Here is a 72,089-nt window from a genome sequence, read left to right as displayed (position 1 = left end):
CCCCTCCAGCCTCTCAAACCTTTAAAGGTCAGCTAACCTCTGCTTCCTTTTGAGGTGGTGGTTTGGGGACCACAGGTATGGACAGCAAAGGAAGAGAGGTTTCCACCTCCTTTTAGGGGCAATTGTCGCAGGGAACAGTGTCCAAAGAAGAGGTCACAGGTCCCGAAGGGCCCTGTAGTTACCAGCAGCATCGAGGACCCAGAGCTGGTGGGAGGGGCTAGTGTTGGTGGGAGGGGCCAGGTCTGCTGGGAGGTGCCTGTGCTGCCAGGCAGGGCCAGGGATGACTGGAGGGCCTGGGGCAGGTGGGAAGAGCAGCTGCTAGGGGACTGGCCATAAGCAGTTTTAAGACCAATCTTATTTGTCTTGGCACAGGAGGAAGTGGGTGAGGCAGGGGAGACTTACACAAGTATCCTTTCATTAGTGTCATTAAAGCAGTGAAGATAGAGAATTCATCTAAAGTAAGAGCAGAAAGCTGGGAAAATTGATGCTAGTTTTGTGACTGAGAGGCTGCAAGTAGTGTTGGACATTGCTTGGACTTCACAGGCAGCCCAAATAGAATGTGAACCCTGTTCTTGTCCCACATGAGTTAGAGAATCTTGAGCATAACAGAACCTCCCTGGGCCCCAATCTCTTTACCTGAGAAAGGAGGTAAGAATAATGATCTTGTTGGCCATCATGCCCCCTCTTCCACTCCCTAGGCTGAGCAGCCAACTCCCCTTCACCATGGCCACCCAAGGCATTAAGAGATCCAGGGGATCTGAATTAAGGAGGCCCTGTCTGAGGGAGCACTTGGTCCCTCTGTGGTCTTTTGTTCCTAAACCAATGCTCTCCCCTGTGGGTCCCCAGCTCTTCCTCTGCTCATGGCTGCCGTGTGGACCAAGTCCCCTCTCACTCTGCAGGACCGTGCAGGACAATACCTCTAATGCAGCAGCTCAGAAGTGGGTTTGTGGTGGATTCCCACGCAAACAGGGGCAGCCCCTCATTGTTCTTAGCAACATGTTTGGAAACAAAGGAAGCAGACAGGTGGGGGGCATATAAGGGAACCATCCCTATAAGAATAAGACACAACGGGGAACAATGATTATGTCCTGGAATGGGTGAAGGAGGTTCTTGAATATAGCTGGAACTCACCATTCCCTGCCAGGATAGGATGAACTCATTCCCAGGTTAGAAGAGCGTCACTAAATCAGTGCAAAAGGACTCCAAGTCTGGCCTGGGCAAGCCCTCAGGGCAAAAATGAGTTTTCCCTGACCAATACACTTTGTAAAACCCAAAGGTTCCCTTGTCAATCTTCCATTTAAAGCATTCTTTGGTGCTCATTTCACAGCTCGATGATGACCATCTTCCTTAGCTGATGTTCTAGATCTTCTCAATCTGACTTCTACTCTCGCCTCCAGCCTCTTTCTTCTCCAGGCATCCTAAAGATCTCTCACGCTTCCTAAAGGGGTCATGGGCTATAATGCAGCTGCCTGGGGTGTCCTTCCTGCCTGGAAAACTCAGGCTCATCCTTCTATACGCCTGGGCCGGGTCGCTTCCTCCGGGTATCTTCCCTGACTCCTCCCAGCCGTTAGGAACTTCCTCTTCTGGCTCCCACAGGCCTCTGTTCATACCCATGATGTTCACCGGCTTGTGCTTTGCTTTTTCTGTCCTGCCTCCAGATTATGAGCTCCTAAGGACAGTAACTTGCTGGAGGCCCTTGGGCATGGAAATATTTTGTTGAATGAGTAACTCTTGTACACACACACACACACACACACACACACTCATGCATGCACACATGTACACATGCATGTACATATGCCCACACTTGTGCAGACACACACTTACATGCATCCACATACACTCATGCATGCATATCCATGCACACACACACACGCATTAGTCAGTGTTTACTGTTTTTGCCATGTGCCACACACTTTGCAGAGCATTTTATGTGTATTTTCTCATTTCTTCCTAAAAACAAATCTATATATGTCCTATCATTGCCCCCAATTTAAAACCAAGAAACTAAGTAATTGGCCTAAAGTCAAACAGCTGTTAAGTGGCATAGCCAGGACTTTGACCAGATTCATCCACCTGGTACTGTTATGAGCATCAAGTCACAAATCTCGGAGACAATGGCTCAGTACTGTGAGTTATCATCTATGTACACTGTGGAAGAGCTGAGAGGAATGTTTGAGATCATCCAGTCCCAGCCATTCATTACACGAACAAGAAAACTGAGGCCCAGAGAGACACAGTGATTCCCCAGTGTCACACAGCAGGATAGAATGGGCTCCCGATATCCAGCCACGTGTCCCCACATGCACCACTGCATCCCCAAGCACACATCCTAGGTAGGCCTCAGCCATCACTTCAATATATTTTAAAGTGAGATAAAAATTCTGACTTTTGTACATATATATTATAGTATATACTATATAATATAGTATATTATAATGTAAGTATAGTTAATATTATATTATAATATAGTATATAATATGTATTATAAAATATATACAAAACAGTAACTATCTTGCATAAGATCCTTGTCATACTTATCATACACAGAACCCACATGTTCGGGCACACTCTGAAGAGATGGGTATTAAATTGTATTAAAAACAAAAGGTATAAGAAGGAATAATAGTGTGAAATCAGTGCAGGACAATTTATGACTAATATAAGGAAGTCTTTGCTAAGAATGCCATATATTATTAGACTAAAATAGCTTCCCCAGGGACACAGGGGAGGCCCCCTGACTTGAGACATTTTGGCCGGGACAAGGCACTGCTAAGCATAGAAAATAAACGAAGCCTCCCCCTCCCAGGGGACACTCCCTGGGTCAAAGCTGGAGTCCCAGCCCCCTTTCTGAGTCAAGGGCGTGGAGCAGAAGTTTGAGCCAGTACTAAGTGCGCCTCTGTGTGCAGCAGAGGGACCTCAGTGTCCAGCCTGGTCACCTGAACAACAGGCTTAGAAACTGCTAGGGGCAACTTAAAAGATGTTATGTCAAAACCCCACAGCAGGACTGGGGAACACTAATGCAATTACGAGGCTGCACAGACGGATATGTGGTGGGCTCAGTCTCTGGATTTCTGTGAGGCATGTGACAAGGTGACATGTGGAAGCTTTTCGATCAATCTAAAGAGGACAAGGAAAGATCCTCATGGGCTGCTTGTAAAAGCCTTGGCAGTGAGTTGAACACTCTCACAAAGAGGAGTGATGAATGTGGACCCAGCGAGCTCTAGAGGAGCTGAGCAGCCTCTTTAAATAAATATTGAGATGGATTGTGCTATTCAGAAGTACTGGGACATAGAAAGGCTGCCTGTCAAACTCACTAAATTGATCTGGAAGGCATTACAGATATATGGGATGTATATATATAAAAAAACCCATCTCAAATGATCTTTATAAATGAGAGTTACGGACATAATGAACCAGGATGAAATTTAACACGGAAATTGTGAAGCTGTACCAAGATTGAACGACAATAAGAACAACTGCCTGGCACATAGGAGGAATTAAATGTCTGCTGTCTGGATTACTGGATATATAAAAACGAATTCAAATTGAACACAAACTGAAAGTGTATCAGAAGTGCAAAGGGTGCAGCACGTCAACTGCTGTGACCCCCACCCGTGTGTCCAAGTCCAGCCGGTCAGACCCTGGGAGGTGACATCTCATCCTGTGCACTGCTCTGACTCCACTTGCAGGGTCAGGTGTGCTTCCAGGACCACAGTGCGAGAGGGGGCTTGAGAAATGGATTGTATCTGGAAGCGAGTGATCCCAATGGTGAAATTATGTCACGCTGCAATGGCTGAATCTAGGAAGGCTTAGGAAGTGGAGGAAGAACTGGGGCTAGGTGATGGTTGTGTTCAAGTACTGACGGGCTGTCATGAGAAGCAGAACTATCTTTTTTAAGGGTGATTTGAGAGGACAGAGGTAGGGCAAGTGGAACAAGTGACAAAAGGCAGATATTGCTTCAACATGAGGAAGATATTTCTAATGGTCCGGGTTGACAGCAATGAAATGAACTGCTAATGAGCTCCACATCACTGTAAGTGTTCAAGCAGAGGCTGAACAGCTACTTTCCATGTTTAGCATAAGGTGATTCATGCACAGGGTAGACAACCAGACTGGTTTGTATCCTCCACAGCCTTGAAGCTAGATAAAGGCAGCCACCTTGCCAGCCCCGACAGAAGATGCTAGTGCCAGCAGAGGGCGCTCTTACTGATGACTGGCGAGCTGGCTGCCTGGGTGACTGGCTGGAGTTATAACAGGAAGTGATGGGATATGGAGCGAAAGCAGCTGGCAGGGGCACCAGGTCTCGAGAGAAGTTGATAAAGCAAGAGGGGCTCAGAGAAAATAAATGTGTTCACCTGAGCTAGGTGACCACAGTGTTCTACCACTGGCAGGAAGGCAAAGGCCTGCAGAGGGCAGGCAGCTGTGGTTAATGGGTAGAGTAGGCTGCGAGTGAGCGTGGGAGAGCTTGGGGCCCTTCTGGAGGGGACAGCGGTCACTCAACTCCAGTCCAACTCAACTCCATGTCAGGAATGCTGGCTAAACCACAGTCCTTGCATTTCTCATGTTTCCACTTTGTTTTTTGGGTTTTCCCTTACACCTTCCTGACGGTTGCCCCTCTGCAAGCCTTCATTTCCCCCCTGCATGGGCCATGCACGCTCCACATGCTCCTGGTCTCCTCAGGAGCACCTACAGGCAGTAGGGGTGCCCTCTGGGCATCAGCTGCTCAGAAATGAACACTTCAGGAGCTCTGTGCACATCTGGTGCTAAGTGGTGAAGAGAAACCAAGTGGCCCTGGAGGCAAAAACATCTTTTTGACGCCAGCCTCTCTGGTTTCCTCAGTGGCGTTTCACCTTTACACACCATAAGGTGAAAATCCCTCGGCAGGTTTGCACGGGGTAAGCTCCGTTGAGTTACACCTGGACCCCACGATTAGACTCAAGCGTCTTACTTCCCAGGGTTTAGCGAATTCAACCATCTCAAGTGTCTTCTCCACAGGAAAAAAGGAATGAAATGACCTGAGCGTCAGACTCAACCTTCCAGGGCCAAGTCTCCAGTCTCTCTCAGTCACACCAAGCAGCCAAATTTTTACAGAGATGTCTGGAATTTGCTTGGGCACGTTTCAGCTCTATGAAATATGGACGTTTCCCTCCATCCCCAGCCTTACCCCCGCTCCCACTCAGCCACGTTTCCACTGGGCAACAGTGACAGTTCTTCTGCTGATACTCCAACTTGTGGGAGAGTTTAGCTTAGGAAAGTGTGCAGCCCAAGTCCAGGCTTTCATCTGTGGACTGAGCATCCCCCATCACATCTCCACGTCACCCAGAATCATCAGTGAATAGTCCACACCAAGCAGAGCGAGTCCAGGGTGCTTTATCCGGGACCCGGAGGCCGAACGGGAGGTGGAGAACTGAAATCCCCCCATGCACACCAGTTCACTTGGTCAGGGGAGCGGGAAGCCGACTGGCATCCTCTCTCTCCCTCTCCTTCTAATATAAAACCACAAGGATTACTCCTCTAAAAGTTCTCTGATTCTTTGGGCCATGTGATGTTTTCAGTGGATAAACTGTCTGTTTATGATTAAGCGAGGCCACGGTTCCCTAGACTTTGCTTGTTATGAACTCACTTTATTTCAATTTTTCTAGGCAGCCAGCAGCCCCTGCCGTGTGCAGCACCACAATGCCCATTTGTACCTGACCAAGCTGCACGAGTGTTTACGTCCTGCCCTTACACCTCCCGATGGCAGAGCCGCGGAAACTGGACGGTGGCCCAGAAGAGGCAAGACGACAGCCTGTAAAAGGGGAGCCGGGCAGGCCTGCAAAGCGAGTCCCCTGCAGACTGCAGACTGCGGGGGACATTCAACAAAATCCGAGTTGTCCACACGGCTTCCATCACGGCCGTCAATCCCCGACTGTAACACTTGGTTCTCGGAGAGAAAAAAAGTAAACAAATCACCCAGCTGCAAAACTACACTTTTTAACAAATTATTAAGTAAACAATTTAGAAGATTTCTGCCAACCATTCACTGGGAAAAATGAAGAGAGCTAGTAGGTTCCAGATTTTTTTTTCTTAACAGCAGAGGAGTCTTCTATTTGCTTGTGTTAGGAAGCTTTCACTGAGCAAAGGCTGTCACTCTGTTTCCCTTTTCCAGGTTGAGGTCTGCACTCTATTTCACTCTCTATTTCCTATTTCTAGGCTTTACATAATTACCTTATTGCCAAATGATTGATTGAGACAATTATTAACATGTGCGTGCACAGATAAACCATCAGACAGGACACTGAAGCTTAATGGGACAAGTGCTTAGAGGTCGGAAAATATGTCCCCGTTTGTAAGGGCTTGGGGAGGGTTTGGGAGGGGTACTTAGCTCGTGCTAATCAAAAGCACAAAGGGTTGGTAGATAACCAAAGTATCAGTTGTTAATACGATATGAGATGTCTCCTGCTCCCCTGGACAGCATTGGCATATTCTCTTTTTCTGAGCCGACCAAATGCAAACTAGAAGGTCGCTTGCTGTGCAAAGACTCGGGCCAGCAGAGTTATTCATCTTGAGGATGTACTGCCCGCTGGATGTGCCCTATGTGTTGTTCTGGCTCAGAGATGGGAAATGCTGGGCAAATAGCAGAAGTATAAACAGAAGATTCTATCACCACCCATCAAAGTTAATAGTGTACTGGCGTCGGTGAGCACTACCTAGTGTGGCAATATCTAGCAATCGGTACCTTCTTTGTAATATTATTTTACTGGCTCAGGCAATGGACGCTGGGAGTTTTTTGACAGAAGAAACTATTTCAAAAGATGTATTAACCATGTCTTTTATTTTCTTTCCTCTGATGCTTTGACAGTTTAGGGCCTTGCTGACCCTGGAGGGACTGCCCCTCCCAGGGTTAGCCAATTCCTAGAGATAGTAAAGGACTTAGCTTTGAGCATGGCTGTCAAATGCAAACCAATGCCATGCAGTGCAAATGCAAAATCCAGAGCCCACAGCCCCAGCCACCTTCTCCATCTGGCTTTACCCTCTGGGTCACTCTCCGCCGGCCCTCATCACCCCAGGGCCAGGCACCAGACAACTAGAGACAGCTTCTATATCCCAAAGCTTGCAGAAATTATTTAACCTAGCCAATCCTAAGCCTATTGACCCTGCCTTGCAATTTCCTTCCCATGGAAAGCACAAGAAAGGCTCTTACTCATGTTTCCCCCTCCGCCTCTGCCTCCTCACCAACCCTGGTGCTTCCCTGTGAGGCCATGCCTGGCAAGCCCCCTCCTCTGGGAACTGTGAGGAACAAACTGTCTTTTCAATGCTTGTCATCTCCTGATCTGTTGGCCTTACTCTACCTAAATAATAAATAATAATAAAACCTTTATTTTAAAACAGAAAGGTGTGAGCAATGGTGTTCCTGACTGTCAGGAATGACAAGCATATTATTTATAATTTCTGTAGGAATTTCTCCTTAAAATGTTCTTTATGAGAAGATAATCTCTGTACCAGAAAACAGTAAATTGGTACTATGTCATTTTTTAAATGAAAGTAATATACATTCATAGTAACAAATCAAATATCAAGATGAGCTTATAATACAAAGTGGCGTTTTCTTACCAGATGCCTCCATGGCCCCGAACCACACCACAGGAGATTTTTCACTCTTTCTGTTGGTAATTGTTCTGAGGGATACCTCCATAACCCCAAATAACATGCTTTATCTCTATTGATCTCTATTGAGATGATTTATCCATCTATTGAGCCACATTCTCCTGGAGATATAAAGGATTTGGTCCCCTTACAACCAACCCCTTCCCTCCTCTGATCTTTGAAATGTTTGAGCATTATATTATTATTTCTAGCACTTCTATTGGCAATATTGTAACTTTAAATAACACACTCACCCTTTTATTTCTAGTTCCATTTACTTTCGATAGACTCTCCTGACATACATCTTGTAAAATGAGGGTCTTCGTTTCTCAGCACTTTCTTCCGCTTTTCTTCTCCCTTTCCCCTCTCTTTAAGGCATGTCGGCCATCCCCACTTCTGTCAGCTGTTCTTTTACTAGTGTCAATGAATGTGACGTGGCTCAGACCCTCCTGCTCAAATTCCAAGTCTAAGATCAGTGTGCTGCAATGGCCAGACCAGGAGGTCTTGAGAAGGGAACTGGAGCAGATTTCCACTAGTGATTTTCTCTGCTCTCCTGAGCAAGTCACTCAATTCCTTGAAGCTGCCAATGCCTCATTCAATTTCTTCCATAGGTTTAGAATGAGATTAAGTGGGATCAAATGAGACCACATAGATGAAACAATGTAGAAGCCCCACACTGCTTTCCACATGGAGTTGGGTGATCTGATCAGTCCTCCAGGAAGGTGAGTGTGACCTTCTTGTCACTGACATCTCATTGCACTGTCACCACTAGGGATGGAATGATGTCCTCTGGGCCCCATGGTTGGGGAAGAAACATTTCATATGGATCTCTTCCATGTCAGATCCCATCTCACAACTCTCATAAACGTTCTTACTCTCATGGTTTTTGATGTGTATATTTGAACTCAAGGTATGTTTTGTGATTTTTAAAGGGGCAAAGGGAGTGATTTCATCATTATTCACCTCTCTGGAGTAAAATGTTCTAATTTGCTGATAATAAAATTCAATCTACTCTTTTCTTTAATATCCTTAGTAGTGTTATTTGAAGTCCTTTACTGGTCTGGCGGTAAAACCTTGACTACCCCACAAATGTTATTCATACATGGCCTTGAGTCACGCAGACAAACCCTAGAAAAGATTGCTCTACATATCCTTCTGGTCATACATAGCACCCTTTTTCTTTCTTTTTTTTCTCTCTCTGATAATTGCTCTCTATTTTTGGACTCTAATCCTCCTAACTAGAGAAATCTTATAGTTATTATTTTATTTTCTTCCAAATATTCATCGTCAATAACAAAGTTAAGTTAGGTACATGGTGCTTTATATTACTGCCCTATTCAAAGAGTGGCAGTCTAAGAAGAGTAATAATAGTGATGGCAACAGCAGCCGGCCTGATGAGGGCCCGCTATACATGACAACATGCTATGCTAAGGGATTTGCACCCATTAGCTCCTTGAACTCTGACAACTACTGTGTTATTCTCATTTTACAGATGAGGAACTGAGACCCAAGAGATTCAACCTCTTGGGGTTAAAACTGTGCCCAAGGCCACATCGTAACTCTGGTGGGATGCATGTTCATGTCCTCTCTGCTGAACACCCAAGTGAGGTGGTTTCTCTAAATCCACATGGGCAGTGCTCCTGGACAGGCACAACTTATTTAATAATCCTTGTTTTCATATACCTTATTAAAACCGTGTCACCACGTAGAGCAAATTATTGTGCTAGATGGTCATTGCAGTGGAAGCACTACAAATAGCAATTAACTGCTCTTTGCAAATTATCGCTCTGGTGGATAACCCGATTAGTTCTCTCCTACCACCTCCTCAGAAATCCTCTAAGCCTCACAGCATGAGAAGCACCTGGGTTATGGCTTTTACAGGAGTGGGGAGAATGGCGGGCAGGGAAAGGAATACCTGGTTATTTAAAATATCTCTATTTCTTAATTTTTCAATTTATTTAGTGACAGTAGTAAATACAGAGGGCTGGAATAAGGCCAAGCAGTCATGTGTCACACAATATAGATATTTTTGTCCTGGTGCACTTTCTGATGCCATGTTCCTCTTAATATGCTATATGAAAGGAATTTTTAAAACACTATATTGTAGACATATTGAGTGCTTTCATCCAGAAGGATCCACAGCGTCCTCAGATAGAAGCTTGGAGCACCTCTATAGCAATGGGTACCCCCTCCCTCTGTCACCCCCCTCACCCCTCCACTAAGATTTCCCTGATATCCTACCTTAAACATTGACATTGTCTTGGCCTCCTTTGACATAGGCCTTATTATTTCCCTATTGAGGTTGTTAAAAATCTTGGGGTTGGTTCTCCTCTCAAGGATCAACACCCATTTGACACTTGATACTCTGCCCAAGAGTCTAGGAACATTCCAGAGTCTCTACCTTTTCTCCCTCTTTTCTTTATCCAAGCCTTGACTCCCCGTGCTGGCTCCTGGCTCCCCTCTCTGCTCTTCCTGGTTCACTGAGCTGGCCCCAGCCTCCCCAGCAGAAGGCTAAGGTCCAACAGATTTCTGACACCAGGAGATTAATTAGATCCAGGGATGCTGGAAGCAGGTGGCTGCGAGTGACTTGGCCATTCTTTGGCTGCTCTTTCTCTATGATAGAATGTAAACACACACACACACACACATTCCTACTGTCACCACGACCCACAGGGACATTAACTCCAAAAATGATGAGCAGTTAGTTTAGCTACAACTTAAGTCAAGGACACGTCAGTAAACCAACTCTCAAGTCAACTCTGCAGAATCAGAATCATTGACCACATGTAATTCCTGGGAGCAGAGCTCAGGCTCCAGCCAGAGGGCATATCTGTCATTAAGGCTGGCCAGATGCTGAGTCATTTAGTTTCTAGGAATAATTAGGCATTTTCTGTTCACACAAAAAGGAGCCAGATAAATATCTAGTGAGATAAGTCAGTAATAACAACACAAACAGTAATAATTGATTTGCATTGTGATCTCTAGATCTAGAAACACTTCTATTTATTTGTTTATGTATTTAGGTATTCATTCATTCGTTCATTCAGTGGACATTTTTGGAGCTCAGAAGATGAGGGAAGCTCTGTACTACAGACATGGCCTTTGCCATCAAGAAGGGGCATGCTAGAAACACAATGATTCAAAGCTTGCAGCTAATGTGCCATGATAGGAGTTACACCAGGTGCCATGGGAACAGGGTAGGGGGCTCAAGAACTCTGCTTCTGGATGAGTCCCTTCATGTCCATCCTTATCTCGACATCACTTACTCTCTTTACCTCTGGCAAGATTAAACAACCTTATTTAACCCAACACCAGGAATCTTCAAGGACTCCAGAGAGATGCAAGACCCCAGCCTCCTTTGTCACAGGCAGGGGAAGAAGTGGGCGTGCAGCTGAGGGGCAGACAGGCCTGTAAATAGCCTCTCACTAAGGCAAGACTCTGCCCACAGCCCCCCAGAGCTGGGGGATGGATGTCCAGGGGTGGACAACGGAGATAAATTAATTTAGCAAAACCCCACAAGATTAGAAGAACCTGTGTCCAGAACATTTCAGTAAGTAATTTTAATGCACAGGTGTGTAATGTGGCACAGAAAATAATCTTTTAGGGATGGATTCAAAACCTCCTGGTTGCCGTCAGCTGAAAGATTACTCGAAGGCTCACCTCTCTAAGGAGATGGCCTGTCAAAATTGGATTGTTAGGAAGAAGGGTTCAGGAATTCTCTCTGAGGGGCCAGAGCTTCTCTGGGGATAGGCTGAGTGTGCACAGTCCCCTGGGCACATGAATTCCTGACACAGGCCACCAAATGTGTGCCAGCCTGGTGCAGCCCAGGCAGTGCTCCCACGGTCTCCACTCGGGGACCCTTGCTCGTGACTGGGGCCCGCGATTCTACAATGGAGAATGGGTGCATATGCTGGTGCCAGGACAGACCCACCCTGACCCTCCGCTCAGTCTCTTCTCCCTCTGTTTTAACATTCTCCTCAGATTGTAGAATTGGCACACGCCTACCTCGGAAAATTGGGGAAATAGAGACAAATTTAAAGAGGAAATAATAACACAATCACTCGGAGAAAATTTTGGTTAATATTTTAGTGATTTTTCTTGCAATTTAAAAATCCATATTGTGTATACAGATAGATATTTTTTGGAGAGGAGTGGCTAGAAGCTAGAAAAATAAAATCCATATTTTATATCCATTTTGTCTTCTTTTTATATTATAAGAATGTGTATTTCCTTATATCATTAGAAGTGTACCATAATTTAAACACTGGTAATATTTTGGATCACACTATTCTAGACAGTCAGACCCACACATACTTTACTTTTTCGTTATATTATACATACTATTCTTTAATCAGATTTCTTTACTTAATAGTCATTTTGGATAGATTTTCATGTTAGTGAATATAGAGCTGTATCATATGTAAATTTTTGTATAATATTTTATAGAACAGAGATTACAAGATTTCCTTAATCTTATGCCAATAGGCATTTAAAATTTTTCCTTTCCTTTTTTAGTGAAAAAAAAAAAGCCCCGTGGTGGTTACCTGAGTTATTTCTTTAGAACAGGTTCCTGGAGCTAGAGTTCTCAGAGTCAGGGTGTGCTCTGAATTCCTGCCCACTGCCCTGCAGTTAGGTTGTAACACTGTTCCCAGCAGCACTTTATGAGCAAGGACGGCCACAGTCCTTGTTAACGTTTAAGATTCTTTTTAATCTATGCTGGTGTGGGGCTATAAATTATACCTTACTAAGGCATTTTCATATTTATTGGTCATTTGTATTTCATTTCTTTCTATTCAAATTACCTATTTGTATTCTCTCCCTGCCTTTAAAAATTGCTGTTTACCTTTTTCTTAATGTTTTACAAGACCTTTTTATATAATAGCTATATTAATCCTTAAAAGGATATAAATATGTATTTGGCAATTCCCTTCCTGCCCACCCCTTCCCCTCAGTTTTCCTTATCTCTTAACTTTGGTAGATTTTTGTTGTATTTCAAAGTATATTTTAATTTTTTATGTAGTAACATCTATTAATCTTTTCCTTGTATTATTTCAGATTTTGGTTACATGGTTAGAAAGAACGTTCATGCCCAGATTTTTATACAACTTTTCACTCTATATTTTCTTCTATCACTTTTATGAATTTTTCTTTTCTTTTTTTTTTTTTTTACATTAAAATATTTAGCCCATCTGGAATTCATTTTGGTATGAGGTATGACTTGAACATTATTTTCCTCTGAAATGGTTAGTAGGTGGTCACAACACATTCCCTGGCTAATCCTTCCCTTTCCCATCGAGTTAGAGACATCTTTACGCACATAGACCCCCGTGTGTGCTTCTGCGGCGTTTCTCGGGGGCGCCTCCGCACAGCGGAAGGCGTTATGGGTGATGAGAGATGGTGAAATTGGTTCCGGCAACCTCTCTGTGCCTTGACTCTGCTCAGCATTAGCATTGCTAGTTCAGAGAATTATTCTCCCAGATGAAAACTCTGGAATACATACTGATGAGATATTAATTGGCATTTTGTTATATTTGTGGATTACTGTGCAGAGAATTATTTTAGTCTTATCTAAATATAATAAACATTTTGTTTCTGCCTTGCCAATAATTATATGATTTATTTATTAATCCTTCCTCCTGAAAGTAGCTGAAATGTGGCTCTGTAGCAGTGCTGAGACATGATACCACGCGTGGACATCTTTATTTAATTCCCGACTTTACCGTGGATGGCTCTGTGTTTCACGACTAAGTGTGATGTGCGCAGGGTATTTCTGAGAAATACTCTCCATAATGTGGGGAAAACACAGTCAGGAGCAGTTGTTGCATTTTTTCTTCTGCCACTTAAGCAATAAATGAGATAATTTTTGGATTTTTTCCTCCTTTAACAAATTGTTGTTATAAATTATATTAACATTTCACGGTAATAAATTATTTCCACATTCTTGGAATAAACCTGGCTAGTTCATGGTATTTTGTTCTTCGAATGTAATCCTGGGTTTAATGTGAAAATATTTTGTTAATAAACATTACATCTGTATTCATAAGTGCAATTGTTCTACAGATGCTTTTTATTGTTATCTTTGTTAAGTTCAGGCTTCAGTGTGACACTAGCCTTATATAAGACAGTTTCTATAAACTTTCTATGCTTTGAAAGCTTTGAAATAGCATGACATGTAACTATTCCATCAAGGTCCTATAAAATCATCTATGACCTGTATCATTTAAAAGGGATCTGGAGGACAGTGGGCCGTAATTGCATTTTAAGAAAGCTCTCCCTCCCTGGGCTTGGGGTCTTTTGATAGAAAGTGTAGTTTTACAATTTCCATGTGATTAAATATCATTGATATCCTTTTGTCATTTCTTTCTAATTTTATTACAGTGTTCGCAGAGAGTAAGTCTTGTAGAATTTCTGCTTTATTTAAAATACAGCTTATGAAGGCTTTTGGGCCTAGGTCATGATCAATATTTATAAATATTGCATTAATATATTAATATTTTAAAAGAATGCACTTTATCTCTTTGTGGCTTACAGAATTTTCTTTGTAGCTAGTATGTCGTTTGTGAATTATATTATCAGGCCTTCGATGTCTTTATTTTTTAAGTCTTTGATCTGTAAAATTCTATGCAGTATGTTAAAACTTTTTGATATCAAGTGATTTTGTTTCCTTAAGTGTTTTATATTTTTGCATAATTTCTTCTGAAACCAGTATTTGAAAAGCAAATGTTCATGACGCTAATGACCAAAATGTCTTAAATTTGGATTGTATATTTTATTAATGAACTATTTTTATACTTCACTATTTTTAGACATTTTTCTATATTTAATATAAAATTTATCTGCTAGATCCTTGCCCATCTCCTAAGTCTCAAAGTATCAACCTTTCTGTTTTATTTTCCTTTAGGTACATCTAGGTTTTGAAGTGCTCTGAGATACGTGGTCTTTGAGTATGGAAGTTTACTTGTTTTTTTTTTAATGTATTCTGATAATTGCTAAGTTCAGTCATATTCTTATTTCATCTTTTATATTTATATGTTCCTAGTATTCCTGTTTTATCTTTTTTTCTTTCAGTGGTATGATCCAGTATTATTTTTCCCTTTTGCTTATTCAGAATTTGGCAAGGTATATATCCAATTTACATTTTCCAGCGATTACCTTTCAGTTTGTAAAAACAAAACACAACACGAAAACAACCTTCATCTTCTATTTCACTATAATCGTAAAAAATGAAATGGTTTCCATGAAACAAGCATTGGAAGAGACAGACAGATCTTGTATTTCCCTCTCTCCTCCTGCCTTCCCATATCAGATCTGGATGTCCCATAGCTGGAAAGACAGCCGAGGAGAAGTTTGAATTTGCCCTTGTGTGTGGGAAAATTAGTTCAGTGTGGTTTTGTCTCTGCCGCAGAGATCCTATTCAGGAAAGAAAAATGATGAGCTGAACACGTAATAACATAGAGGGCTATGATTGAGGGAGGGAGGGGGTGAACTTGTTGAGATACTATGTTTCTTTTAGAAGTATTGTGTTCTTCCTTTAACCGATGTAGGTATAGACAGAGCTGTTTGTGAAAGCCACTTGTTTTTAGAAGTGTGTGTGGTGTGCGCATGTGGATGTGTTGTGGTGTCCATGGTACATGTTGGGTGCTCGGTGTGTGTACTTTGTGGTGTGTATGTGGTTTGTATATGTGTGTGGTATGTGTATGCAGTGTGTGTGTGTAGATGTGTGGTATGTTTGTGGTGTTTGTGTGCATGGTATGTTCGTGTGTTGTGTGTACATCTGTGATGGGTGTGGTGTGTGTATGTCTCTGTGTGGTATGGTGTATGTATTTATTTGAATTGTGTGTAGTTATATGTGGTGTGTGATTTGCATCAGTAGTGCAAGTTGTGTGTGTGTGCCTGTGATATGTGTTCAGTATGTCTAGTGTGGTGTGTTTGATGTGTGTGAATGTGGGGGGGGTATGTGTGTGTATGGTGTGATATGTGTGTGATGTGGTATGTGTGTGTTGTGTTTGTGAGTAAAGTACTTTGTGTGTGGTGTGTTTGGCGTGTGTGTGCAGGTGTATGCATAGTGTGGGGGAGTGTATGTATGTGCAGTGTGTCTGGGGTGATATGTGTGGTATGGTATGTGTATATTAGTGTGTAATGTATGTGTCTGGTTTACTGTAAGCATGTAGCACGCATGGTGTGTTATGGTGTGTGGTGTGTGTAGGTGCGTCTGTGTATGAAGTGGTATGTGTGTTCATGTGTGTGTGGTATATGGGTCATGTGTATTCTATTCTTGCACTGGAAGACATATTTTCACTCCACGCTGGGCAGGTCGTGGTGGGGACCGGGCGGCAAGGACTAAAACCCACCAGCCCCATCTGTCTCCAGGTCAACAGGAGGCATTCTTTCAGACGTGGCGGACGGAAGCCCAGAGTTTGGGGGAAATGTATTGAAGTGAATTGCGGTCTTCTGGCCAATTGTGCCAGGGACCCTGAGGCCCTACCCCATGGTCCTGTGGGTTAGGGGTGAAAACTCATTTATTTCCTGATGATCGTGGGACTTCCTCGTGTCAATTATTGCAAAGATGGCAGATGCAAGGACACAAAGAGTGGCTTTGCAGGACAGGCTAAGGGAAGGATTTAGGTGGGCCTGGAGTTGCAATGCAGGAGGGAGGTGTGGAAGGACTCACTTCCTCCCTGAGTGATAGGTCCAGTTGTGCCCGTGACGGGGCTCAGGAAAATGATTTCCCTTCAGACCCTTAGCCTTCAGTGTTACTTTTGGTTGGTTTGCTTTTCTGCGCTGTGATTGTGGCTCATAAACCTCAAGCCTTCAGGAATCTGGCCTTTGCTGAGCCGAAGGGCACTTGAGACAGGTTAGCATGCCCGTCTTGGAGGCAGAGTAAAAGGGACAGAAGCCTGTGGGTGTCACCGCACCGTCACCAGGGCTGGCTCCAAGGGGGCAGCACTCTTTCAAGGGAGCACAGACACCGGTAGATGCGGGTAACCTGCATCCTTGCACCTGGGGCACACTTGAGATGGGGCCAGGTGCCCATGAGTGCTTCCCACCTCTCTGAGGACCCTCGAGGGCCTTGGCTCAGCCATGCTCCTGGAAGCAAATAGATCAGCTCTCTTGGACATACCCTGTTGTCTCTACTTTTTCTCTCATAATTTCCATCTTTTTTTAAATTAATTATATGAATACATGAATACATATTTTTAATACACTATTTTGAAATATTCTAAATTACATGTAATGTAAAAATCCCCTTTGTTACCACAGTCTCAGATCCTACTTCTAATCCTGGCCCTCATCCTCAAGAATTATCAATTTGATGTTTATTCTTTTATATAAATTTTCACACACAAAAATATGTAGTTTTCTTTGTTAACATATGTGGTATTATATCACACATTTTCTTCAAATTTCTTTTTTCACTTATGCCATAGAGGTATTTCCAGATCAGAACATATAGAAGTACAGTCATGTGTCATTTAACGAGGGGGATACATTCTGAGAAATGTGTTGTTATGTGATTTCATCTCTGTGTGAACATCATAGAGTGTACTTAACACAAAACTAGGTGGTATAGCCTCCTACACATCTAATCTATAAGGTACTAATCTTATGAGACCGTCGTCATATATGTAGGCTGTTGTTGACTGAAACATCGTTATGTGTCGTGTGACTGTAACTTAATTTTCTTAAATTGCTGCATTGCAGTGTATGCTGCAAATACACCTAATTCCATGTGACACGTTCTCTGATGGTGGACATTTGGAGTGCTCCTTTTTTATTCTATCTTAAACAATACTGCAACGAACTTTTTTATGCCTATCTCTCTGTGTGGATGTGCAGTGTTTCTCTAAAATGACTATCTGGATTTAGAAATGTCATGATAAGAAACGTACATGTAAAATTCGACAGATAATGTCCAATTGCTCTTTAAAAGACCTTGCCAATTAATCCTCCCACCAATGGTACCCACTGTCAGTTTCTTTTCCATTTTTATAAATTCGATGAGCAGAACTGTGGTCTGCCCTTGTTGTTTTAATTTGCATTTTCTTGGTCAGGGAGGAGGCTGTGTGTCTTTTCATTTTATTGTCGATCTGGATCCGCTTTTCTATGAATTCTCTGCTTTCATCTTTTGTCTAGTTTTTGATTATTTGCTTTCTTATTGATTATAGAAAAGTACTTTATATGTTTTGGAAGTTGATACTATTATATAAATTACAAACATTTTCTTCTACTCTGTGCTTTGTGTTTTAACCGTGATTATGGTGTCTTAACATATAAGAGCTTACAATTTTGATGTCATCAAATTTATCACGTTTTGTTTATAGTTTGGCATTCAATGGACTCTTTTAATCTAAGTGCTCATCTTTTTACCTTAAGTTTTGGAAACTGTTCTATTTATTTTAATATTCTCTCCCCTACACTTCCCGTGTTCTCACCTTCTAGAACTTTCTTAATAAATATTAGAAGTTGGACATCTGTTCACATTTTTTCACTTTTAAATTGTGATACCCAACTTTTCCTTTATGTTCTGTTCAGGAAGAGTTCTCAGCTTGATTTTTGTTTAGTTATATCCATTTTACCATAAAGTATATTGAATATATATAAGTTTGGGTTTTTTTACAATAATACATCTCTGTGTATACATATATATATGTATACGTAAATACATACATTCACACAGATTTCCAACAACTGCGATTGTCTCTTTATAATAACAGCCTATGCTTGCTTCATGGGGATCAATATCATCTTGGCTCCCTCTGAGAATGTGAATTGTCCCACTACAAAGTCGCCTTGCCCTGCTTGTTGACATTGGCTCCTCTCTTACTGTTACTGGCCTTCCTCAGGTTCCTGGTGATTCTTGGTATCTATTCATCTTTGAATTTGGCATTCCTGTATGCTAAGACCTATTTGCTGTGACCTAACAGCAGAGGTTTGAGATGAGCCAACAGGCCAAGTGTCCACTCATTATTCCTCATTATTCTGGGCGAGGAGCTTCCCAGGTCCTCCTGGGTGTTTCCAGACACTCAGGTAACTTCCCTGACTCTTCTGCTCAAGTACACAACTCGCCATCCTCACCTGATTGACAGATGCAGAGGGTGGGGGGAGAGGGAAGAGTCTGCACAGCTGGTTGCTCCTATTGTACCCAACCAATCACCCTATCTGTTCCCCAGACTCCCTTTCTGCTTCCAGATTCACACCTTTGGGCTTCAAACACCTGGGAAGCTGCACCCACCTTTTGCAAAATTCTTGTCCTGTATGAATTTGGCTTACAGTTTCCTTCTTCAAACTGATCCCATTTACTTTGTGTCTTTTAAGAATTCCTTATAGTTTCTGGTCCACTATAGAGACATATTTTTGTTTTGTAGCTCTATTATTGATTTTATAAAATACTTTTTCTGCAACCTTTGAGGATTTGGAGTGGGAGGTGGAAATGAGAGTATATGTAGTTCATCATCTTTATCTAATTTCCCTTGTATTTGTCTCTTGAAACTGGGTTCCAATTAATTTCTGAGTTGATCTACTGAATTTATTTTTGCAGTATCCATTCTGCTATTGGTTACTTTATTAATTCGTCAAGTCGCCTTCACTGAACATTTTCAGTTTAACAATGGAAATTTATCTCTAATCACTCCTTCTTTTTTTCCCTCAGATTGCTCACTCTGTGTGACAACCCATCAGGTTATAGACTTGTTCTTAAGCATTTATAAATTAAAGTAGACTGAAGGGATGTGGATCTTATCTACCCTGGCAAAAGCAAGTAGAATTCAAATACCGATCCATGGAATCTGGCCAAATGTAAACAGTAGCACCAGGAAAGTCAGTGTGTGGTGGGCAGGGCACAGAGGAAAGAACGTTTCATTGACCTCTTTGGGTGGATACAGTAAGCCCATATCAGGATGATGGGCTCGGTGTTTAATTTCAATCTGCTCATGGATACAGAAGTCTAGTGGCTCATTAAGCACCATGGCTAAGCATTATTTTATTTCCCACAGAATATGTGTTTGGGAGAGTGGGTTGTAGAGTAGTTAAAAGCTTGATCCCTAGAGCTTTTTTTTCACAAACTTTAGCATGCACCAAAATCACCTGGAGGAATTGTGGTTAAAACAAACTGCTGCCCACCCCACTCCAGAGTTTCTAATACCAGAAGTCTGGGGTGAGGCTTAAATATTTGCATTTCTGACAAATTCCCGGGTAATTGATGCTGCTGGTCAGAGGCACGCTTTGAGAACCGTTAGTCCAGAGTCTGCCAGCTTCAGGTTGACGTCTGTCTCCATCACTTTTCAACTGCGTGAGCTGGAGCAAGTGCTTGAAGATCTGGGGCCTCAGGCTCTCTTCACCGAGGATCTTAACAGACCAGAATAATAAAATTTCCCTCAAGGTTGGCATAAAGATCAAATTAGATTAAGTGTACACTAAACACTGAATATGTACCCGGGTTACAACAAACACTCAAAGTCTATATTCGTGAATTGCTTTGATAAAGTTAAGGATAACGAGTTAGAATTTCAAAAATGCAATTTCTTCTTATATCCATTTTTAAATTGTATTGGACAAACTTGTCAAGGCGTTTAAGATGGGATAACACTGCTGATCTTCCTGTTGTTAGCGCATAGCTCCAAGCCAATTAATGGAAAAGCCCATTAATCACACATTTACTTGATATGATATTCAATTTATAGCTACTTATGAAGGTGAAGCAAAGACATGTATTATCAGAACATACTGTGCCACTCTCTTTATATTTTACGTTATAATATGTAAAATCTGCAGGAAACTGGCAAAAATTAAACAAGAATATTGTGCCTGAACTTAGAATCCATATGAAAAAACTCTGGTTTTCCCTAAGTGTGTAATATTGCCCTGGAGCTGGTTCTCAAAGTATGTCCCTGATACACACCATCAGCATCACATGGGAATTTGTTAAAAATGCAAGTCCTCAAGCCCTAACCCAGATTACTGAGTCAGAAGCTCTGGGGGTGGGCCCAGGTATCTACACAAGCCCGACTTCGAGAACCACTGCTCTGAAATGCCAACGTTTAGAGCCCAGCTCCCTGTTTGATTTTACAGATGAGGAAATTAACATCTGGACAAAAAATGGTTTGCATCAAGTCACAGTGCAGATTGGTGACAGAGCTGGATTAGGAGGCAGGTGTCTCCCTCCTGGGCCTGCCAGCTCTCCAGGCTGGGAGCCATTGCTGACCTGGGTCACTCAAGCCCACTGGCGAAACGAAGCCTCCCCCAGAAGATGGGAGCTTCCCTTTGGAATGTGACTGCCTAGAGAGATGACACACTTCCTTTGTTTTTAGTGACGCTATGTTATCATCACTGTCAGAGCAGCTGAGCGGAGAGCTCTACCAGAATCAAAGGCGCCAGGATGACAGACCTCTGGAGGTGTGAGGGCCGGCAGCCTGGAGAGGAGGCCTCAGCTAACAGCAGAAGGCCCAGCGGTGCTGCACACAGGGCCTGGCTCCCAGGAGCACGGCGGGAGATGTGGCTCTGAGAACGGAAGCCAGCCATGGAATGGCCCTCTGGGCTTCCTGGCTGCCTGTGGTTCTGAGCAGAGAAATGGCTGACTTAGGGGGTTTATTTTAGTTTGCCTGAAGGGTCATTTTGTGCCCTCCAAGACACAAAATGAAAGGAAGCGCGGTTTGCTTGAGAAATGACTTGATTGTGTCAACACGTCTCAATGTCTCTCCTTCTACTCCTCCTTTGTCTGAGAGATGGGGGAAAGCCGGGGGCCAAAGCCCAAGTCTATGTCACCTGCGTTCTCTCCTAAGGGTTGTCTTTGGGTGGAAGATCCGCTCCCAACATCATAGGAACAGGACAACGTTGAATGGGGAAGCAGGCTTGGTGTTTTCTCTTCCGTCCCCCACCCCTCATCCTCAACACATACACTCACACACTCACACCTGCAAGGACTCACTGGAAGTATAGTGAAAAGGAGATGGGGGAAAGATAAAAACTGTGTGATTACATATGGAAATGTATATACATTTTGGAACATTTATGTCTTTACACTGTACATTATAACATATATGTTATTATACATATCCTATACATGTGTGTATACATATACATATGTATATATGTTATAGTACATATAGCATGTTGTGGAGTCCAGGTGGAGATTGTGTGACTCCAAAGACTGTTCCATCCCCACGTTCTCTAATAGAGTGAAGTCCTTAAGAATACAGACCCAGCCACTTATCGTCTGGGAGATCTCAGGCAAGTCACCTTCATTCTTGTGTCTGTTTCCTCATCTGTAAAGTAGAGATACGAGATGGTCATCTCTCTATTGTGAGGTTTAACTTTGTCTGTATACAAAGAGCTTAGAACCATGTGGGCATCAAGCATTGTATCAATTTAGTTATTATTAGTGTTTTCCTCTCTGAGATCCTCAGATGATGAACTCAAACGTCCTCAGTTTCCCACTTGCCTCAGATCCTCAGAGCATGGTCTGTGTGCTGACAGGCAGGCCTTAGCTCACGTCCCAGCAGCTGGGCTGCATCCTCAGAGTGGCCCCCTGTGTTTTGGCAGCCTGCTGCCCTCTAACTAGGCCTCTCACTGGAGTTTAAAAATTGATAGAGGAGGGGAGGCTCTTCGAATGCTCTTCTATGGCAGGAAGACCAGAAGGTGGTGGAGGAAAGAAGTGAGAGAGAAGGGAATAGAGCATCGGTGGTCTCCGCACCCCAGGGAGGAAGGAGCTGAACTGTGCATCATGGCTGGACAGCCTACAGCTTGTCCCTGCCTGAAATTCCAACCTCACCTCTTAACAGAGACACATCTCAACAGAGTCCTATTAGGGGCAGAGGGCCCAGAGGCAAGGCACCAGAGGACCCCTTTGTTGCTCCCAACCACCCAGTCGCCTGTGAAGAGTAGGCATGTGATCCTAGCACCTTTGTCCTCGGTAGATCATCATGGCACAGGCCAATGAACCAGGATTTTCTAGAGCTAAGTGCTGTTTCCAGGAGGCATCTGTGGGGGAGAGGAGGTAGAAGGGCCATGCAAACCATGGAGGAGCTTGCTGCAGCAGAGAGATGTCTGGCTCTTGCTTCAACCCTTCACTGAGGCCACTCTTGGCAAAATCTGAGTGACCTCCTAATTACTACAGCCAGTAAAATGTTTCCCTGTCTTCCCATTTCTCCAGTTGGCAGCACGGGGCCATGTTAAGCACTTCCTTCCTTCACCTCACTGCCCATTCTCCTCCTACCCTTCCCACCATTCCATCCTGCTTTGCCTCGAGAAGAGGTGCCATGTTTTAGATTACTTGAAGTAAGGCCCAGAGAACTTTCTAAGGGACCTGAGAGCCAGGCAGGGGCCTGGGCTACGTGTCTGGGCCTCTGTGGAGGCTCTGCACATGTGGAGGAGAGTCCTGAGCTTTCATGGCTCACCTCGCCCGGGCTCCTCAGTTGCATTGAGCAGTTTCTATTGATCACTGACAGATGTTCCTGGAAGAAAATAGGGAAACGAACATGCAACTAGTCCAAGTAGTGTGTACAAAGTATAAACTGCTAGGCTTTGTAATTTCTGTCACTGTTCTTGATGGGGTGGCAGATACATAAAAGAGAACTTTCAAAGAGTCAGGTCTCAGTGGGTTTGAGAAAATACATGTTTTGCTGTTGCTTCACCAATGCTACATTGCCCAATAAAAGCCATCCCAGCCCTGCTCAAAAGAACCTTCTCCAAGGACGCACTTTGCCAGCCCTTGGAAGTCCTGCCATTGGCTCATCAAAAGGCTCTTGGTTATGGTTTTACAAGGCAGGCCATGTTCCATTCATGTTGTTTCCAAGAGCCACAGCTCAGCATGTTTTCCATAAATCACTTTAATAAAAGACACATGAAAATTCAAAAACCTCTTTAGTATGTGTGAAACGAAATTAAAAAACAATTACAAAAATACCAGAGAATCTGGTGGGTGAATCCACCATCAAAAGGAAAAAGAAGAATCTATGCCAGATTCCTAGGTGAGATATCAGTTTCCTAGCAGGGACAGAGCGAAAGCTGCCTTCCAGAAAGATTAGCTGTAAAGGGGAAGCAAAGAATGCCAAGAAAAATAATACAGCTTGGTTTAATTAACTTAGTTGAATGCATGTTTTCCTTCTGTCGTGGAAGCTAACTAAAGGTTTCTGGCCCGAGTCACTCAATCCTTTCACCTATTACTCCTCTGTCTCCATTCAATCATGAACCCCTACAGTCCCCTTAGGAAAATCTCCCCTTAAATGAGTTGTCCTAGTATTTTGATGGCCTCCTTTGCTCTGGGCAACTTCCTGAGTCTTGGTGCTGGGTTTCTGAATTTCTGAAAAGGCCACTGTGAGACTCTCTTACATACTATCAGTCGGGCTGTAAACAGGTGCAAACTTTATGGAGGGAAATGCCATCAAATCTGTTAAAATAAAATATACTCACACTATTTGACCAAGAACTTCTACTTTTATGAATTTATAATACAGAAACATGTACACAGGTACGTAAAGATGTATGGACATGGGATACATTGCAGACTTGTTTGCAAAAACCCAACTTTCCATTGAGAGGGAACTCATTCAACAACTTATGCTACAACAGAGAACTAGATTAATATGCTGCCATTGGAAAGACGGGGAACGTTCTATGTAGATTGACATGGAAATATCCAATAGGATCTTAAGTGAAAAACTAAATTGCAATACAGTATGTACAGTAAACATTATCTACATAAAACGTGGAAGATACAGAGTGGTGCAATCTGGAAGAGTATACCCCAAATGCTGATGGTGGTTCTGGGAGTGAGGGCAGGGCATGGGAGGAGCACGGCTTCCACCCTCCCCATGAATGATAATGGGGTATGTTTAACTCTTGCTGTACTTGATGATTCATCAAGGTACGTCCATTCAGGTCCACTCAGCTGCTACTACTGGATCTTGTAACCGAGTCCAGAAAAACTCTGCTGTCTTTTTTACCTGTCTTATCACATCCCTTTCCTGATGAAATACATATGCTTCATATATATACAAACACATATACAAATGGGGAGAGAGTAAAACTGAGGGGGAAAGTAAACAGTTTCGGTGAATAATTCACATTTTTATCTACAATGTTCTGATTAGTTTTGAAAGACTTATTACCATAAAGATTAAACAATACAAAAAAAAATGGAAAAAAGACAAGAATCGGCTCTCTGCTGTATTAATCACATGAGCAGGTTCTCAGGGCACAGCCTTCTAGAGTCTTGGTTCCTGGAGGCCTTTTGAGGAGGAAGAGCAGCCGAAGATTCCACAAAACTGCTGTGTTGTCATTTGGACCCAGATGCATTGAGAAGGAGCTTTCAAGACGCCACAGACGTTGAGCGAGTCATGTCTAGCCTCATGGGGCAGTGATGCAAGGGCAGGAGCCCTGAACACTGACTTTTACACAGGAAGGGCCAGGAGGGGCCCACAGCGGCTGGGGCTCTCAGAAGCCAAGTCAGAGCAGCAAACCTGAGCTCCTCACAGGCCCCCTCTCTGTTACTGCAGAATCCATTGGTGGCAGGTGACAGTGCAGGGCCATTACCAGGGGAGGCTCTCAGTGGGCGGAGTGCTGGGAGAGCATGGCCAGGGCAGAAAATGCACTACAGGGCCTCCTCCAGGCAGCCTTCCCTGTCCAAGACCTTCATGCATTCACGTGCCATCTTCCCACAGTGACAGGAAGCCTCCAGCTCGCAGCCCTGCCTCTGCCATTGCAGTGTTCTGTATGGACAGCACCCCATCAGTTCTTGGCAACACTTGAAATCGTGGGCAATCCTGGCACCAAGATCTCAGGGCTCCTGAACTCACGTGCAATCCTGGCACCAAGACCTCAGGGCTCGCATTCCCCTTCTAGGCTCTGTGTGGGGTGCAGACACACCTGAGGGGGTGAGGATTAATTCAAACTCACTCCTTAATCACTTCTTTTCCCTGTGAATTTCTGACAACTCCTTTCCTGACAGTCTTATGTGGGCCTATCATCTGATATCCTCCTGGGTAACAGCTCTTCATGTGTGGTCTGTGGTTTTGGTTAAGTGCCTTCATTTTCAGTTAAATGCCATATTGATTACATCAGTGTTTCTCTGGGCAAAATGGATTCTCTCCAGTTTTCCAATTTCTCTCCAGTTTTCTTGGACAGAAGGCCGTCATTCTGATATTTTAGACCAATTTTTGTATTTCAACACTGGCTTTGAATTCTAATTCTAACCTTACCACTAACTTTAACCCAAACTTCACCCCTCCTTCTTTCTTAGGGCATCCTGCAATGGGATAACATGTAGCTGTGCAAAGATGAGTTTTCCAGAGCTGGAATGGAAACAAGTCCCAGATACAGCATTAATGTAAAAACAAAGTTGGAGAACAGTATGCTTAGAAGGAGCCCATTTTCTTGGTCTCATCACAGGCCCTGCACCTGGGTGTCTTGGCATCTAGGCCCTGGGTGCAGGGTTCTCCAGGAAGCCTTTGTGCCACCTGCCTGGCTAGGCGGCACCTGGCTGGGTGGCTCACTGTAACACCAGGCCGGGGTGGCCTTTGGAGCTGGCCTGGGTGACCACTTCTTGATTTTGCCACTCACTTCTTTGTGCGGGTATAACCAAGCAGTGGCCTGCCGCAACACTCCCCATCTGGGTTGGGTTAAGTGCAGGTGCGATGGGCCTTGGGGAAAGGGCCTTTACCCACTGTATTAGTTTCCTGTGGCCGCTGTAACAAATCACCACAAACTCAATAGCTTTAAACAGCCAAAATGTATTCTCTCACAGTTGTGGAGGCCAGGAGTCTGAAATCAAGGCGTCAGTGGGGCCATACTCCCTCCAAAACATCCCTAAGAGGATCCTTCCTTGCCTCTTCCAGCTTCTAGTGGCTGCCCTAGTGTTCTTGGGCTTGTGGCCACACCATCCATTGTCTGCTTCCGTCTCCACAGGACCTCTTCCTCTGTGTAGGTCTGTGTCAAACTCCCTCTGCTTCTCTCCTATGAGGATACATGTGATTGCATTTAGGGCCCAGAGAACTCAGGATAAACTCCTCCTCTCAAGATCATTCATTTAATCACATTTTTTGCCATGTAAGGTAATATTCACAGGTTCTGGGGATTAGGACACAGCATATCTTTTGGGAGCCACCATTCATCCCACTACACCCACCCATGGTATTCGTGGAGCTGGGACAGATGTCAGACGCCAGGTATTGAAGGAGTGTCAGAAGCATAACCCACACAAATAGTTCCCAGTAAACACGTCTGGCAGTGTCACACCAGGCAAGGTGTGTTTCTCTTTGCCAAGTACTGGGTTGTGTGGACTCAACTCTCCCACACCACTCTGACATTGCAAGTGCCTGCTGGGCCAATGCAAGATCTGCATGCTGGGTTTGGCCCCTGGGATTCCTTGGGCCAAAGTCTGAAGACCTGTTTGAGGAGTGTGTGGGTGTGAGGGCACTACGGTGTGATAGGCAAGCACGGGGTTCAAGTCCTGGTTCCACAATTTACTAGCCCTCTGTCCCTGAACAAGACATCTAGGGTCTTGGTTTTCCAATCCATAAAGAAGGACGAGAATAATCTCTACATTTTAGGATTTTGCAAGGATTAAATGATAAAATATACATATATTAAAACCAAACTCTTAGCACAACACATGTGGGGAGATTGAGCAGCCCACCTCTAGGAGCGGAAGGCCGTGGGCAGGCTGCCGGGCGTCCTGACATCTACTATCAACGGAACAATCTGAGTCAAGTGCTAGCTCTCTACAGTTTCCCAGGAGGTTCGGAAAGTTCCAGAGACTCAGAGGGTGCCTCCTACCTTCCTCCATCCAACCTGAGACAGTGGCAATGATTGGAGGTCTCTGTGGGAGAAACTCACTTCTGACAGAAGAGAGTCACCCCATGACACAAGATGATTTCTGCCTCCTGTTTCCTGTGTGTCTAATACATAAATATGTGAAGACCTGCAAAAGAATAGACAAAACAGGGCATTGTCAGGGGCACTAGCACTCCATATCTGCATCGAGATCTGAAGGGTGGGTGCACCCAGCAGGAATGGCTCCCTCTAGGCTGGGGGTGAGATTAAAGGTGTTCAAGGCCCCCAGTGCCTGCCCTGTGCCCAAATCCTCTTCTCTTGGGAGGCCTGACGATTATATTTGCTACCATCACCATCATCATCTGATGATAACAGCCACACTAACAGACTCTATAGAGATGTAGGGCGAGGGTCCTGCCTTCCCCTGACTCACACTGCAGACTCTGAGGCCCTCTAGGCCCTCCACTCTGACCCCCTCCCCACCCCATGGCGGTCTGTACATGCTCACACTCTCATCCACCCAGGCCCAAGCAGGCCGCCTGCCACAGCTAAAATGAAGTAAAACCAAAAGAGCTGCTGTGAATAGGCAAAGCCTTCAGGGATTTTTGCTAAATCCAGCCAGGATCTGTGGCTTATTTATGAACTCATATGGCTTTTTGACTTCTCTGACTTTTGCCAAATTGCTGACATGTTTTTAAATTGTCCAGTTTTTGTTTTTCCTTCTTCTCTGCCTCTTGGGGAGATAAAGCCTCAAGCATGTGGCCCTTGTCTGTTTATAATAGTGATGGTTTTCTGGGCCACTGTCCCCCACCCAGACCGCCATTCACTGAGTTATCATTTCAACCCAGACCTCAGAAGCATTGAGCCCTTAAGAACACAGAAAACTGAGTAGTTAAGAGGGGAGACATACCATGCAAAGATATTTTTTCCTTTCATCTATGTAACCATATAATAAGAAAGTTTGTGAAAATTAAAGAAATTCCCAGGCAGCATATATGCTTCTACTGAGTGATTGCTAATGGGCCAAGCAAATCCAGAAAACTCCTGCTTGCTTCAAGGACTGACACAATGGCAGGCATCGAAGACTGGTTCATCCAATAGCCACGAGTTGGTTATCGCTTTGAGTACAGTTGGCTTTGTCCTACTGAAAGAGTCCAAAAAGATTTTGCCTGTGGGCTGTCATCTGAGCTCCACCCCAGCCCCCCTCACCCTGCCTCATCTGGGAAAGCTGCGGCGCTAATGCCCCCCAAATTCAGCACTCCCGCAAGGTTCAGACTGGGGCTGATTAACACGTTGTAACTTTTGAATTAAAGACAGGAATTCTCCGTCCTTGTCCTGGTTCTACACAATTACTCTATACATTGCTCGCAAGGGAACATCAAAAAAGGAAAAAATAAGCACCAACCTCCCACATCATAGCTGGGATTGTCACTTCCTAAAAGAAAACTCTCTCTTGCTTTACCTAAGCCTGTTAAGTCATCCTGCGTGAATTCACTCAGGATGTTAAAAGCATTGGCCAGGGTTCGTTTCTGTGTTGGGTGTATTAACATGGCCCCATTTACACTCACTGTTGGTCTGCGGGTTTGAAATATGTCCACAAATTCTTGGACACTCCCTTCAAATGGCAGACTCCTCTCCTTGAGTCTGGTGGACTCAGTGACTCACTTCTAACAAATAGAAAGAAGGCAGAAGTGATGGTGTGCAACTTCCAGAGAATGAGCATATTAGTTTTTCATATTAGTTTTCATTTGTGTAACAAATTACAATGAACTTATCTTAAACAATATAAATTTATTGTCTCACAGTTCTGTAGGTCAGAAGTCTGGGCACAGCATGACAGGGTCTTCTGCTCCAGGCCTCAAAAGGCTGAAATCAGGTGTGGTCAGAACTGAAATTTCATCTGAGGCTCGGGATCCTCTTTCAAGCTCATGCAGGTTGTTGGCAGAATTTAGCTCCCTGTGGTTGTAGGACTGAGGTCCTCATAATCTTGCTGGTTATCAGCTGGGGACCCTAGAGGCTGCTCTTGGGGCCTTGACACATGGGTCCCTCCATGACATGATATTTTGCTCCTTCAAGGCCAGCAGGAAAATCCCTGGTTTCAAATCTCTCTGATCCATTTTAAGGGACTCCCCCATGAGATCAGGCCTTCTCAGGAAAATATCCCTTCTGATACACTCAAAGTCAACTTTTAGGGATCTTAATTACAATATCCCTTCTGCCATATAATGTGACATAACCACAAGGAGTGAGATCCCATTATATTTATAAGTCCTGCTTACACTCAAGAGGGTGGTATCACACAGAACATGTGCACCAGAGGGAAGAATCTAGGGAGCCGTCACAGATTTCTGCCTGTTTCTCTGAGTCATAAAAAGCCCTGTGGCTTCGTGCTTGTCTGTCTCCCTCTCTCTGGGATCTCTCACTTTGGAGAAAGCCAGCTGCTATATAGCGAGGACACTCAACTAGCCTTGTGGAAAGGTCCACTGTGTGGTCGTGGGGTCTCCTGTTAGCAGTCAGCAAGGAACCAAGGCCTGCAACCAATAGCCATGTGGGAGAGCTGTCTTGGAAGCAGGTCCTCCAGCCCCAGTCAAGCCTTCAGATGACAGCAGCCCTGGCAACACCCTAACTTCCACCTCTCACAGGACCTGAACCAAAACCACCCAGCTGAGCTGCTCCCAGATTCCTGACCCTCAAAACCTGTGTGATACAATAAGTGTTCACTGTTTTAAAATGCTATATATTGAGGCAACTTGTTATACAACAAATAACTAAAACACAGCCATTATTCACTAAGAGAGCAATTAATAACAGTAAGAAAATGTTGCATTGAACAATGAGAAGAGGGGCCAGCCCCATGGCACAGTGGGTAAGTTCATACATACAAGTGGGTAAGTGCCTTGGCAGCCCGGGGTTCACAGGTTCAGATCCCCAGCACGGACCTACACACTGCTCATCAAGCCATGCTGTGGTGCCATCCCACATACAAAATAGAGGAATATTGGCATAGATGTTAGCTCAGGGACAATCTTCCTCAAGCAAAAAGACGAAGATTGGCAACAGATGTTAGCTTGGGGCCAATCTTCCTCACCAAAAAAAAAAAAAAAAAGAAAAAAAGAAAAAAAATGAGACGAAAAATCCCAGCAAAATTGCTTTCTTCCCCTCTCTATTCTCAAAGGCAGAGCACTGAACTGGGCCTTTGTCACACCAGCCAGAGACTCTCAGTTACACTGTGCTCACCACTGGATCCCTTCCCTCTCTGCAGGGGGTGAAAAGCCACATTGCCAAACCGCCAGTCCTGTTTCCCAGGGCCCTGTTGCTTCCTGGTTCATTCCAAGGCTTTCCTCAAAGTTTTCTTTGGTTTGGGCTAATACTTTGTTCTACTCTGAGTACCAGGCCACCACCCTCATGCCCTTCCTCCAGAGCCCTCGCTTTTCTCTCTCTGGCCTTCTCCCTGCTTGTGCATCCCAGCTTTGGGAGAGAGCTGGGGCATGTGAAGGCAGAGCTCCTGGGAGCCCTGAAGAGAGTGCATCTGGGGCTTCCCAGACCCTGGCTTGGAGCCATGGCTTGATTTAAGCCATTTCACGGTGGGAAGCGATGCTCTTAAATCTGGATTGTTTTCCTCCCAAGCTGTAAACTCAGCACTAAATGACAAACCACAAAATCTCTTTTTCCTGATTGCCCGGCTGCCCTCACAAGCTGCACCCCTCCATGTGGTGATGGGGAAACCCGAGGGTCCACAGGGGGCAGACAGCCTGTGCCTTATGCTCTGATGAGTGAAAAGGGCAGAGGTGGGCTTCAGTTCCTCCCCTCCATGTCACCCATGGGAATTGCAGCCAGCCCAGCCTGGACAGAGCTGGCACAGAGGGTCCTTAGTGCCCTGTCCTGGTTGTCACAGTGCGAGGAGAAGCTGTCCGCCTGAGCAGCAGCAGAACCAAGCAAACTGCCAGCTCCAGGTGAAACAAAGCTGGGGCCACAACTCTTATTATTTCAGGTCAATTCACCTTGAGCTCGAAGGAGCAGTCAGTCGCCAGAAGGCTCGGCATGACACAGTGCAGACCCCTCACCCGCCCCTGCTGGCAGTGAGTAATTGGCACTAAACACTGGATTTGTCTGGATTTAATCTAACCTGAGCTCAATTACTTACCTCGCCTGATGGAAACCTGCCTGGGCCCCAGGGCCTGAGTGAAGAGGGCTCTGAAATCTTCTGATCCCTGCAGCCTGGGTCGTGTTTTCCCACCCTCATAGGAGAGCAGTGAGATGCACACGCTCCTGGCCTCGCCACCAGGCGCTTCTTCATCCACATGCTCATCTGATCCCCAGGACAGAAATGGAGTGCTGAGAGAGACAGGGTGTAGACACTGCACCCCCGTCATGTGGGTGAGAAGACGGAGGTTCTGAGTCAGAGTCACTTGCCCAAGGGACTGAATAGCAATAGCTGAGAGACAAAACCATGTTGTCCCTTCCCACATCTCTGCAACGGAATGGGGCTCAGCCTCCCAGCACCCAGAGAGAGGGAGACCAGCCAACAGAGGCCCACTGGGGAGACCTGAGCCCTGCTCTGAGGCACCCCACTGCACCCCACTTTCTTTCAGCGTCGGATTTTGTGAGGCCAGCCTGTATTTCTCAGCTGGAATCACATCAGCCTCTTAGAACTTTCCTCCCACGGTACACAGACAGCTTAGGCGGGATTGGAGAGACCCAAATCCCAACCCTATTGACCTCTGTCCTCTCCTCTAGGGTCATCCCACCGTCAGGCCCTCTGTAGCCCAGGCTTTCGAGGCTTCTCTGCTCCATATAGCCCACTCCTTTGAGAAAGTGTCTCTGTTCCATCAACCTGCCTCTGAACTAGGCAGCTCTTCCTGTGGATACCTCAACCTGAGCACCTCCTGGGGCTGTTGGACGTGCTGGTTCCCGAGTTGGCCATGTCTCCCTCTCAAGCGTCACTCTGTGCCCTGCGAGAAGTGCAGCAGGAGCAGGCTTGTTGGTCAGCAGGTAAGTCAGCAGAGTTCTCCTCACTCGGTCTCTTATGAGCACACATCTGAGCTGTGCTGCGCCTCGGCCTGGTCCCCGCTGGGCCTGGGGCATGCCTGAGAGTCCTGGCCAGAGCTCTCTGGCAGAAGGTGAGAAACTTCCAACCAGACCACGCTTCTGTTTGCTTCTGAGCCAAGTAGGCACACCCAGGGAGCCATCAGGCTGCTAACTTGGAATCTTGCCCTGAATTCCGTCTGGACGTCATACCTCTTCCCCAAAGGGCTGCCCCCAGGCCCATGCCCTGAGTTGGGGAGAATTAAAAGGACGTGCAATTGGAGGGCAATAAAATCCTCTCTCTCACTTATTTTTCTCTTAAGACTCTGACTCACAGGCTAAGATGTTGTCACTGGGAGAAAGAGAAAAGGTGTGTATTTTAGATGTAACTTTGAATAAAAAGCGGAAGTAATTGGTAACCATTAAAAGACCATAATACAGTTGGTTAAAATTATTGGCCCAAATTATTTTGGGCCAAAGTTAAAGTCGCTGAGTTTGAACCCTGGCTCCACCGTCAACTAGCTGTGTAATTTGGGGGTAATTTGCTTAACCTCTCTGTGCCTCAGTTTCCTTATCTGCAAAATGTGGATAATGTCTGATCTTGCCTCTTTGGGATGCTGTGAAGATTGAGGTAGCATGTGGAAATAGCTTAGGACAGAACCTGGCCCCTACTGTCTTCTCAGTGCTCATAGATAAACTAGGATCTGTACTAGATGGGAGCTGAGGAAGAGCGAGGAGTCAGAGAGGAGAGCGAGTTTCAAGATGATGGACCAGGAGATGGTGTCAGCTGTCGGGACTCTTTTCTGGGAAAAGGAGCAGGGCTGGCCCAAGGCCTGGGCTCAGGAGGGGGTGAGAGGGAAGAGATGGGCTTGCAGAGCATGGAGCCAAAGATGTTCCCTGGGTTCCAGCGCAAAGGCCAGCAGCTGCTCAGATCATGCTGTCACCATGATGAGGTCAGAGGGAGCAGGCAAACATGGGCCTCGGCCACAGAAAGGGGCTGCAAGCCCAGGATCGAGGGGAGGACTAGCGGGAGGGAAGCCGAGGTGTTCTTGGGGCCCCAGGGCCCAGCTGCCAACATTTCAGGGGCCTGAACCGTCAGGCCCGGGGTGGGATGCTTAGGGTGTTCTCTGCTGAACAGCAACATTTAGGAATATTTTTTCTAGGGGAAATGATAGCTTTGTATTTGGACTTGAATTTTTCTGGCTGGATGCGTGGGTGGCAACCACCCTTCTCTGTTCTGAATTTTCTCTTCCTGGGGTTGTGTTGCCAAATGTTGACTCAGGAGCTGGGCCGACTGCTGGCCTCTTTCTAACCCAATGCTCCCTTTAAACAGGCAGATTCCTGGGTCCCACTCCAGAAAACCCGAGCCAGCAGCTCTGGAGGAGCAAACGCAGGCCTCTGCGATTGTAGCAACATCCGAGGGACCTGTGTGCGGGACGCGGGCCACCGTAAGCAACACAGCCTAGGCCCTCAGACATTAGTGAAAACTCCTAACGAAGGCGCCAACAGAAAACGCAGGACTCAGAGCCAAGAGGCACAAAACTCTTCCTTTGCAGATCTCAAATGAAAACGGTTCAGGTCATACTTTCTCTTTATTTAGAACTTCATAGCACAGGGCTGTTCAAAGGAACTTTCTGCAGTGACGAAATGTCCTAAATCTGCAGTATCCAGTATGGTAGCCACTAAGCCACATGTGGCTATCAAACACTTGAAATTTGTGTAGTGTGACTGAATTGCTAATTTTATATGTTTTTAACTAATTTAAATTTAAATATTTGTAGTCACACGTGGCATATTGGACAATGGAATTCTGGAGGAATGTGGATTACAGAGAGATTGGACAGGGGGTCAGCACTAACTATAACTTAGTCCCACATCCATATGCAAACATGCAAGTGAACAGAAATCTAACCAAGATAATCTAGCAAAGTTGATCACACCTGAAGAGCTGACAAGGGAAAGAGCTTTGCTTTTGGGTCCAGAAGAAAGAAGAGAGCAGTCTCAGCACCTATGTGGAGTATGTGCCTTGCACGGTGACAGCTTACCTCACAACAAATAACAGGAGAAAGAAACCCGGCCCTCCCTATAGCCTACCAGCGCGACTGTACATCCACAGCTGCAACAAGAGAGCTCTGCTCTGCCATCATCCCGCAGAGTCAGGTGGTAACAAATCACGCTGCAGTTTGGGGGTTGGAAGGTCGTTGATATGCCTGGCAACCAGAATACAATACTCAGAGGTTCTGAGAGGCCATGAGCTGGCAGAGAGTGAGAAGAAAACAAAACCGAAACTAAGGAAGCCTTCTGGGATCTCATGACAGAGGTAAGAGGTGGTTGTCACTGCCTAGATGCTAGCAGGTGGTACTCTCTTCACCCACAGACACTTTGGGCCCCAGTTGACTGTAACTCTTGCTCCAAAGAGTTTATTTTTTTTTCCCAAAATTTTAAAGACACCACCAGGCACCTGACACTGTAACACAATTGCGAGGCAGGTATGGGCATCTCCAAATTAGGCGACTTGGGCTGGCTTAGATACCCCACAAGCAAGTATTTGGGGACCTGACAAGGGCCTTAGCCAGGTGAAGAAAGATTCTTTTTAACTCTGCCATGAGTTGGTAGGTAAAAGTAACTCTCATCTGAGTCTTGGACTGTGGGCAGCATTGCCACTTTTTGGCATATTCCCTGGGATTTAGAGACAAAATTTTATAAGGCATTTGTGAAAACTAAATGTCTGACACTTTTGCAGGGCCTATGAAGCCAGGGACCGGCTTTTCTGGCATCTTTCCCTGCTATAAGCAGCACCAAGCCTGTGATATGCCAATGATGTCATTATGGCAATCACAGTAAGTTTATGAGGCACAAAGAGCTAGCTGAGCATCAGGGTTGGAGCATGATGGTCCTGGGGGCTCCAGCAATAGTTTCCCCAAATTCACATGCAAGAGGTCCAGGGAGAATGTTCCATGTCACCCTGGGAGCCTGTTGCCATACGCCTCCTTCCCTGAGGTCTCTGGCCTCAGTGATGTGGAGAAGCCTGGGTCAATGTGGAGGTGCAACTGTGTGAAGCCATCTGCCTCCAGGAACAAATGGCCACTGGCTGGTCCTTCTCTCCTACAGGCATTGATGCAAAATGATCTGTGAATCTGGCACCAGGTACTCCATGAATCCTGGTAATATCCCGTGAGAGGGATGGGGCCGAGGCTCAAAGGCTGAGAGGGGCCATGCCCCTGAGCCTGGCTGGAGGGACCCGTTTGGTCAGCAGAGTGAGTGCCCACATCCACCTCACTGGTCATATATGGTCCACAGAGCTCCCTGCTCTGTGGCAGGGGTGCAGCCCTCTCCCCACTCCAGAGGCATGGAAACAGTCTGGGAAGTTACCTGAGTTTCCCACAAGCAAAGGACAGAATGTGGCACAGCAAAGACTCTAATGGGGGATCTGCTGACAAACCTGTTTTGCCTCTCATCTGTGCCCTATTGTTGGCTGATGTTGAGGGGTAGGGTGACTATCTGGTCTCCCCACCATGATGCTCCCTCTCAGGGGGAGGAGAGGAAATGTCATGTGCTGACACTGTTTGCCATGATGCAGTCACACTCGGCACCTCTCACATCTCCCTGGCACACACCTTGTTAAGATGAGAATGGTTGTAAAAGGTAACATAAGGGACCCTTGTGGTGGTGGGACTGCCCTGTATCTTGACGCTGATGGTGGTCATGTGAATTGACAATAAATAGCATAGAACTAAACACACAGAGAGACACATGTAAATGAGTGTGTGTGAAACTGGTGAAATCTGAGTAAGGTCGCTGGTTGGATCAATGTCAGTTTTCTGGTGGTGACGTTGTGCTACAGCTATGCGAGATATTACCATGGGGGTCGCAGAGAGATCTCTTTCTATTATTTCTCATAACTGCGTGTGAACCTACAGTTATCTTAAAATAAAAATTAAAAACATATACTTAAAAAAAAGTATTTCTCACAGTGTGAAGTGTGTTTCACTTAAACTACTTTAAGAAACAGGCAGCTGAAGCCCAGGAAGGCATCCTCCGTCATTGCCTCTGTCCCCTCCTGGGGTCTCAGGATTCGCACTTGCCTGCCCAACTGTCTCCCCAGCACCAGAACAAGACCCACTGAAGACAGCGTGTACCTGTGACCTCAAAACAAGTGCTGGGACTAGCATATCAACACAGGGGAGCCAGGAAGGTGAGGGGATGAGAATGAGTCCACAAGGGAAGCTCTCCAGAGGCCTAGGGATGTGCACATGGTACCCATCTCACAGCAGGGCAGGTAGGTCTGGCTTCTGTGCCATGCAGGGAAACGAGATGGACCGGGGCCACCCCAATCTGTCCTCAGACCTTCCCCAGTGTGGACTGCCTCTCAGAAAGGGGAAGAGAAAGATTCAGAGCAGTGATGAGAGAATATTATACTTATTTAAGACAACCAAAAAAAATATATCATGAAAAAATATTTTAACTGACGTGTTTTTTGTTCTATTATAGACTCCCAAAATATTAAAATTTTGATTCCTTTATTTTAAGACAAGCATTATATTGTGAACTCTTATTACTGTTTATCAATAGATTATAATTTTAAGAGTATCTCATGGTTGGATACCTTTGGTAAATGCTGACCAAGCTAGTCAAGCAGCACCTCCAGGAGAGGCCCGAGGTGGTGCCTTGGGCTCTGTGTATGTCAATTATATCTCAACAAACTGAAAAAATAAAAGAATCCTCCATGTTCTTCAGGGCCCAAGTCTGCCTGCCCCTCCCAAGGTCTCAGATCTCTCTACCTTTGCTCTTGTGTGGCAGGGCCGAGATCATTGCAATACTGCCGGGCTGGGCCCATGGGTGTGAGCAAACCTTAGTTCTCACAGCTCAGTCTTGGGAGGGCAAGAGATGATGATTGAAAAACCAGGCAGCGTCTGGTCAAAGGTTCAGAAATTCTCCAGTCCTGCTTATCAAAACATGGCTCTCTTTTGTGGAAGCTGTTGGTACTAGGGTGTGTGTGTGTGTGTGTGTGTGAGTGCGCGCACATACTTTGTTTTGTTTGGGATCGTATGTTTCCTCCGTGTGCCCTGCATGAAGAGCAAGAATCAGCAAGCTCAGGTGCCATTTCTCTTCACTCAGAGTTAGCCAGGCTTGCTTCCTTCCCTGAGGCTATGTCCTCTCGCCCTTGCTCAGGGAAAACTTCGCAGATAGAATGTTCCTTGGCTGATGTAAGGTATGACAGAATGCAAATGGGAACAGGAATCTTGGCTTGAGTGTATTAACAGAGAACTATTTGCATAACCACTATCAATTAAAAACTAAAAATATTCCCCAGATGTTCTTACCTGACCATATTACAAGACAGCAATTTAGAACTGCACCAAGGTCAACAAAAAGTAAAAGTAACTAATCTAAGGAATAAGGAGTAACACGCACTGTGGGTAATTAGAAGGAAGACTGCCTGTTGGGAACTTGAGGGGTGTTAGGTTGCAGTTTACGTTCATCAAATTTAAACAGCTGCGTTGATACAGAAATGTGGTTTCCTAGGCCTCGATATTTGCTACAGGCAACTATTTCTGCATAAATTGGTTCATGTATTCCTTATAGTTACCTGATCCATCAGATCCCTGTATCACCTGTTGAGCCCACTTATCATGGTAGGGACCTAAAAGTGGGCCCTGAAGATCCACCATGAGGACTCAGAAATAACAAGACAGGAGATGAGTAGTATTTTAGCAAACAAGTTTCTCAACCTTCTAGTAGACATAGTACAGGGAATTTTGAAACTCCTTTTGGTCCTCTAGGACTTTGGGTTTATGACTCAAGAGGGGCTATTCTGCGAAGTTAAGGAATCCCAATTTGGGAAGATGTCATAAGATATGCAATTGCTTTGGGGGCATTTTTTTGAGATCATCAAGAATGGTGTAACTGAAGAACTCTGCAGCCTACCTACAACCATCCACCCCCTAGTCTGACATCAGCTATGTCACTACAACGGGGGTCGAATCTTGAGGGTCAAGGCCAGACAGTATATCCTGCCTATGTCATATCAGTATGGGAAGATCCAGAGGGATGGATTCAATCCAGATCCTTCGGGATATCAGATCCCAAAGCAAGGTTAAAGGGGCGGAATTGGGGTCATCAACAGGACATGCAGCCAGGATATCAAAGCCAAGAGAGGACTGACTGGACTGAAACAGCTCTGGATCAGAGTGAGAAGGTCCTGAAGGAAACTTTAAGCAGCATTGCTTGTATTTATTGTAGGGTACATGGTTGCAATGAAATAAACGTTTATGTCCCCCCCAAATTCATATGTTGAAATCCTAACCCCAACTGATGATCTTTGACAGGTCATTAGGTTATGAGCTTGGAACTTTCATTAATGGGATTAGTGCCCTTGTAAACCAGACCCCAGAGAGATCTCTTGTCTTTTCTGCCCTATGAGGATAACAATGAGAAGTTGGCTGTCTGCAATCCAGACGAGGGCTCTCACTGGTACCCAAACATGCTGGCACCCTGATCTTGGACTTCCAGTCTCCAAAACTGTGAGCAGTAACCTGCTGTTTATAAGCCACCCAGTCTATGGTATTTTGTTACAGCAGCCAGAACTAACACAACAGTATTTGGGCAGGTCAGGATGACTTAAAGTTGTCAGTTCAAGGAGGGCAAGCCTTGAGATCTTAGTCTAATTTCTCTGGTTTTTTTTTAGAGCTGCATAAGATCAGGCCATTTTATGTGCATCTATTTTTTCAATAAATATTTGTATTTGCTGTATGTCAGACACTGTGCTGGGCTCTGGATAAACAATAGTAAATAAAACATGGGTCTTGACCTAAAGTAAGCTGTAACTTAGTGGTGGAGATAAAAAATGGAAAAGCAATTACAATATGGTGTTTTAAGTTCTGTGATTAATGGAAAGTTCTGGGTGGAACTGAAGTATCTAGAGATAGGGAAAGTTTTACAGAGGAGATATTATATAAGCTAATGGATGGACAGAGACAGAAAAGTAGATGGTCAGGTGAACCAGTGGGGAGTTCATTCTAGAAAAGTGTCAGCATGCACTGTAGAAGCTTCTTAACCAGCTTCCAGTCTGCTGATTCGCTGGACTCTTGCACACTCCATCGCCTCTGTTTGCAAACACACTAGAGGTGCACGCAGAGCTGGCTGCCCCCTGGGCTGCCCTCATTCCACCTTTGCTACCTTGACTTGAATGATCTCAAGGGTCAGTTGTTTCGTTTTCCCCAAATCTGTTTACGACTGTTATACTTGTTATCAAAATAATTTAATTTAAGTAAGTCTTATGCAAATTGATAAAAATATAAGTACAAAAAGAGTTGTAGTTTCTGTGAAAATTAAATTGCAAGTTTTGCAAAGACTTGCCAAAGATGAGCCACTAACAAATAACGTTAGTGAATTAGGTGTGGATGAGCAGCTGTAAATTATTGGAGAAATAAAATAGTAAAATTCCATTAGGATTCTACAAGCAGCATGTGTCATAACAATTTTGAAATTTTTAATCCTTTTTAAATAAACTAACAATGGAATTTGTAGAAGATCCAGTATAGATACGATTTATGTAAGAAAGACCCTATGGAAGTCCTACCAGATCCCTAACCTAAGAGGCTTTGGATTTACAATAAAAGAGTAGTGAATAAATGTTCATGTGTGTGCTTCCAAGTAAAATAAAGTATTTGTGATATCCAAATATCATTGTTGTGATTCTTTGCGTAATTGACTTTTTGATTAACAAACCAACCACAGATGGACCAAACCCAGTGGATTGGAGGACTCCAAGAGCACTAAGGGCATTAGCAGTGCTCTGGCTTTAAGAGGGAATGTAAGAAAGAAAATCAATAGCTGGATCGTATGGTATTTCTATTTTTAATTTTTTGAGAAATCTCCATAGCGTTTTCCATAGTAGCAGCACCAGTTTGCATTCCCAGTAGCATGTATGAGGATTCCCTTTCCTCCACATCCTCTCTAACACTTGTTATTTCTTGTCTTTTTAATAACAGCTTTCTAACGGACGTGAGGTGATATCTCATTGTAGTTTTGATTTGCATTTCCCTGATGATTAATGATGTTGAACATCTTTTCGTGTGCCTATTGGCCATTTGTATGTCTTCTTTGGAAGAATGTTTTTCCATCTCCTCTTCCCGTTTATTGATCAGGTTGTTTGTTTTTTTGTTGTTGAGTTGTATGAGTTTTTTCATATATTTTGGAAATTAACCCCTTGTCAGATATATGATTTGCAAATATTTTCTCCCAGTTGGTGGGTTGTCTTTTTGTTTTTTGATGGTTTCCTTTGCTGTGCAGAAGCTTCTTAGTTTGATGTAGTCTCATTTGTTTATAAACTATGTGACCCCAATAAAATAATTAAAAAAAAAAAAGAGAGAGAATAATCAAGTAACTCAGAGTAAATGCAGGATTGAGTTCAGGCGCTAGAGAGCTGGGAGGACGCTGGCAGGTGTGGTGGTGTTGGTAGAGACCAAAGCTCTGTTAGGGACAGCAGGGTGCAGAGTGAGGCTGTGAGTGTGCTAGCAGCATTAACATTTCAGGGTGGGAGTTTGAGATGAAGCAGAGGCTGCAAAACGAGTTCCCTGGGCACTCTAGTACCCACGCACAGATCCATTGTCCACACTAGCCTGGGTACTAGTGAGGGCAGGACAAGCTAATCTGAGAAAACCTCTTCACTTGGCAGCATTATAGAGAGTTATATGTAAACTGCATGACCACAAACCATTGTGAGGCTTGTGCTTTTATCTCTGGGGAGGGTCTTGTGCTGATAAGGAGATTATGAGCAATGCCTTATCTCCTACATATATGCATAGTGCTTCACAACATCTCAAATATTTTCATACTTTTTATAAACACTTTAAAACACATTTGTTTTTCTCTTGTTGTGCTCATATTCAAGTTTGAGAGACATGAGCTACAATAAAGCACGTGGGTTTAGGGTCAGGTCTGGGTTTGAGACCTGCTTCTGCCACTTGGCAACTTTCTACTCTTGAAAGTTACTTAAGCTCACTCACCTCTGTTTCCTCATATCTGAAGCAAGAATAATAATGTCCACTAGGCAGGGTTAAGGAGCAGACTCAATTAGCTATTGCCACTATGACTTTCCACGATTTATTGATTACTCTGTACCAGTACTCTTCTAAGAACTGTAAGTTATTATCCAGGAACTGTCACAACAATGATGTAATAAGGTACTATCCCCATTTTACAGATCTGGAAACCAAGACATGCTCTTAAATAACTCAATCGAGGGCACAAGCCAAAAAGTTATAAGAGTCAAGATTCAAAGTAACTGTTCTTATGAATGCAACCTCTAAATTACATATGAAAATTGGCTCACATGCATCTAAAATGCTTCTGGTTGTGATTTCCTGTAGATGTTCTCCCCTCCGTGGACATTCCCTCTGTGTAGATGTGCACCCTTCCATGGACATTCCTGCTGTGTGGATGCTCACCCCTTCACAAACATTCCTTTTGCTTGACTCCATCTTTCTCTGCATACAAGAGACAACTAGAACCCCAGTCCATTGCCATTTGAGCAGAGAGTAGTTTCTGTGATGGCCCCCAAATGCAAGCAGAGCATAGAAATACTAAGTCAATGTAGGATCCACAGAGAATTACATGGTTAAAGAACATAATTAACAAAGTTATAGTCAAGCCCATTGCCTTAGTAACTCTGTGATATCCATAGCTACAGGCTGATTTTCCTCAGTACAAGGCTTCTCATGGCCTCTATATGGCCGTTTCCCCTAAGTTTCTCAGGAGATGTTGAAGTCTAATAGACGTGAACAGAACAACATGAAGCAAATGAGTCCACTCACATTCATCCAGCGTGTTTCCTCAGTGTAACCAGTTGGTCTGAATCCCAGGCTAGGTTACCCTCTTGAGAAATAAGTCTCAGAATCAGCAAATAGTTGTTGACGGCTTAATCTCAGGCACTAATGGCACACTGGCTCATCTAAACTTCATAATCACCCTGTGAGGTAGGCGTCATGATCACTCCCGCTTTATAAATGAGAAAGCAGATATCCAAGGTGAATAGTGATTTCCCAGCCAGTGCCAGGATTCAAACTCACACTCAGTGTTCCTCTCACTATATTCATCTACTCTTTCCCTTCCCTAAACCCACATGACTTTTAGGAGATCACTTCATTAAGCTCAATGGAATAATTGTGCCTTACAGGACAGTTGGTATACTTCACTTACTGACATCTCTGAGGTTAAAGAAAGAACTATATAACAGAACAATAAAGCAAGCTTGGGAACTATACACATGTGGAAACTAAATGGCCATGAACACAAAACTCTGATGAATGAAATCAAGGAAGAACTGAATAAATGGAGAAATAAATATTGCATGTTCATGAATAGGAAGCCTCAATATTGTCAAGATTTCAGTTCTTTTCACCTTGATCTATAAATTCAATGCAATCTCAATCAAAATCCTAGTAAGTTATTGTATGAATATCAACAAACTGATTCTAAAGTTTATATGGAGAGGCAAAAACCCTGAATAGCCAACACAATATTAAAGGAGAAGAATAAAGTTGGAGGACTGAGGGTACCCGACATCAAGACTATAAAGCCACAGTAATCAATACAATGTGGTACTGGCAAGAGAATAGACAAATAGATCAACGGGACCAAATAGAGAACCCAGAAACAGACCCCCATAAAATAGTCAACTGATCTTTGAAAAAGGAGCCAAGGCAAAACAATGAAGCAAAGATAGTCTTTTCCACAAATGGTGTTGGGACAACTGGACATCCACATGCAAAAAAATGAATCTAGACATAGACTTACAGCCTTCACAAAAATGAACTCAAAATGGATTATAGACCTAAGTGTAAAACACAAAACTATAAAACTCCTAGAAGATAACATAGGAGAAAACCTAGATGACTTGGGTTTGGTGATGACTTTATAGATACAATGCCAAAGGCACAATCCATGAAAGAAATAGTTGAAAACTGAACTTTATTAAAATTAAATACTTCTGCTTCTGTGAAAGATAATGTCAATAGATGAGAAGATGAGCCACAGACTGGGAGACAATATTTGCAAAATACACATTTGATAAAGGACTATTATGAAAAATATATGAAGAACTCTTAAAACTCAACAATAAAAATGCAAACAATCCAATTAAAAAAAGAGCCAAAGATCTTAACAAACACCTCATCAAAAAGATATACAGATGGCAAATAAGCATACGAAAAGATTCTCCACGTCATATGTCATCAGGGAAATGCAAATTAAAATAACAATGAGACACCACTGCACATCTATTAGAATGGTCAAATCCAGACAACACCAAAGGCTGATGAGGATGTGGAGGAACGGAAACTCTCATTCATTGCTGCTGGGAATGCAAAGTGGTACCCACTTTGGAAAGCCAGCTGGTGGTTTCTTACAAAAGTAAATATACTCTTACCATATGCTCCAACAATCATGCTCCTTGGTATTTACCCAAAAACTTCCGTCCACACGAAATCTTGCACACAGATATTTATAACAGCTTTATTCATAATTGCCAAAATTTGGAAGTGACCAAGATGTCTTTCAGTAGGTGAGTGGATAAACAAACTGTGGTACATCTAGACGATGGAATATTATTCAGAGCTAAAAAGAAATGATCTATCAAGTCATGAAAAGACATGGAGAAAACTTAAATGCATATTACTAAGTGAAAGAAGTCAATCTGAAAAGGCTACATACGGGCGCTCACTGATGCACCGCTTGTCAAGCCATGCTGTTGCAGCATCCCATATATAGCAGAGGAAGATGAGCACGGATGTTAGCTCAGGGCCAAGCTTCCTCATAAAAAAGAGGAAGATTGGCATCGGATGTTAGCTCAGGGCTAATCTTCCTCACACACACAAAAGGCAACATATTTTATGATTCCAACTATGTATCATTTTGGAAAAGGCAAAACTATAGAGACAGTAAAAAGATCAGTGGTGGCCAGGGGTTAAGGATGGAGAGGATGAATAGACAGAACACAGAAGATTTTTAGGGCAGTGAATACACTCTGTATGGTACTGTAATGATGTATACATGTCACTATACATTTTCCCAAACCCATAAAATGTATGACACAAGAGTAAACTCTATTTAAACTATGGACTTTGGGTGATTATGATGTATCAAAGTAGGTTCATCACTGTAACAAATATACCATTCTGGTGGGAGATATTGCTAATGGGGAAGGCTATGCACTTGTGGGAATGGGAGAATGTAGGAAATCTCCATATCATCCTCTTATGTTTGCTGTGAACCTGTAACTGCTCTAAAAATATAGTCTTTAAAAAAATGTGCATGAACTTCTAGTGTTTTCAGTCTTGACTATTGGAGGACCATGAAGTCATCCTCTCCTTGAGCGCCCCAAGGCCTCAGGCACCATCCACTACAAGCCCCTAATATCGGTATTTAACCACTCAGTATTCTGTGATTGCCAGTTCTTGCCTTTCCTATAAATCCCCAGACAAGCTTGATTCCCATCAGGGATCCATTCATTATTCACTTTGTCTTCTCTGCCTGCTTGCTCTGGTCCATTACAATCTTTCCATCTTGGCTCACAATACTCCAGCAGTCTAAACATTAAACTTACCATTTTGGCTACTTAGAATGTTCTCTGTCCAGGTCTCCATTTGCCAACTGCTTCCGCATTTATGTCTTCAGAATGTTCTCTCCTAACACTCTCAAAAAGAACATTTCCCCATATCCCAGCTCCAGCTACTCTGTACCACGTTAAACCATTTTATTGTCTGCATAGAATTTATCACTCTCAGAAATTAATGTTTGTTTGCTTGCTTCTTTGTTGTCTTCCCCCAACTTCCTTTTTAAATGTAAATTCTTCCAGAGAAAGGGTTTTTGACTATCTTGTTTCTGCTAAATCCTGGTGTCTAGAATAGTCCTTGGCATACAGTATTTGTTGACTAATTGGATAAATGAATGGATAGCTGAATGAATGACTTTAAGAATCATGGGCTCCAGACGACTGCCTTGTAAAGACTTTTTTATTTAAAATACAGAATTATTAAGAAATGCAGTATAAAATCATATGGAGATTTAAAAACAACTCTATTCCCTAAGGTTAGGTAGTGTAATAGTTTGGATTATAGTTTTACAGACTTATAAATGCATATTCAGTTGTAACTATCTATCTATCTATCTATCTATCTATCTATCTATCTATCTATCTATCTATCTATCTGCCTATCTACATACTATATATACTGCTCTACAATTTGCTCTTTGAAATAACGCACTTTCAAATACAGGCATACCTCGTTTTATTGTGTTTCACTTTATTGTGCTTTGCAGATACTCCATTTTTTACAAATTGAAGGTTTGTGGCAACCCTGTGTCATGGTAAAACTTTAATGGTTGAGGAGTTGCTTCTTATGGATGAGCAAAGAAGTGGTTTCTTGAGATGGAATCTACTTCTGGTAAAGATGCTGTGAAGATTTTTGAAATGACAACAAAGTATTTAGAATATTACATAAACTTAGTTGATAGAGCAGCAGCAGGGTTTGAGGGGATTGAGTCCAATTTTGAAAGAAGTTCTACTGTGGGTAAAATGCTGTAAAATAGCATTGCATGCTATAGAGAAATTGTTCATGAAAGGAAGAGTCAATCGATGCAGCAAGTTTCATTGTTGTTTATTTTAAGAAATTGCCATGGCCAGCCCAGCCTTCAGCAACCACCGCCCTGCTCAGTCAGCAGCCATCAACATGGAGGCAAGACCCTCCACCAGCAAAAAGATTACGACTTGCTGAAGGCTCAGATGATGGTTAGCAATTTTTAGCAATAAAGTATTTTTAATTAAGATACGTACATTTTTTAGACATAATGCTATTGCACACTTAATACACCACAGTGTAGTGTAAACATAAATTTTATGTGCACTGGGAAAGCAAAAAGTTCATGTGACTCGCTTTATTGCAGTGGTCTGGAACCAAACCCGCAGTATCCCCAAGGTGTGCCTGGAAAACACAGTTATACGATCCGTAAGAAAGTTGATTACATAGACTTATAAAATAGCCCCAAGCCTTAAATGTAACAGTCTCTGAACAAACAAAATCCTCCACAGACTGAGTAACATAGAAACAATTACATGCCAATGGGCCCAGCATGCCAGCGCCAGTGAGCCTTGGTCTGGCCATTCTCCGAATAGCTGCCAGACAGTGCTACACACTTGTACAGTTGTAGAGCCTTGTACAGTTTGTGTTTTCCCACAGTAGAACCTGCACTCCAAGAGTCTAAGAATTCCTGAAATGTAGCTGACTCAATGTAAATAAAAGAAAACAAAAATGAAGAAAGCTCAAACTAAATCTAATCAGTTGAGAATAGCAATGATGTAATGACTTACATAGTTTTTAGTTCTCAGTGATGTCTTTGCAAGTGTGAACTTGATGTTGTGACAATACCCACCAAGAATGAATAGAAGGACCTTGACGACATTATGCTAAGTTAAATAAGCCAGTCACAAAAAAGAATAGCACTGTGTGATATGAAATATCTACAGTAGTCAAATCCATAGAGACAGAAGGTGGAATGCTGGTGACTAGGGGCTGAGGAGAGGGAAAATGGGGATTTGTTGTTCAAAGGGTATAAAGTTTCAGTTTTGCAAGATGAAAAAAGTTTTGGGGATTCTATGTACAGCAATGTGAGTGTAGGTAAACTACTGAACTGTGCACTTAATAATGGTTAAAATGGCAAATTTTATGTTATATAAGTTTTAACACACTTAAAAATTTTTTTTTCAATTAAAACAAAAAGAATGAGTGGAAGAGGAATAAATATCCTTTACATGCTATGCTTCCCTGCATTTTCTCTTTCCCATAATTAGGATTACCATATATCCCAGTTTGCTTACAACAGTCCTTAATGTTGTCACAATTAATGTTGTCCTTGTGCAATTATTTATAGGTGTCCCTTTCATTCTTAAGAGTGTCATGGGTGATAATTATTATGCTCATCTTATCCAATGTGCCTTTGGTAGCAGAGGACAGCCAGAGAACTTAAAACTAGAAAGCACATTGTGCATATCGCTAGCGCCTACATTCATTCACACTCCTTCATTCACTCACATAAAAAGGTCTTCTGTGTACCTTCTACCTGTTATCACCCTGGGCTCTACATTAGTGTTCAGGTGACGGTCTTCCCAGAGAGACTGTGGGTTCCTCCAGGGCAGGACTTATACCTAATTCATCTGGCGTCCCCAGATCCCAGCTCAGACACACGTCAGGTTCCCAGCAGATGTTTGCTGAATTGCAAGATGTCCTGGTTCCTGCTGAAAGAAAGCAGTGCAAAAGGACAGCCCTCATGAGTGTTGAACTCTCAGAATGGTCTTTCCTTTGTGCCCTCGGGGGTGGCCCTGCCGGGTCTCCTTGGCTGGGTAGACAGATTCCCAATGGGAGGGCAAGGGCCTCAGCTAAATTTCTATCTCACATGTTACCCACTTCCAAGTGCCTTGTTAGGGTCTTTATCTTTCCTGATGATGCTTTCTGTTTTGCTTTTAACAAATTAAGAAACATCTGCATTAGTCCTGAAATAGACGCTCACAGTAAGCCAATAAATGCTTAGTAAATCTTGTACATATCCCTCTAATGTAAGTTATTCATATATAAAGCAGAACTTTGAAATTCTACTGCCATGGCTCAGAAAGTTGTGCTAATTATCTCAGCTCAGTGGCAGGCTTTGTAAATCTAGTCTTAGTTTTCTCTTTCAAAGGCAGTGCTGTCCTCAAGGTGAGTTTCAGCGAGTCAACTCCTCAAATGCTGAGCATTTCTTTCCAAGTGTGGGGTTGAGTTACACTCCTTGCTTTAATGTTGTTTGGCTTTTCTCTGATCTCTAATGACCTGTGGTCATTTGAGGACTCAGGGATGGCATCTCTATCTTCCAAGTTGCTTAAGATCTCTGATTCCAGGCAGGCATAGAGCTTAATGTGCTCCAGTCCTGTGCTTTTCTCCCCCTCCCTCTCCCTCTCCCCCTCCCCATGCCCCTCCCCCACTCCTTCTCCTCATCAGCACATTGGCTTTGGGGGCCTAAGACCCCAGGGCAATGGGAGGAGAGGCCTGGAGAGGGATGATAAGTAAATGTTAATGAACCAGCAGGTTCAGATTGGAATGCCTTTTGGGGATTTCAGACTTGTTTGGATAAACCAAGCTCAACATCTGGATGGCATTTGGATCAAGAACCATGAAGAGCTGCCCACTTATCCCTTGATCGGTCTTGCCCGGTGTGCATCATTTTTATTAGGCTTTTCAAAACAACTTTGGTTTCATTTATCTTCTCTAGTGTATTGTTTTCTATTTTAGTACTTTCCGTTCTCATCTTATTATTTTCTTCCTTCTACAAATGTTCCCAACTTCTTTTTTTAAACTTTTTTTTTTCCCTCCCCAAAGCCTGTTCCTGACTTCTTGATGTGGATCTTAGTTCATGGATTTACAGTTTTCTGGGACATATTTTTTCTTTTTCTCGGTGACAGATTCATTAAGGTCCTTCTTTTGACACAATGCAGACATGGATGTGTCTTGTGTGCAGTTGGCTGATGATGAAAGATGAGATAATTAACTCCTGGTCTCAGCGGGGTTCTATTCAAGGAAAGAGACAAGACAGTATGTATTGTGTTAAGTTAATAACACAGTAGAACCAACGGTAGGATTTCAGAGCAGTGCTTATCAGCGACAGTTCCGAGGATGAGGGGGGACCAAAGTCAGACCCTGCAGGACAGGCTGATCTGGAAGGGCTCAGAAGAGTTGGAGGGAAGACCAGCAAGAGCACCTTCATAAAGCCCACCATGGTCTAGGGAAAGACCACTTGCAAGGTAAAGAGACTGTGAGGCAAAAGGCCAGAGAGAGGAGCCAGGACCACAGTGTGGAGGACGCAGGGTGTCGTCTGCATGCAGCAAGGCATCCTTGAAATGTCTGAGCAGCAACGCCATGAGCAGAGTGAGGTTAGAGACAGATGGTTTGACAGGGAGACACTGGAAGCAGGGGGACGAGAGGGGAGGAACTGTGGGCAAGATCACCATGAGTTAGATGACACAGTGGGAGAACTTTCCATCTGAGCTTCTGGCTTTGGGAGGGGCAGGGGGAATAAGCATGTTCCCTTCCTGGAGCTCCTCCAGGTCAGGCACAGATAGGTCCATTTAACAAAGAATATCTTCACAACAAAGTTATGAGGCTGAGTTTACTTCATACAGGAGATGGAGGTGAGGCCTGGCTGGAGCCACGCAGCAAGTGGACCCGAGCCCGGCCACACCCTGGGCTTCCCGGAAGCGAAGCCTGTGCTAGTTCTACCACACCCCCTCCTTCCAAGGCCATCAGGCAGCAGCTGAATGGTGGGGGCCAACGAGTAATGTAGTCGAAGCCAATGTGCATGGCCCCAAATTCAGGGTTGGACTTCCTCCTCCCAGGTGCTTCCTATCCTTGCACGACCCTCGAGCAGGTGGGTACAGTCGCCACAAAAGCGGATCCCAGGAGCGATGTCCAAGTGCCATGTCACTGCACTCAGTCTTCCCCCTTCCCAGGAAAACTGCTCACGTGCCAGGCCTGGGAGGGAAGCACTGCACCAGCCCAGTGTCCTTTCCACGTGTTCCCACAGCACTACGCACCTCTAACTCAGCAATGACCTCCTTGAACTGCAAGGTGCAGAAAACTTCAGGCCCTGGGAAGGGGCTTCATATTCAGCATCTCCCCACCTGTACCAGGGCAAGTGCACATTATCTGAGGAGAGAACAGTGCTCTCCTGCACTGAAGGTAAGGATTTACAAGGCTCTGATCCACTGAGGAGGAGGATACTTGCCTTGGGTGAATCTTCAAACCAGTCCAGCCAGTGGCCCCCACCCCAACACAGCCTACCCCCAGCCCTTGGGCAGGCTGGACCAGGGGCTCCCACCTTCCAGCCTGGGCCCTTCCAGGAGGTCTCCAGTCCCTAGGACATGATGGCTCTTTTCAGGGACTTAAATGCCCAGGAAACTCATCCACGGAAGAGGCACCTGCTCAAACCTCCCACAGACACCACGTCTGGCCCCCAATTTCCTCAGCAAGGCCTGAGGCTCTCCTACAAGTCACTGCCTCCCCCCGTATTCACCCCAGTCCCCAGAGCTCATCTCCACCAAAATCAGAATTCCTCCCAAGCCAACCCAGGCATCTGCGATCTTCCAGGAATTCATTCATTTATTCATTCATTCATGAGACTAGGAGGAAGAAACTTATTTAATTTGCGCTGAGCTCCATAGAGGGACCTGATATCTGAAATTATTAACTCATCTTTTTTCCTCACACATTTAGCCTACCCTGTGAGCCTTTGAAGATCAAACTGTCTCTTCTTTGGTTTAGCAGCAGACCCACCCCAGCTCTAGGTCCACACACATGGACCTTTGTCACAGGGATTCTCTCTAGGGCCCCATCTCTTCCTAGGAAGCACTGTGTTGTTGTTGAGTCTCTTAGGCCTCCAAGACTGTCTTTTAGGTAAAACTGTTATGCCTTCCAGTCAGTGCCTTACCTTTAAAATGTTTTTGAAGGCTCTCTTGGTTTTGGGCTAGGGAGTCATTAAAGATAAGTCAATATGTTCTACTGTTTGTATTAGATATTCGCGTCCTCTTTACTAGTAGTCAGTTCTGTTTCACTGCTGCAAGCTTTACTTTCCCTTAGAAATGAAATCTGCTTAGTCCCTGGGGCAGACATTACTGGTGAGAGAACTCCAGGTCCTTAGCCCGCACATGTTGCACCAGCCAGCTCAGAGAGTGGGAACATGGCATTAGCGGATATGAACAAGGCAACTTGTGCAGCATGGAGAAAGCTCCAACCCAGCAGGAGTGTCCAGGTGGATCTCTGAAACCGTCTCAGATGATCCTACTTTAAATTGTCCCTTTGGGCCGGCTCCGTGGCTTAGCGGTTAAGTGCGCGCGCTCTGATGCTGGCGGCCCGGGTTCGGATCCCGGGCGCGCCCCGAGGCACCACTTCTCCGTCCAACGCGAGGCCGAGTCCCACGTACAGCAACTAGAAGGATGTGAACCTATGACATGCAACTATCTACTGGGGCTTTGGGGGGAAAAAAATGAATAAATAAAATCTTTAAATTGTCCCTTCACCCAGGTCACTTTTGATCATGTCACCTTATTTCCTTCAGAGCATTTATCATGGTCTGAAATTACTTTATTTGCCCACTAGCTTGTTGTCTATCTGTCTCAACTTCAAGGCAAGCTACCCAAGAGTTCTCCTCGGAATCGCCAGTGCCAACAGTGTCACAATATGCCTGGCAGAGAAGGGGCCCCATGAATGTTTACTGAAATGAATCGACACACCCAGTATCTTCATCTGTCACTTAGGAGCCAAGGTTGCATTCTCAAAGGATCCTGCACACTTTTGAGATGTGGTACAGTGGAGTGGAAAGGCTGGCCTGTTCTACAGTCAGCCTCATGTGGATGCTAACCCAGCTTACTAACACTGTGGCTCTGGGAACCTCACCTCCTACATTTGAGAAGTGGGAAATTCTATATTACATTGCTATTGTAAGAATAAGATAAAGCATATAAAGTGCCGAGCCCCAAATAGATGGTCAATGAACAACTGTTGCTATTATCATGCCTGATGATCTCACAGTGTTTTTGTCTGTTTTGCTGTCTTACTCTATTTATTCAATAGACTAAAAGGAAACGTAGAAAGTAACCTCACTCAGAAGGTCAGGCCTGATGACCTCAGGGATACTAGAGGTGGAGGGGAGGGCAGGAGCCTGGGTTTCCTGAAGCCTCTGGCTAAGAGGAATTACTCGGGAGACTTGTCCACGGCTGCGGAAAAAAACTCCTGTTGCGTCCTAGCTCTCAGGCTATGGTGATAAGCTTTAATGTTTTACATAAAGGAATGGGTTTAGACTTTGCGGTTTCACACCTACCCCAATAGTGTGATTCATAAGTTCTCATTAAGATCCTAATAGTCGTTACCCAGGAGAAAGGATGTAGGAAAAGGAGAACTGGGGTCTCACAGATGTTTAATAAGATTACAGCTTCTGTAAAAGGTCACTGCTGCCCTTGGCCTCTGGGAAACACTTTCTCCTCCTGACTCTGCAGTGTCAGAGTCTCCTGGTTGTCCTCCCACTTCTCTGGGTCCCCCTCAGGCTCTTTGTGGGTCCACCTTCCTCTACTCCCAGTAAACGCAGGGTTTAATAAACTGCGCTCTCACTGATTTCTTTCTCCCGGGGCAAATCTCCCATGCCCACAGCTTCATCTATTTGCTGATAGTCATCAATATACCGCTTTTCCTGGGCTGCCTCTCAAAACTTCGGTCCCACATGTCCCACCACCTGCATAGCCCCTCCACATGGCAGCTCCAAGCATCTCAAACTCAGCAAGCCGGAAGCCCCCAAAACGCTCATCATCTTCCTCTGAAAGACCCTCTCCAGGTTCCTCAGCTCAGTGTGTGGCTTTCCCACTCCCCAGGGGCCACACCAGCAGCCAGGGGCTCAGACTTGGTTCTTCTGTCCCACACACTATACACAGTCAGTCACAGATCTGCCTGATTTTACCTCCATCTGCCACTATTCTAAATCTCTCCTCACCCCTCCCCATTCGGGCCCCCATTACCTCTGTTCTAATGACTAAAGAGCCTCCAACTCATCTCCCAGCTGCAGATCGGCCCCCTCCCATCCATTCTTCATGCTGCTGTCAGCACCATCTTTCCAAATGCACCAGATGTAAACTGGATGGATTACGATCCTTCATCATTAGAGTCCTGCAATGTGCATACTGTACGACTCCATTTAGAAGCTCATCTGAGACCAAGAAAGCGGCCACTCCTGAGGGTGCAGAGGGAATGACTGGGAGGGGCAGGAGGGATACTTGTGCAGATCTGGAAATGTTCTATATTATGATCCAGGTGATGGTTACCTGGGTGCATAAATAGGTTGATATTCATCAAGCTATGAACTTCACGCTTGTATACTTTACTGTATGTAAAGTATATGTCAAAAATAAAAACAGAAAATTTATAAATCTACACAACCAATTAAAAGGAAAAACAAATTTAAAGAAGCCCATCAGGAGCTCCAAATCTCTCTTAGAATGAAACCAAACGTTTTAACATGGCCTGGGTTTAGGATGCCCATTCTTCCTGGCTGGGCTGGCATAGTCTTGGCTTAGGCCTAAGGTCTTGGTATAATTACTAACATGCCCCGATTTATATGATCAATTATATGCCACCTCCCTCCCGCCTACCTTGCTTTTCCTTGTGGCTGCAATGTTCTTCGCTCCCCTTTAGCAAAGTAACAACTCATCCCTCAGATTTTGGCTGAAATATCACTTTTTCTGAAAAGTTTTCTCTTACTTAGCCCCAAACCAGTCTGAGGACGGTCCCTCTGCTGACTACACTGAGAGGAACCTGTCTTTCTTTCACTGCACCCAAGTCAGTTGGCAAATTAGGACCACCTTTTTAGTTTCAACATTTATTTAAATGTATTTGTCTTCTTATATTACAGGATCAGGAAGTATAAACCTCTTGTTTTATAGCCAAAGGGACTGAGATTCAGATATTAAATGGTCACCCAGTCGATTATGGCCAGAACCAGAACCCACAAGAACCCTGATTCAGGGTTCAGACTCCACAAGTTACTCTAATGATTAGACCATGTGGTGGGGCTTTGAGGATATGATTCTGAAGATAATTTCTAATTCCTTGGGACTGAGCCTGACAATTTAGAAAGAATAGAAGATTTAATTTAATGTCTTTGATCCCATGATTTGATTCCCCTTTTTGGTATAGGCTAGAAGTTATAAGTGTCTATTTATGACTAATTGTGCATTCCTCCAGTATCGATCTGTCAACACAGGTGGATAGGCCTGTCCACATGCTGGCCTCCTGTGCAGCTATAGACCATTAGAGCAAGGGCAGGAGGTAGGGGCTCAAGGCACACTGTCCAGCCCAGTTCCAGCCCCATCACTCCTGCGTGTGTGACCTTAGAGAAGCTATCTAACCTCTCTAGGCCTGAGTTTCTTATCTGAAAATCTGGGAAATATTACTGCCTGATTGTTTAAATGATTGAATAAGATAATCCATGCAAAATGCCTAACATGCAGTGAGCTCTCAGTAAGTACCAATCCTTCCTCTCCGTCCCCTTCCTCTCTGCCTTCTCCTCCTCCTCCTCTTCCTCCTTGCTCTCCTCCTCCTTCTCCTTCTCTTCTTCTTTCTCCTCCTTCTCTCTTCTTCTTCTTTCCTTCTTCCTCTTCCTCCTCTCTTTTCTTAATGGGAGTCTAAATAACAAACCCACACCTTCTTAGGATTAAGATTCTTTTCTATCAGTCGTAGGAAAGCCACAGTGTGTGACCACGGAGTGGTGGGCATAGAAGATGGGGTCATTTTTTATATTAAAGCATCCCTTTGAGCCATCTTACTGCTAGAGATGTTCTTAGGCCTGGCCTCAGTTTTTTACATCCTTCCTAAAATGTGAGTACCAGAACTAAAGCATCCAGGTGTGCTCCGTCCGGAGCCAAAAGGATAATACCATCACCCCCCAGCCCGGGAGCCACACTGGGCTTCTTGTAGAGTAGCGCCAAATAGCATGGTTTTGGGTCACAAGATCATTGACTCATAATAAGCCTGTGTAAAAGCTATGCAATAATATGAATTATTGCAAAATACCCAGTAAAGAGCAAAGCTGCAAGGTCAAGCTGTGCTAGCAAACCACCTACATGACAGGGCGAAGTTCAAAAGCAGATCCTATGGCAAATATTTGCCTGATTTGGGCTGCTACCTCAAATCTTGCTTTGTTTATCTACAGATCACATAACATTTCAAGTTCCTGACTGACTGGCAGCTGGAGGCCCGGCTGACCACACAGCTGGGCAGATGTTGGAAATCTGGGCTGAGATGCAGTAGTTAGAGTGTCTGAGTGGATTTCCCAGACTAAGGTCTGGGAGAGAAGCAGGCAAATTGCTTTGGGGACTCCAGCCTTCTCTGCCCAGTCCCTGGCGAGTAGCCCTGTCATTGCCTGCTGTGACCAGACTGCGGGTGCCTTCTGCAAATGAAGGTCATGTCATTGACCACCTGCACGAGAGCAGGCCCCAGCGCTATTTTGCTGGTAAATGGGTGGAGTTTTTTGAGTCAGAATGATCACTGGAACAACATTTTGCAATATTTCTGGCTGGCGTGAGGATGTAGCCTTGACCTCTTTCACCATGTGTGTTAAATCTCAGTATTTATTAACTATGTGTCTGAACATTATCTCTGTACTGTAGGAGAGGCTGCCCACAGCCTGCAGAACTACAATAAATCCTCTGAGCAGCACCATAATTTTTGTCTGGTGGAGTGAGATCCTCTTGGTAGTTTAACTCTTCACAGAGTAGTCCTTCTAAGGAATACGGGGAGAACGAAGGGAAGGAGGGAGGAAAAGCAAGGGGCTAAGGGGAGACTACCAGTTCATCTTCCTCCCAGGGTGAGGTAAGACAGTGCAAGGGAACAAGCAGTGGCTTTAGATTTACCCAGGTCTGGACTGGAATCCCAGTCCTGTCCCTCACTAGCTGTGCTACTTGACCACTATAAAGCTCTCAGTTTTCTTCTTTCTAATTTGAGGATAATAGACAATATGCAGAGAATTCTAAGGGTTGAAATAGCTGATTTTTCTGTAAAGCACCCAACACATGGTGGATAGATAATAACTTCAGGCTTTCCCCCAGTAGAGGCTTCTAGTCTGAGCTTGCCAGACTAATAGGACCTCGGTCTATCAGCTGGGATGAGGATGGTGAGTTACAATTAAGGAACAAGAACAGGGGACAAGTGTTGGGATAAACCTTTCATTAGCAATGGGTCTGAGGGTGGTGAAGGTCACACCTGGAGCTTCGATGACAGGGCTAGGTCCTTCTTTGAGAGCAGGTATTGGACATGACGAAGCTGAGCCAAACCATGCAAAATCAGACTACACCTAGATCAGCACCGTAATTGCACCCCGGAAGTCAGTCAGTCCAGGGCTAAGAAGTGCTGCTCCTCTTCTGGCCCTGAGACACTTGCACACATTCTCCAAGGCCCCTTTCAAATGTAGGGCCTTGTGGGTCCCAAGACTTTCCCACCTCTGATGAGGATGAGTAATTCCTCAACAGGAGTAACACTGGGCTAAGCCTCGCACAGCAGCAGCTACAGTTTTGAATTAATCCTGTTCTTCTTTTCATATTTTTTTTATCAGTTCAAATCTGTGTAGGAGTATCCATCATGGAATTCAAATAAATCATCACCGGATAATATTTCTACTTAAATCCTTTGCACTTGGTTCTGTGTTTTTACTTGTTTATATGTCACTGTTTAGAAAAATGAGACTAAATGTGGCCATTAGATTGTCAAATTAAATTTGGTTCTGTTTGTAACTTGTTCATAAGTTTTTCTCACCTTAATATATTCTAATTTCAATCAGAACTTGCCACAAAACAAATGAAGTCCAGGGATTTGTGTTTGCTGTGATGAAAATGCTGTGATTGGCATGTAATCCTAACTACTGTCCTTTCTTCCTTTCCTCTTTAATCAATGCTCACTCTCAGACGAACCCCAGCCAGGTATGATTGCAAAGCATTTTAGATTCTTATGATTTTATATGTGTTGTTTTTGTGCTGAAAATGCCCTAATCATTTTGACTCACTTCCCCTTCTAGTGCATATCCCATATTATGAATCATAAATAAGTTAGAATACGCGTGGAAATAGAGGGAATTCTGTTTTTTATTCACACTTTTGTTACCAGACTGCCAGATAAGAACGTGTTCAGGGGAAGTAATTGTGCATAACATTTAGGTGCCGGGCACTGTAAGCAACACTTTTAGGTATAAACCCTTTGAATTCTCATAACAATGCAGAAGATACTTTTGTTTTTCCAATTTTATGGATGAGAAAATAGACAGTAAAGTTAAGTAACTCGTTCAAGGTCACAAGTCCTAAGTGACTGAATCAAGCCCCAGAACCAGAGAGTCAGGTTCCAGATCGTGAACACTGAAACCATCACAATAGATCACGAGAAGCAGCTGAACGCAGGAGGCACCACTAGGCAGCTTCTCGGAGTTTCAAGATCAAGAGCAGCAGCTCTGGTCCAATCTGCCAAACATCCCACCACTCGGGCCTGGGTTACACCAGGAGCTCTCCAGCTGGCACAGTCCCTAACATCCAGACTTGCATAAGTTTGGGCATGTAGTCTAGCCCAATGATGTCTCAAAGGCCCTGACTATGAAGAAGGATGGTGAAAACATTATTTTTAACCTAGACTTTCATCATATTGACTTGAGATAAGGATCTTTATTTACATACCTGGCACTGTGTTGGGAGAGGGCTGAGGGTGGTGCAGCAAACATGTTTTTGTTTTGTATTGTTTTTCCTTACAGAACAGGCAGGCTCTGATGGGAAAAAGCATGTCCTCTTTTTCTTGTACCTTAAGAGAAAGAAGAAGAAAAACAAGTAATTAAGTGACAACTCCTTGCTGTAAGGTTAATAAGACAAGAAGGGGTTTCATTTACTTGGTGAAGTTTGCCTTATTTCCTTCTCAGAAAACTGGGACAGAGGTCGCAAGGCTCAAATATGTAGTTTAGTTGAAACTTAGAACATTGAAAGTTACATTCTCAGGATTCAACTCATATTCTCGAGCTCTCACTGACCCCTTGCCATCTGTAACCTAAGAAACGCATGTGTTACTTCTTCGTGTGCGTGCGTGTGAAATTAGTTTGCACTTTGCCCACTGGCATTTCAGCTTTTGGGTGAAATGCTATCACTCCATGTTTTCCCTAATTCTCGTTATGCTTTTAAAAGTAAATTTTTATTGGAGAATATCATATCTATAAGTGGAAAAATCATAAGGGTCCAGCTCATTGAATTTTCACAAAGTGACCACATCTGTATAACTACCACTAAGATGAAGAAATAAAGCATTACCAGCACCCGGAAGCCCTCATGTCTTCTCTCAATTTCTATCTCCCCTCCCAAGTAAGAATGGAATCATACTGTATGTACTTTTCTGATTTGAGTGATGCAAGCACATTGTTGCACGTAGCAATATTTCATTCTTTCTTATTGCAGTCTAGTATTTCATTGTATGGATTTACCGCCATTGTTTATTCATTCTGCTATTACAGGACATTTAGTTTCCAGTTTTTTATTATTACAAATTGTGTTGCAATAAATATTTCCTTAACATATCTTTTGGTATACACATATGTATGAATTTTTGTCACACCTAAAAGTAATAGATACTTCCAAATAGTTTTCCAAAATGGTTATACCAATTTATATACCCATCAGTAGAATGTTCCAGTTGGTGTCATTGGTCTTTAATTTTAGCCATTCTGGTAGGAGTGTAGGGGTATCTCATTGTGGCTTTAATCTGCATTTCCCAGATAACTAATGAAATTGAGCTGGATATTCATTGGTCATTTGACTATCTTTCTCTGTGAAGAGCCTCTTCAAAACTTTTGCCATTTTTAACATTTCTATTCTTTTATTGATTTACATGTAAGAATTCTTTATTTGGACTCGAGATCTTTGTCTGCTACGTATATTGCAAATATCTTCTTAACACTGTGGCTTACTATTTTGTTGTCTTAATAGTGTGCCTCGATAAAATTTTGAATCGTATTATTTAGTCTAATTTCACTTTCTGCATTCTGATTAGAAAATGTTTCCCAATCCAAGTTTACGATGAAGTTAACTTAATTTTATTGTAGAACTTACAATGTTGCACTTTTAGACCTTCAGTCAATCTAGAATTGATGGACTTCCTATGATGTAAGGTAGGGATCGACATTCACTTATTTTCCTTATGGATATCCAATTGACTCCACTCAGTTTTTTGGAAAAACCATCTTTTCCGCAGTGCCACCATAGTATCAGCTTTGTCATAGGTTAGTTTCTTTTCTTTTTTTTTTTTTCTTGTGAGGAAGATCAGCCCTGAGCTAACATCCATGCCAATCCTCCTCTTTTTGCTGCGGAAGACTGGCCCTGAGCTAACACCCGTTCCCATCTTCCTCTACTTTTTATGGGACACCGCCACAGCATGGCTTGACAAGAGGTGCTTTGGTGTGCGCCGGAGATCCGAACCCGGGCTGCCAGCAGCAGAGCGCATACTTAACCGCTATGCCACAGAACTGGCCCCAGCTCACTTTCTGAACATGTATTTTATACTCAATATTCAGTTCATCATTAGATTCAATTTACTAGTATTTTTTTTTTTTTCCTGGTGAGGACAATTGGCTCTGGGCTAACATCTGTGCCAATCTTCCTCTACTTTCTACGTGGGACGCCTCCACAACATGGCTTGACGAGTGGTGTGTAGGTCTGTGCCTGGGATTTGAACCTGCAACTCCAGGGCTGCCGAAGTGGAGCATGCAAACTTAATCACTATGCCACCGGGCCAGCCCCTCAATTTACTAGTGTTTTGTTTAACGTATTTATGCCTAGTTCATGAGAGAGATTGTCCTACTTTTCCTTTTTTTTGTAATTTCCTTGTCAGATTTTGGTTTCAAAGTCTTACTGGCCTCATGAAAAGAGTTGAAAAGTGACTTTTTTTCTATTTTCTGGAAGAATTTGAGTAAGATTAGTTCATTCCTTCCTTAAATGTTTGGATTAAATGGTGAAGCCATTTGATCTTGAAGATTCTTGTATAAAAATTTTTTTTAAATTTCAGATTTGATTTTTTAATTAGATATAAGATTACTTAGATTTTTTATTTTTTCTTGTTTTAGTTTTGGAAAGCTGTATTTTTCCAGGAATACATCCATTTTATCTAATTTTCAAAATTATCAGTTTAATGTTGTTTATAAAAACACTTTATGACCATTTAAAGAACTCTAGGGGTCTCTAGTGGTATCTCTTTTTTGTTGAAGATATTGGAACATTATTCTCTTTCTCTGTCTCTCTCCCTCCCACTCCCTTCCTCTAAAAAAAATTATGGTAAAATACACATAACATAAAATTTATCATCTTAACCATTTGTAAGTGTACAGTTCAATAGTGTTAAGTACATTCACACTGTTGTGCAGCCAATCTCCCTATCCCTTTTCATTCTACAAAACTGAAACCCTGTACCCATTAAACAATAACTCCCCATTCTCCTCTCTTCCTAGCCCCTAGAAACCACCATTCTGTTTTCTGTCTCTATGAAATTGACTACTCCGTGTAGTTCATATCAGTGGAATTATACAGTAGTTGTTATCTGTGACGGGCTTATTTCACTCAGCATAACGTCCATAAGGTTCAGCCATTTGAAGCATGTGTCAGAATTTCCTTCTTTTTTAAGACTGAATAATATTTCATTGTATGTATATACCATATTTTGTTTTTCCTTTCATCTGTGGATGGATGCTTGGGTTGCTTCCACCTTTTAGCTCTTGTGAATAAAGCTGCTATGAACATGAGTGTGCAAATATCTCTACGAGAACTTGCTTGCAATTCTTTTGGAATTGGCATTGCTGAATCATATGGTAATTCTATTTTTAATTTTTTGATGAACTGCCATACTGTTTTCTGTAGCAGCAATACCATTTTACATTCTCACTAACAGTGCGCAGGTTTCTCCATATCCTCCCCATTTGTTATTTTCTGGTTTTGTTTGTTTGTTTAATAATAGCCATCCTAATCGGTGTGAGGTGATATCACATGCTGGTAGTGCTTTGCATTTCTTAAATGATTAGTGATGTTAACTATCTTTTCATGTGCTTGTTGGCCATTTGTATATCATCCTTTGAAAAATATCTATTCAAGGCCTTTGTTCATTATTTAATCGGGTTGTCTGTTTTGTTGTTGTTGAGCTGTAGTAGTTCTTTTTATATTCTGGATATTAACTTTATCAGATATAACTTATAATCTGATAAATATATTCTTATAAATATTTTCTCCTGTTCTGTGGGTTAACTTTTCACTCTGTTGATTGTGTCCTTTGATGCACAGAAGTTTTTAATTTTGGTGTAGTCCAATTTATCTATTTGTATTGTTGTTGCCAGTACTTTTAGTGTCATAGCCAAAAAATTATTGCCAAATCCAATGTCATGAAGCTTTCCTTTTATATTTGCTTCTAAGAGTTTTAGTTTTAGTCCTTTTATTTAGGTCTTTGATTCATTTAGAGTTAATGTTGTATATGGTATAATGTAAGGGTCCAAATTCATTATTTTGCGTGTGGATATCCACTTTTCTCAACATCCTTTGTTTAAAAGACTGTCCTTTCCTCATTGAATGGTCTTGACATCCTTGTCAAAAATCATTTCACCATATATATAAAGGTTTATTTCTGGCTTTCTATTCTATCCCATTGGTCTATTTGTCTGTCTTTATGCCAGTACCACACTGTTTGGATTACTGCAGCTTTGTAATAAGTTTTGAAATCAGAAAGTGTGAGACCTTCAGCTCTGTTATTTTTTTTCAAGATTATTTTGGCTATTCAGGGTCCCTTGAGATTTTCATGTCACAGATTTTTCTGTTTCTGCAAAATCACCATTGGAGTTTTGGTAGGGATTTCATTGAATTTGTAGATTGCTTTGGGTAGTATTCAAATCTTAACAATATTATGTCTTCCAAACCATGTACACAGAATGTCTTTCTATTTATTCGAGTCTTCTTCAATTTCTTTCAGCAACATTTTGAATTTTTCAGTCTACAAGTCTTTCATCTCCTTGGTTTAGTTTATTTCTAAATATTTTATTCTTTTCTGATGCTATGATACATGGAATTGTTTTTCTTAATTTCCTTTCTAGATTGTTCATAGCTAGCATAAAGAAACACAACTGATATTTTCTTGTTGATTTTGTATCTTGCAGCTTTGCTGAATTCATTTACCAGTTCCAACACTTTTTTTGTGTGGGGGGGAATCTTTAGAGTTTTCTACAAATAATATCATGTCATCTGCAAACAGAGATAATTTTACTTCTTCCTTTCTAATTTCTATGCTTTTCCCCTCCTTACCTCTTTTATGTAAACTTTTATTTTGAAATAATTATAGATTTATAGAAAACTGCAAAGATAATACAAGTCCTGTGTACCTTCAACCCAGTTTCCTGCAATGGTTAGATTTTTGTATAACTACAGTACCTTATATAAGCAAAGAAATTGATATTTGTACAATTTTTTTGTACATATATGCCATTTCATTATATGTTAGCATATACGTAACAACCACTGCTATCAAGCAGTCCAGCTCCAGTGAAGTGGAGAAACTTTACATCTTTCAACGTCCCTTTACCCTCCCCTGTTGATACTATGATTCTCTTAAATATTTCCTCTATATACATTGCAAATCACATCAGGCACTGTGATAATTTTTGCTTCAACCTTCAAATATAATTTAGAAAACTCAAAGAGGAGGAGCAAAATCTATTGTATTTACCCATAACTTTGTTCTTTCTGTTGTTTTTTCTTCCATTCTGATGTTCCAAAATTCCTTCAACTACTTTCTTTTTCAAGAACTTCCTTTAGCCATTCTTCAAGGGTAGGTAGTTTTTCTTTGTCTGAGAATGTCTTTATTTCCTCTTTAGTCTTGAAGGCTATTTTCAGGGCATATATAATAAGGGCTTGATGTCTCTTTTATTTTAGCGCTTGAAAAATGTTGTGTTACTTCCTTTTGGCCTCCATGGTTTTTGCTTAGAAGTCCATTGACATTTGAGTTTTTTTCCCGATAAGTAAGGTGTCCTTTCTCTCTCATTGCTTTCAATACTTTTTGTCTTTAGCTTTCTGAAGTTTAATTGTGATGCAGCTTGGCATGAATTTATTTGGGTTAATTCTGTTTGGGGTTCATTCATCTTCTTGAAACTGTATGTTAATATCTTTTGCCATATTTTGGAAAATTTCAGTCATTATTTCTTTGAATAGTTTTTCAGCCCCCCCTTCTTTCTTCTATCCTTCTCTAACATACATAACAGATCTTTTGTTATAGCCCTACAGTTCCCTAAGGCTCTGTTCATTATTTTTTTCTTAAGGAAGATTCGCCCTGAGCTAACATCTGTTGCCAATCTTCCTCCTTTGTCCCTTTTTCTCCCCAAGCCCCAGTAGGTAGTTGTATGTCATAGTTCTACATCCTTCTAGTTGCTCTATGTGGGATGCTGCCTCAGCGTGGCTTGATGGGCAGTGCATAGGTCTGCACCCAGGATCTGAACCAGCGAACCCTGGGCCACTGAAGCAGAGTGCATGAACTTAACCACTACGCCACCGGGCCGGCCTCTCTGTTCACTTTTTTAAAGCATATTTCTCTCTGTTATTCAGATCGAGTAATATCTGTTGTTCTATCTTCAAGTTCACTAATTCTTACTCTGTTCTCTCCATTTTATTATTGAGCCTATTTATTGTATTATTTTGATTATAGTATTTTTCAGTTCTATAATTTCCGTTTGGTTCTTGTTTATGTCTTCTACTTCTTCGCTGAGACTTTCTATTTTCCATTTGCTTTAAGTGTGTTCAGAATTGCTCATTGAAGCATTTTGATGACGGCGGCTTTAAAATCCTTGTCAGAAAATTCTAACATGTTTACCATCTTGGTGTTGGCATCTGTTGATTGTCTTTGCTCTTTTTCCTGGGATTTGGTATAATGAATGATTTTCTTTTTATTTAACACAAACATTTCAATGCTGTGTTATGACACTCTGGATCTTATTTAAACCTTGTTTACCAGGCCTTCCTGGCACTGCAGCAGCAGGGCAGGGAGACTGCTGCCTCATTACTGTCATGTGAGGGTGAAAGTCCAGGTTCCCTCTTCGACATTTTTCGCCACCTGAGAGGGGAGAGATGCCTTATTACTGCTAGTCTCCCCACTAGGCCTTTGCTCATACCACCCTGGCTAGGAGGAGGGAGAGGGTGCCTTGTTGCTGTTCTCCATGTGGCCTCTGTTGACACAACAATACCTGTAGATGGTGGTGAAAGTTTCGGGTCCCCACTTGATATCCTCTGACACCACCTAGTGAGGAGGGAATAAGCTGGGTTGGGGTGGAAGTCCAGGATTCCCAAGTGGCCTCCACTGATACTGTGGGAGTAAAGAAACCTTGTTTCCAATGGGTGGGGGTGAAAGTCCCAGATCCCCACTCAGTGTTCTCTGATACCACCCTATCAGAGAGACGGGGAAGATCACCTAGTTACATCCAGGCAAGAGTGGAAGTGTAGGTTCCTCACTTGGCCTTTGCTGATGGGGTGGGATGGGGCCATGGTTTTTTCTGTGGCATTTGGCTAAAGTAGAGCAGTTACTATCTAAAAGTTTTTTCTCTTGCTAGGCTGCCCCTTTCATGGGTCTTTGGATAGAAAACACAGGCTTTTCTGTTTTTTTGTTTTTTTTTTTAATCTGTTTCCTCTGAGATTTCCAGGTTGCTAGTTTTTCAAGCACACTGTCTGAGATACGTGAGGTAAAAAGAAAACCACGTCTCAAGCTCCATATCCAGTCCTCCCTCTCTCCACCTTTTAGAGTGTTCTTATGTGTGTTTTCCTCATAATGTCTGGTTTTGAGCTGTACTTAGTGGGAGGAATAGGGAAAAGTATATCTATTCCATCTTGATCTAGAAGCACACTCCTCTCTCTTTATGATGTTAGAAATTTACTATTTTTTAAGTCTCTTTAAAGAACAGCCTTTGGCTTTGCTCTTCTTCCCTCTAGTTCATTTGTTTCCTATTTCATCAATTTCTGCTTTTAATTTTATTATTTTTTTTTCTATTTTCTTTGGATTTAATTTGCTGCACTTTTTCTGACTTCTTGGAATGGATACTTAGATACTTGATTTCCAGCTTTCCTTTTTAAAATATACATATTTAATCTTAATCACTTCCTTTATGCATAGCATTAGCTGTATCTCAAAAGAATATGTATATATACATATATATACATACATACATATATATATCATACCTTTATTATCATTCAAAGTACAATACTCTCAAATTTGCATTGTAATTTCTTCTTTTATCAATACATTATGTAGAAATGTGTTGCATTATTTCTAAACATCTGGGGATTCTCTATTTACCTATTTTTTTTTTAGAGCAGTTTTAGGTTTATAACAAAATTAAGAGGAAGGAACAGATTTCCCATATACTTCCTGCCCCTACTCATGCATAGCCTCCCCCATTATCAACGTCACTCATCAGAATGGTACATTTTTTTACCAAGGATGAACCTACATCGACACACCATTGTCACCCAAAGTCCATAGTTTACCTTAGGGTTCACTCCTGGTGTTGTGAATTCTATGGCTTTGGAAAATGTATAGTGACATATATTCATCATTGTAACATCATACAGACTATTTTCACTGCCCTAAAAATCTGTTGTGCTCTGCTTGTTCATCTCTCCCTCTCCAGCAAACACTGGCAAACATTGATCTTTTTACTGTCTCCATAGTTTTATCTTTTCAAGAACATCATAGAGTTGGAATCACACAGCATGCAGTGCTTTTCAGATTGGCTCCTTTCACTTAGTCATGTGCATTAAATTTCCTCCATGTCTTTTCATAGCTTGATAGTTCACTTCTTTTTAGTGCTGAATAATATTCCATTTTCTGACTGTACAACAATTTATTTAATTTCACTCACCTACTGAAGGACATCTTGGTTGCTTCCAAGTTTTAGCAATTATGAATAAAGCTGCTATAAACATCCATGTGCAGATTTTTGTATAGACATGAGTTTTCCTCTCCTTTAGGTAAATATCAAGGAGCGCAATTGCTGGATCGTATGGTAAGAGTATGTTTAGTTTTCTAAGAAGCCGCCAAACTGTCTTTGAAAGAAGCTGTACTATTTTGCATTCCCATCAGCAGTGAATGAGAGTTCCTCTTGCTCCACAATCTCACTAGACTTTGGTGTTGTCAGTGTTCCGAATTTTGGACATTCTATTAGGTGTGTAGTGGTATCTCATTGTTTTAATTTACATTTTCCTGATGACATATGATGTGGAGCATCTTTTCCTATGTTTCTTTATCATTTGCATGTCTTCTTTGGTGAAATGTCTATTAAAATCTTTGGCCCATTTTTTAATTGGATTGTTTGTTTTCTTATTGTTGAGTTTTAAGAGTGCTTTGTACATTTTTGATAACAGTCATTTATCGGATGTATCTTTTGCGAATATTTTCTCTCAGTCTGTGGTTTATCTTCTAATTCTCTTGACAGTGTTTTTTTGTGGAGCAAGGGTTTTAAATTTTGATGAAGTTCAGCTTATCGATTATTTTTTTCACGGATCATGTTTTTAGTGTTGTATCTAAAAAAGCATCACCATACCCAAGATCATCATTTTCTCCTATGTTATCCTCTAGAAATTTTATAGTTTTGCATTTTACACTTAAGTCTATGATCAATTTTGAGTTCATTTTTGTAAAGTGTGTAAGATCTGTGTCTGGATTCATTTTTTGCCTGTGGATGTTCAGTTGTTCCAACACCATTTGTGGAAGATTATCTTTGCTCCTTTGCATTGCCTTTGTTCCTTTGTCAAAGATAACTTGATTATTTATGGGGTCTATTTCTGGGATCTCTATTCTGTTCTGTTGATCTATTTATCTATTCTCTTGCCAGTACCACACTGTCTTGATTACTGCTTTTTTTAAATTAGTGTTAGCATGCTATATTTTTTCCCATCCATTTACTCTTAACCTATATGTATTTTTATATTTAAAGTGGATTTCTTGTAGACAACGTATTGTCGGGTCATGTTTTTTGATCCTCTCTGACAATCACTGTCTTTTAATTGGTGCATTTAGACTATTGACATGGAAAGTGATTATTGATGTAGTTGTATTAATATCTTCCATATTTGTTACTGTTTTGTCTGTGTTGCTATTGTTCTTTGTTCCTATTTTTTCTTCCACCCTTTTTCTGCCTTTTGTGGTTTTAATTGAGCATTTTATATGATTCCATTTTCTCTCCTCTTTTAGCATATCAGTTATAGTTCTTTTTTTGCCCCGTTTTTAGTGGTTGCCCTAGAGTTTGCAATATACTTCACAACTAATCAACGTCCACTTTCAAAAAACACTATGCCACTTCACAGGTAGTGTCAATACCTTATAATAACAAAATAATCCTAATTCCTTCCTTCCATCCCTTGTATCATTGCTGTCATTTATTTTACTTATATATAAGCATACACAGGCATATATATGATATATGTTTCATTGTTAGTGCCATTGACTCAATCCCTACTTTAGCAACCCTGTGTACAGCAGAAGGGAACCCCGCCTGGTCTTTTTGTATGATCCTCTCCTCTTCTGGTGCTATATTAGACAATGCTTTTCTGCTATTCGTAGAGTTTTCATGGCCAAATTTTTGTAAGTGGGTGGCCACGTCCTTCTTCCTAGTATGAGTCTGGAAACTGCTGAAACCTGTCCACCATGAGTTATTCTGCTGATATTTGAAATACCAGTAGCATAGCTTTCAGCATCACAGCAACACACAGCCACCACAGTATGACAACCGACAGACAGGTGGTGTCGTTCCCTGATTGAGAAACAAACCTGGGCCGTGGCGGTGAGAGCACTGAATGACCACCAATAATATATATAAGCATATATAATTGAATACATCGTTGCTATTATTATTTTGAACAAGCTGTTGTCTATTGGATAATTAAGAATGAGAAATGGCAAAATGGGTGAAGGTCATCAAGAGGTACAAACTTCCAATTATAAAATAAATAAGTAATAGAGGTGTAATGCATAGCATGGTGACTATAATTAAGAATCCTATATAAAAAAAAAGAAATTAGAAAATAAGATTTTATTTAACTTTCATTTAATTCCTTCTTCAATGTTCTTCCTTACTTTATGTAAATCTGAGTTTTTGACATATTATTTTCCTCCTCTCTAAAGAACTTCTTTTAACATTTCTTGCAAGGCAGGTTTACTGGCAATAAATTCTGTCAATTTTTGTTTGTCTGAAAAAGCATCTATTTCTCCTTTACTTTTAAAGGATAATTTTGTAGGGTACAGAATTCTAAGTGGTGGGCTTTTTCTCTCAACACTTCAAATATTTCACTTCTCTCTCTTTTTGCTTGCATGGTTTCTGAGGAGAAATCTAATATAATCTTGTCTTTGCCCCTCTATAGATAAGGTGTTTCTTTTCCTCTGGCTTTCAGAATTTTTTCCTATCTTTGATTTTTGGTAGTTTGCAAATGATATGCCTAGGTATAGTTGTTTTTTGTTTTTTTGAGTTTTTTTTTTTGTAGCATTTATCCTGCTTGGTGTTCTATGAGATTCTTGGATCTGTGGTTTGGTGTCTGACCTTAATTTGGGGAAATCTCACTTATTATTGCTTCAAATATCTCCTCTGTTTCTTTCTCTCTTTCTTCTCCTTCTGGTATTCCCATTATGCATATGGTATACATTTTGTAATTGTCCCACAATCCTTGCATATTTCATTCTCTTTTTTTTTTTTCAGTCTTTGTTCTCTTTGCTTTTTGTTTTTTGAGGGCTCTATTGATACCTCCTCTAGCACAGAGATCTTTCCTCAGCCATGTCCAGTCTACTAATAAGTCTATTAAAGGCATTCTTGATTTCTGTTACAGTGTTTTTGATCACTAGTATTTCTTTTTGTTTCTTTCTTACGATTTCTATCTCTCTAGTTACACTGCCCATCTATGCCCATCTTGCATGCTGTCCACTTTATCCATTAGAGTCCTTAGCATATTAATCATGGTTGTTTTAAATTCCTGATCTGACAATTCCAAATCACTGCCATGTTTGATTCCAGTGTCAGGGGAGGGGAAGCATTCTATAGTCCTGTGATTAGGTCTCTGCCTTTTAGTGAGCTCATGACCCTGGACTGTGAACTTCACAAGTGTTTCTCAGTGTTTTTACCCACCTTTACCCCTTAGGTGGGACAGGATGGCTAGTGTCAGCTGAAGTTGGGTATTTAACTTCCCCAGGTCAGTTAGGCTTTGATAATACCCCAGCAGGTTAGGCTCTAGTTGACTAGTTTCCCCTGAGGTCAAGCCTTGTTAAGAAGAACAGAGTGCTCTGGCATATTTCCAAAATGGTTCCTTTTCCCCTCCTTCTGCCAAAAGCCTGAGGAGATTTTTCTCTGATATTTACTGTGGGAACCTGGTCAAGCTCCTGGGGGTAAACCTCACAATGTTATGGGGGCCTTCCTATGGCTGTGTTCTCCTGGTGTTTTCAATTCTCATACTTGTCTGCACTGGGCCTCTGGCAATTCATCAATTACACTTCAGATTATCCTACTCCACCGCTGGTTCCTGAGAACTTTCCTCTTGTGAGTCTCTGCTCCGATAAGCCATGACTCCCATATCTGCTTGTCTATGTCTCCAATCTTAGGAGCAGTGGTTTGCCTTGTGTCCTCCTCTTTCTTACGAATCCAAGAAGAATTGTTGATATTTCAGTCTATTCAGCTTTTTTTCCGTCTGTCTGTTATTGATTTCGATAAATACCTTAAGGGGAAAACCATCAAATGTTGACCTTATTTTATGTGGTTTACTTCTCTCAGGGATTTTTGCCACTTAATTCCTAGCTATGTTGGTATCTCTTCAACGCCTTTAACAACTGTTTATTTTGCATTATATCTGGAGTTTAAAATTTTTCTTGGCAGCAGTGTTGGTATACTTCAAGCTACTCTATTTTGGTCAGACTTAGAAATCCCCTCTACTTTTCATTTTATGAGAGACAGAATAACATAGAACAGCAACTCTAGAATTAGGGAGTTCTATGATCCATTTCTGTCTCTGTCACTTACTGATTTTAGAACTTGAACCTATTTACTTAACCTCTTAGTGACCAAATTTACCAAGTCATATGATTGTTGCAACTGACATTCTAATGAAGAAAAAAAAAGTGATAAGAAATACATTACAAAATACAATTAATGCTATGAAGGAATTACAATTGTGCATCATCGGCATATAGATAATATTTAATGATATGGGAATAGATAGCATCCTTTATGGAAACAGGATAAAGAAGGGAAGAGATTCCAAAACAAAGTTCTAAGGAGGTACATTAACATTTTAGGTAGAGAAGGAGAATTAAGAACAAGTAGTAGGTGAAAAATTGTGGGAATGTGGCATCACGGAAGCTGAGAAAGGAGAATGTTGCTAGAACAAAGAGGTGGACAACTCTGTCAGCTACTGCTATGATAGAAATTATGAGGAGGGCGAAACGTTGACCGTTGGATTTGACAAAGTAAAAATTGTTGGAAACTTTGAAAAAAGCAATTTCAGTAGATTTTTGTGGACAAAACCAGACAGAGATGAGTTGAAGAAGGAATTAGAGATAAAGAAAGGGAGACAGCCTATTTAGACAACTTTTTCAAGAAGTTTCATCTTGAAAAGAGGGCAGGAAGTGGGGCTATCCTTACAAAATCTCGACAGTGCTTCTCAAGACCTGCCCTTCTTCATCTCATGAGCTGTAGAACTCCTCAGTCTAGGTCCTGGTTTTGCCTTTCCCTCATCTTGTCCAACGAGCCCTTCCATTTGTTGCCCACTGATTTGGCTTTTCTTTCTCTTTTCCTTTTGCTTAGTGGTACAACTAATATCTTGGTTCAGGCTTTTCAGTTTTTAACTGAAGTTGAGTTCTCTTTCATTATTTTAAATAATATTTCAGATTATGGTTACTTTAGATAAATCAGTTTTAATATCTTCTATTTATTTAAACTTTCAAAAAAGTATAAAAATCTGTCCTAAAACAGTGTAGTCAAATTGCAGAGTTCCTATAGCAGATTCAAAAGATAGATTTCAGGCAAAGCAGCATGAATAGAAAATCCACAGGATTCTGAGCCAGAAAAATCCCGAGTTCAGGTCTAATCTCTGTGTGTCAACTGGGGCAATTTATTAACCTTAATTTTATAGACTTTATATGGAGAGAGATTTATACAGCGTTATCCATATATAGATTACACATAAATTATATAAAAAATATTTAATTTTAAATATATTTTAATTCATTTAATCTTTATATATTCATATATGTTTGCATATCTATATGTCTATATCTATGTATCTATCTACATCTCCCCTTAGACATTGATTAAGAAATCTTGGTGAAGTGAAACTGTCACTATTTGCAGATGACATGATTTTATATATAGAAAACCCTAAAGAATCCACCAGAAAACTTTTAGAAGTAATAAACGAATATGGTAAAGTTGCAGGATACAAAATCAACATACAAAAATCAGTTGCATTTCTGTACACTAACAACGAAGTAGCAGAAAGAGAAATTAAGAATACCATCCCACTTACAATTGCAACAAAAATAATTAAATACCTAGGAATAAACTTAACCAAAGAGGTGAAAGAGCTGTACACCGAAAACTATAAAACATTGCTGAAAGAAATTGAAGAAGACACAAAGAAATGGAAAGATATTCCATGCTCTTGGATTGGAAGAATTAACATAGTTAAGATGTCCATACTTCCTAAAGCCATCTATAGATTCAATGCAATCCCTATCAAAGTTCCAACAACATTTTTCACAGAAATAGAACAAAGAATTCTAAAATTTATATGGAACAACAAAAGACCCCGAATAGCTAAAGGAATCCTGAGAAAAAAGAACAAAGCTAGAGGTATCACACTCCCTGACTTCAAAATATACTACAAAGCTATAGTAACCAAAACAGCATGGTACTGGCACAAAAACAGACACACAGATCAGTGGAATAGAATCGAAAGCCCAGAAATAAACCCACACATCTATGGACAGCTAATCTTTGACAAAGGAGCCAAGAACATACAATGGGGAAAAGAAAGT

The 72,089-nt window shown here is 42.5% G+C and overlaps 1 long non-coding RNA gene across 1 annotated transcript; it reads right to left on the bottom strand.

Annotated features, from left to right (window-relative positions):
- Positions 1–45,894: 45,894 nt before the first annotated feature.
- LOC147916767 (uncharacterized) lies at positions 45,895–57,808 on the bottom strand. The gene is made up of 3 exons (XR_015552556.1): positions 57,704–57,808; positions 47,627–47,716; positions 45,895–46,406 (listed from the first exon to the last, which is right to left on the bottom strand). It is a non-coding gene; the product is annotated as an uncharacterized LOC147916767 (long non-coding RNA).
- Positions 57,809–72,089: the final 14,281 nt, after the last annotated feature.

Source organism: Ceratotherium simum, chromosome 6 (genome assembly GCF_057802395.1).
Source record: "Ceratotherium simum simum isolate JZ-2026a chromosome 6, ASM5780239v1, whole genome shotgun sequence".
In the NCBI taxonomy this organism is placed as follows: Eukaryota; Metazoa; Chordata; class Mammalia; order Perissodactyla; family Rhinocerotidae; genus Ceratotherium; species Ceratotherium simum.
Note: the sequence above shows the minus strand (reverse complement) of the source record. Positions and strands in the feature narration are given on the sequence as shown.